This window comes from Cyprinus carpio, chromosome B13 (genome assembly GCF_018340385.1).
Source record: "Cyprinus carpio isolate SPL01 chromosome B13, ASM1834038v1, whole genome shotgun sequence".
NCBI lineage: Eukaryota > Metazoa > Chordata > Actinopteri > Cypriniformes > Cyprinidae > Cyprinus > Cyprinus carpio.
Window position 1 is genome coordinate 27334991 of NC_056609.1, and position 72089 is coordinate 27407079.

Here is a 72089-nt window from a genome sequence, read left to right on the forward strand (position 1 = left end):
CTTTGCAGGCCTTACATGGTTCTCGGTGTGATCCTGAGCTGTTGAGAGTTTTCACTCCATTACAACAAGGACGTTTCCTGAATAGCTCAACTATCGAGGTTCTTTCATTCGGAATCCTCTCCTTCTCTGTCATTAAAAACCTTTCAATACTCTAAGTATTTTCCTTCCCTTTAGTCAATAATGGACCTGCAGTAGTTTTAAATGCATAGGCAAGTTTCCTATAATGCAATGCATTCTGCTTTATTTGCAAGTGTGACAAATGTTTTCTGAACAGTATTTATACAAAACTGATATAAAAATTCAGTTTTAACTATATATATATATATATATATATATATATATATATATATATATATATATATATATATATATATATATATATATATATGAGAATATATATGCATTTCAAAGCAGTCTTGTAGAAAAAGCTTTACAGAAAATGCTAAATAATAATGTAATTATAGAGAGAGAGAGATTTGTAAAAGGTGTAACTAAGTAAATTTAAATAATCATGTTTAAATAACTTTTTTTATGCTTTAAAGAAGTACACTTGTTTTGATGTAAAATACAGTATTTGATCATTTAACTATTTTTATGTGTGTTATTTGATATTACATTTAAATTTAATATATTTTAAATGTACTAAATGCAACTTAATTACTGCAAATGTGCAATTACAAATATATTTTAATTCATAAAATGAAAATAGATTTTTAGTTTTGAATGCTTATCATTCAACAGTTCACTACAGGAATAATTATGAAATTACATTTAAATATGAACTTAAATCCTATAGAGGGTCAAAAAAGCATTCTTAAATTCAACTAATTGCATTTAATATAAATTTAAACTATAATACTTTTTTAAATATATATATATATATATATATTCAAAAAAGCATTCTTAAATTCAACTAATTGTATATATATATATATATATATATATATTATATTCAGTTCACACCTAAAGGGATAGTTCACCAAAAAAATATCATCATATCCTCAGAATTTTCCTTTTTGGGTAAACCATTCCTTTTTTAAAGTATTATTTCTGTAACAAGTACTCATTTTAAAAGTATGCTAATTCTGTTCCACAAGGGTATGCACTGTATACTGTGCACTATTCAGTAAGTATGAAGTTAGTTTTCCATTCTGAACACAGTCACGGTTGTCTTCTCTCTATCTGTCCCTCTTTGATGCTCTTTGCATGTTTGTCTTCAGACTTCATGATTGCATCCACTCACCCAGCGCTCCTCAAATCCCTCAACACTTTAACAGAAATGCACTGCTGCAGTAAATCACTCAATACACAGGCCAGCTCGCCCTGTGCCAGATCTGTGTGTGTGTGTGTGTGGGTGGGTGGGTGGATGGAGAATTCTTGATGAGGAGATCCCAGTCCCTCACCGCATGGAAACTAGTTTCACCACTGACGCCATTATTTGGCCATTATTTCAACATGCAGCTTGAGAATAAAACAATGTTTTTTTCTCATCTTCATGAACGTTTAGATTTAGAAGGTCTTATTTTTTTCCTTGTGTAATAAAAAGCACATGAGAACTGCATGCAAAAAGCAGATGAGAACACCTTACACCTGTTGTTAAAGAAATAGTCCACCTAAGATGAAATTTCTTACATTTATTCACCCTCATGTCATTATAAACTTGTATGCCCTCTTATTATTCTGTGTAAGTTAAAAGAAGATATTCTGAAGAATGTTGGTAACCAAATGGTTTTGGGTCTCTTTGACTTCTATTGTATGTTCCATTTGTTTTTTATAAACATGCAGCTTTTCACTTCACAAGATGTTAACTGATGGACTGTAGTGGTGTGGATTACTTGTGGATTATTGTGATGTTTTTATCAGCTGTTTGGACTCTCATTTTGTCGGCACCCATTCACTGCAGAGGATCCATTGTTGAACATGTGATGTAATTCTACATTTCTCCAAGTCTGTTTGGATGAAGAAACAAGCTCTTCTAAATTGTGGATGGCCTGAGAGTGAGTACATTTTCAACAAATTCTCATTTTTGAGTGAATTATTCCTTTAATACAGATGACATGTGTCATGCAGTCAATCAAACCATATTTTACACTTTTTTTTTTTTTTTTTTACCAGGTGTAAACAGAGACTTAGTATGTAGCTGCCTGAGCAGACAGACAGTGTACCTGATGTCATTACCTGTTTCTGGATTGAGTTGGTACCAGAGTAAGATTAGGTACTGGACCGGCCCCAGAAGGTCCCATCTGCCTCCTCCAGGTGAAGCACACATTGACAGATGTTCACTGCTGACTTCTCTGATGTGCAGAGAGCCAAAACATGCATGCAGCTGTAAACTGCAGCATATAGTCTGAACATCTACACTGATTAAAGATAGTGTGTTTTTAGTTTATTATATATTATTTATATACACTGTACTGTTATTCTTATAATGATTCAACAATTGTTATAAAGAATATTTACTCACATAAAATGAATGTACAGTATATATAAAATATTTGTACGCAATATTTTAAATATACCTTAATTGTATGACTATATAAAACATTTTTATATACTAATATATAATTCATAAAAAATATTTAGATAAAATGTATTTATAAATAAATTATACATATAGTTTCTAATACTTGCCATGGCTGCATTATTATTATTATTATTATTATTATTATTATTATTATTATTATTATTATTATTATTATTATTTTATTTTTAGCAAAAATGCAGTAAATACAGTAATATTTAAATTCCTTACATGAAATATTAAAACCACTTTCTATTATAAATCTATTTTAAAATATTATTTATTCCTGTGATGCAAAGCTACATTTTCAGCATCATTACTCCAGAAATCATTCTAATATGCTGGTTTGCTGCTTAAAAAACAGTTCTTATTATTATTAATGTTGAAAACAGTTGTGCTGCTTAATTTTATTTTATTGTATTTTATTTTATTTTATTTTATTTTATTTTATTTTATTTTATCAACTTTATTTCCTCTTTTTTTCAGGATTCTTTGATGAATAGTTTAAAAGAATAACATTAATTTGAAATAGAAATATTTTGTTAGATTACAAATGTCTTTACTGTCACTTTTGATTAGTTTAATGCATCCTTGATGAATAAAATAATTAATTTCATTCTTTTTATTTCTTCTTTAATATATAACTAAACAATCTTGCCGTTCATGGTAGATCTGCCTGGAAAAGTTTATACATCACAGTTAAATAATACATTGTCACTAAATCCATTTCTCTTTACAGCGACACCGTGACCTCTGGCAATAAAACTGATGTAAGCGTAAACGAGAAGAAAGCAGGAAAAAGAAAGAGTCTGTCAGCACCCACACAGTGTTTATTCCTCATCATCCAACACCACAGCAGCTCTGGGTGAGTATCAGTATTATAATGGAGCCATTCTTCTTCCTACAGATCAATAAAAGATTATTCATGATGTGATTGATGATAAATAGCAGTTCTTCTGCATCCTTTTTTAGTCATATATAAGGGGTTTGTTTATACAAATATACAAATTTTAAAAAAAAAAACGAGACCCTAGAGTTCTCTCTTTTCTTCTTCAGTGTCAAATGAATGGACCCCATGTGGGCAGTATTGGTTCTGTATCCCACAATGCATCAGTTTTAACCGCCTACGGTTAGACAGTAAGTAGCCATCCAAACCTTCCTGTGGGATACTACAGGCATCCATGTGGTCAATACACCTCTATATAGCCCACATCCTCCACTCCTGATGGCCGAGTCAATCAAGCAGATCAAGAGAGATGACAGTTTGAGACAGTCTGACAAATGTAGAGGCAAGCTCTCCGGAGGGACATAGCTTCATAAAGGATCTATTGTTTTATTTCCGCTTCATTCATGAACAACATGCTCTGTTCTCTCAGTTTTGTTCGTGAAGACAGTTGTTCAGTTCATTCACAGATGAGATGTCTGTCTCATTCAGCGTCACTCGTTCAGACTAAAAGTACAGACTTGTTCACTGAAAGGACATATTCTTCAAGTAAGGCTGTCCAACCATGAACAGCTCCTTCACAGTGCACTGTGTAATGCTACTTTTATATGTTACAGTCAGTCTGTAAAGCAAGAAAAAGACCCCACGGTAATCATATTTGGCAGCATTTAGGAGTCCTTATGATACACTACAAACTTTGAAAGCCCATTCCTGTCACATAACAAAAACAAACATGCTTTGGCAAATCATGCCATTAAAAGTCTAAAGTATGAGAAAAAAACAAACAAACATGTAAATATGACAAAAACAGTCATTATTATGACATAAAATATCCAGTTTTTATCTGGACTTTTATCTAATAATTTTTACTTTTTATGTCACCAGTGTAGTTTAATTTTGTCATAATTATGACTATCACATATTTGACTTCTGATATATTTTGACATTATTTATTTCATGTTTTGACATCTCAAATATGACTTATGTAAGAATTTACTATTTATCTCATAATTTAAATTTGATCTCATAATTTTGACATTATCTCATATTTGACTTCATCTCAAATACGACTTATGTCATAATTATGCCTTTTATCTTATAATGTTGACTTTTTATTGCCATAAGTGTAGCTTAATTATATCATAATTATGACTTTATCTCTTAATTTTGACTTTCATGTCATAAATCTGACTTAAAGGGTTAGTTCACCCAAAAATGAAAATTCTCTTCTTTCAGACAAATCCAGCTCTATCATAGCAGTCAGTGGGTGTTGCATTGCTTCAGTCCAAAAGATGTGAAATAAAAAGCGCCCTTCCATAAAAAAAATGTCTCACATGGCTCTGGGGGGTGAACAAAGGCCTCCTGTAGTGAATCGATGTGTTTTTGTAAGAAAAATATCTATATTCATAACGTAATTATCACTTTAATCTAGCTTTTTATGGAAGGGCACTTTTTATTTAACTTCTTTTGGACTGAAGCACTGCAACACCCACTGAGTGCAATGATAGAGCTTGAAAGATCAAAGGCAATTTTAATATAACTCCGACTGGATTTGTCTGAAAGAAGAAAGTCATATACACCTAGGATGCCTCGGGGGTGAGTAAAACACAGCCTAATTTTTATTTCTAGGTGAACTAACCCTTTAAACTCATAAATAATGACTTAATAATTTTTATAATATTTATATTATACTTTTTATTTTATAAACATTACTTTCTCAGAATTGCAATCTTTTATCCCATAAATATATAGTATATGATCATTTTACTTTTCATTTTTTAAATATGACAATCCTATGTCATAATAATATGATTTTCTAAATTAATGAATACGAGTATGAATGAGAAAGTATTAAAATACATAAAAAAAAAAAAAAGTTTTTGGTCTTTTCTTAACATTGAGTGGTAACTACACACTGTCACGGTATTAAAATAGGAAATATGTCACCTAAAATGATTCCTTTTGTGTTCCACGGGGGGGGGGATATGAATAACGATATGCAGGTTTGGAATGAGGAATGATGGAATGAAGATTTCTTTAGAATGATAATTTCTTTTAGATACTGCCCACACACTGACTTTTCTGTTTGCATAACAGATGGACATGCTGCATATGTAGCGTTCTCCAGATAAGGTTCCACATACGTGCCTAATGCTGCTTTCAAAAGCATCAGGCAGTAGGCAGCTCACAGGCAGTTTTGGAGCAGAGCCTGTTATTTTACACCTCTCTCTCAAACGCTCTGCCCCTCTTTCCTGTTTTTTTTCTATTCTTCTTTTCAGCATCTGTTACGCCCAGAGTATGTGTCTGCGAGGCGGCATGCTGCCAGATCTCACAGCTGCCAGAGAGAGAGAGAGAGACAGAGAGAGAGAGAGACAAGGGGGAAATAAACTGCCGCACAACTGGAATGCAGTCAACAGTCGGTTCCTCAGGCGTCTGTAACGTCACAATCAGGCATCTGCATCGCCGCTGCGAGAAACCTTCACCCTGACCAGCCGTTCACTCTTTTCAGTGTAAACACACTGCACGTCTCGAGTCACTATATCAATATCCAAAACCCAAGAGTCCTCAAGAGTTCAAAACTCTCAAAAAAGGTAGAATATCTCCTTACTGAGCATTTATGGTAGCAACTCCAGCTGGTAGTAAGTTTAGTCCACGTTGCATCTTATTCTGGTCTTTAACCTATATATGGCTTATTTATAATTAGATCTTAGCTGGCATTGAAAAAAAATATTTTGTAGGCTGCAAATCAATTAAATAAACATATGCACTTTTACCGTTTCAGAGTGGAGCGCAGCACTTTATAGTATTTCAGTTTCTCAGAACGCTTGGTCCATTTACTGTGAGAGATGCTAAAACACTGTATCATTAGATACGCGTGTAAATGAACACAGTGCCATGCTTCGCTGTAAAACCTGGAAACTCGCAAAAATAAATACTTCATGGTTTAACATTTGAAAATGAAAAAATTGAGATGTAGATATTAGTACAGCAATGTTACAGTTGTACTATAAAATAAAATAATTTGTATTAAATACTTGCATTTTTTTTAACAATGCAATAGGATTATTACAGTACATTTATTTTGTTTAATATTTAATAATTATTAAAATGTTCTTTTTTCATTTTATACATATGACAAAATTTAGACTTTTTATCTTATAATTTCTTACTTTATTTCATGTTTTTGTCATGGTTTTGACTTTAATATTTAATAAATAAATACATTTTTTTATGTAAATTAATCTAATTTAATCATAACATTTACTAAAAAATATATATTTTTTACCTTAAATATTAGTACATAAACATTACTAAATATATATATATATATATATATATATATTAAATACTCCACTTTTTATTTTAAAAGTATTTGTTATAAATATTACCATTTTATAGTCATATTTAATTGACTAAAAACAGTGGGAATGTGGCCTATAAAAATCAGTGTAATGAAATTTTTTAAAACTCTGTTGACTTAAATAAATAAATAAATTATCAAAAAAATCGATTATAGGTTTAAGTTTTGTTAAATTTTTTTATAATTTTTTGTTTTTTTTTATTAAATAAAAATAAGAGGTTGAAATGTAGATGCACTCGCTCAAAAAAAAAAAAAAAAAATAAAAAATAAATTAATTATTTCCAAAGTTATTCAAGTCATCTGCTAAAAATATTTCATATTGCAATATATATTGCAGAAAAACCCAAACTTTGCAATGTCATATATGGTATGATCATATGTATATATATAATATATAATATATATATATATTATATATAATATTAGATATTAGATATATATATATAATATATATATATCGTGTAGCCCTGCGTCATCTTTAAAACTTTGCAAATCATGCCAGAGATATTTGCATCATTCCAGACGTATCTGAAACATTGTAGATATCTTTCTCATACAGCCACAAGACTTTGTAAACTTCTGTGGTGACGTACAGCGTGCGTAAAAATGAAAATAATTCAATGGAGGAATGTATGAAGGCCACTATCTATCTCTCCGCATCCATCTAGGGTCTGGAAGTGAAGTGTAGTGGAAAATCTTCCCTCCTTGAATCTCCAGTGCTGTGTGTGCGGTGTGATGTTATGACAGCTCTTACAGATGTACATGCTCCACTTTTCCATACAACAACACTTCATAGTGACCACGTCCTGTCAGGCTCATGAACTACTTTTATGGCTCTTTAATGGAGTTTTTGGTCCTTGTTTGACAGCCAGGGGTAACTGTGAACTGTCACTTAAATAAAAATAAGAAGAGTGTATATTCCTAAAAAAAAAAAAAAAAAAAAAAAAAAACTATCCTTTTGTGTTTTCTACAGAAAAAGAAAAAAAAGACAAGTGTGAGTTAATCATCTGAATTTTCATTTTGAATAAATTCTTCTTTTAACAGTCAAAACATTACCTATCCTGACTGCTTTTAGAAATAACAAAAACACATTGGTGATAAATTTACTATGATAGATTATTTCAGCCATGGAATAAAAAAAACTTTTTATCTCACAATCCAGAATTTGGTTCTCAAAATTGCAAGTTATAAAATTGTAATTCTGAGTTTACATCTCACAATTCTGACATATTTTCATCAGAATTCTGAGTTTATATCTAGTCAATTTTTAGATTACACCACACAATTCAGTTTTTGTGTTTCCACCATCAAGATGATCTTCACAAATGAACACAATGTTTATGAAGTTTGAAACCTAAATACAATTGGCAGAAGTAAAACCTAAGGTTAGGCTATAAACAAACTACATCTCAGTCGCACAACTTCAGCATCACCAGAATTATTCTTCAGATGGCTCTTTCACGCTTTACTTAAAATCTGCAATTAGTAAAGTTTGAGTTAGAATAGTTTCAAGTATGCAATTATTAACACAATGTGGCTTTAAAAGTTGATTTTTAAGTTGATGAGTGTACCTGTTCAGTGTGACTTTTACTAAGAAAATTTGTGTCCACCACAGACATTTGTGTCAGACATTTAACCACATAACCCATAAAAAAAAAAAAAAAACACTGACTTTGGGACGAAGGAACCGGAAGTTCATGTCTTTTGGGGGGGATTTATAGATTTATTCCTACAGCACTCTATAGGGATGTAGACTAAATTCCAATATTTTGTTGTTAGCATGTTGCTGAGCTATAGCAGAGACAAATATGTTTTTTTTGTTTTGTTTTTTTTCGGTTCATTTTCAGTTCATTTTCAGTTCATCTGCTGTCAGCGTAAGTGCTTGGCACAATGCCTTATGGTATCACCTTTGCTAAGGACACATGTGATGCTGGAACAGAGCTTGGGTTTTCTTAGGCTTGATGTGTTGAACAGAAAGTACAACAGTAAATAATTGAGTGTGTGTGTAAGACATTCTTTAACAAGTACAGCAATGAGTATTTTCACTAATCTGTCAAGGTCTTTATCACTGCATAAACAAGCCTAACCCTTTTTCATAAGAAATAAGTTCACAGCTCTTCAGATCCTTTATGAACACAAAGTGAAAATATCAGATGAATTGAGTTGTGTATGAGTTGTGTCATATAATGAAGTATTTCAGGCCAAGTGTTGGATAAAAGTTTGATCAAATCTACGGCCATTCTAAGATAAATGTTTCTGGTGAAACTCAACATAGCCCTGCAATATTTTTATTTTTATTTTTATTTTTATTTTTATTTTTATTTTTTATTTTTATTTTTATTTGTTTTTTTTTTTTATTTTTATTTTTATTTTTTATTTTTGGGGGGGGGGGGGGGGGGGGGGGGGGGGGGTATTGTTGTTATGTTGAGTGTCTGTTGAAGTCATGTAACATGATGATAAAATAAATCTTTCATCTGTCTTGCAAGAGACTAACACGAGCAGAAACAAAGATAACAAAGGCCTTTCATTTTGATTGCTTTATCAGCCCTCTATGGCATGTATTTTTCTAATGTGAAAATACTTTTCGCCATTAGACTTTTTTTGACATGCATTAAATCTAATGTTAAAAAATACATTCTTCAATTGTTAAAAAAAAAAGATATATTTTTTTTTATTTTATTTATTTATTTTTTTTTACTTTGATTTACATTTCTTCTATGAATTGATAAACCTTATTTACTGCTCAATAAATCAGAATCAGAAGAGCTTTATTACCAAGTGTTTACACATACAAGCAATTTGACTTGACAACAGGAGCTTCCAGTGTAGAAGAAAGTACAAACATAGTGCAGACATACATAGGAATAACACAGTAGGGATGTAATATAACACTAATATAAAAAATAATAAAAAAAACATGATGTAATATATATAATATAGTTTTTTTTTTTGTTGATCGTTTTTTGTTCAGAGAAACAGTCATTTGTACACTTAGTAAGTTAGCATTTATTGTTCAACATTTGTTAAGAGAAAAAATATCTGGACTTGTTGCACACTGCATATTTATTTAACATTAATTAATTTAAGATAAATTTAACATTTATTTCACATGAAGATAAGTGTGAAATTTATTGATATATAAAGCTTTGTGTTGTCCATTTATATTTACCCATATTTATTTATTTATTTCTAGGATTGATCATGTTCTGTCATTGCTGTTGATAAATTATAAACAAATCGAAGGTCTGATCACTCAAACTTTTCTTAAAGTTTCCAATTAATGCATGTAGAGTATGTGTGTGTGTGCATTTCTGCATCTGATTTTACTCTCAAACTAATGATGTTAGTGCAGGACCTGAAACATGAGGAATATGATCATACTAATAGTGTGTTTGGAGTGAGGCCAGCGTCCAGCTCTATGCTGCAGTTTATTAAGGTCATGTATTATAATAATGAAAGTGGCCTGTGGCCATTGCTGAGGAATTTTTCATGATCATATTTCTATGTAACAAAATCAACAGCTGTACTGATCTGCACTATAATGTCTATAGAAATTGTTATTATTTTATTTTAATTTGGAAAGGGAAATGGTTTTGTTTTAATATTATTATTTTAGTTTGGATTGTTATGTTTTGTTTTGTTTAATATTTTTCTTTCTGTTAAAGGATGTGTGTAATTTGTATTAATGAAGCTGATAAAGAGATGACATATTTATGACTTTATGTCATAATTTCAGCTTTTCATCTCATAAATAGGACTTAGTTTTGCCATAATTATGACTTGGTATAAGATATTTTTTAGTTTTAATTGTATAAATATGACTTAGTATGCTATAATTTTGACTTGTATCTCATAATTTTGGCTTTTCTCATAATTTAATTATCTCATGATTATAACTTCTCATTATTTCTCATAAATGGCTTCATGCCATAATTTGACTTTTTTTTCCTCAGAATTGTAACTGTTTTACATACTTTTGACTTCTTATCTGCTAAATTACTTCGTCATAATTTAATTTTTTAGGACACTTACTGTATATGAGGATAACTCAACCAATCAGAATGAGATTTGAGATGAATGTTCAAACTACACTTTAAATGTTTACTAAAGCATTCACTCATCAGCTGAAACTGTGAAATAAGAAAGAAAGAAAGAAAGAAAGAAAGAAAGAAAGAAAGAAAGAAAGAAAGAAAGACAAAAATTGTTTCTGTTGTCCTCTACCCCCTGAGAATGTCAAGTCAAGTCAAGTCACCTTTATTTATATAGTGCTTTAAACAAAAAAGATTGCTTCAAAGCAACTGAACAACATTAATTAGGAAAACTGTGTCAATAATGCAAAATGACAGTTAAAGGCAGTTCATCATTGAATTCAGTGATGTCATCATTCAGCTCAGTTCAGTTTAAATAGTATCTGTGCAATAATTTGAAATCAAGTCAACGATATCGCTGTAAATGAAGTGTCCCCAACTAAGCAAGCCAGAGGCGACAGCGGCAAGGAACCAAAACTCCATCGGTGACAGAAAGGAGAAACCAGGCTCAGTCAGGGGGCCAGTTCTCCTCTGGCCAGACGAAACCAGCAGTTCAATTCCAGGCTGCAACAAAGTCAGATTGTGCAGAAGAATCATCTGTTTCCTGTGGTCTTGTCCCGGTGGTCGTCTGAGACAAGGTCTTTACAGGGGATCTGTCCTCTGGGGCTCTAGTTGTCCTGGTCTCCGATGTCTTTCCAGGGCTGTAGATGTCCTTTTCTAGGTGCTGATCCACCATCTGGGCTGGATACATACTGGATCTGGGTGACTGCAGTGACCCTCTGACTTGGATACAGACTGGATCTGGTGGCTACGGTGACCTCGGAATAAAAGAGAAACGTCTCGGTTACGTATGGTAACCCTCGTTCCCTGAAGGAGGGAACGGAGACGCCACGTCGGTGACCGACGAAAATGGGATATCGCTTCGATAGACCAATCTACTTCGAGTGTGAAACTAAACGAGCCAATGCACATTGGCATGCAATTATTGCACCCAGCTGCCGCTGATCACAGTGTGAGTATAATAAGGCAGCAGATGCAATGCATACCAGGTTTTTTTCGCTGAGGAGCCGAGCCAGAGACCCTGCGGCTCAGCGGTGTTACAGCAACCATGGCTACGGGACGTGGCGTTCTCCGTTCCCTCCTTCAGGGAACGAGGGTTACCATAACGTAACCGAGACGTTCCCTTTCATTCGGTCACTCTCGACGCCACGTCGGTGACCGACGGAAAATGGGATCCCTACCAAAGCGCCATGGGTGCTGCCCCTTCCAGTGCCCTGTGCGAGCCGCCTGCGCCCCTATTAGGTGTAGGCCGGGGCTCAGAACAAGTAGCTCCACTCACCATTGTCAAAGCACTACCTCACTGGGTGAGACTGGATAACACTGGGAAAACGTACTCGTTCCACTTGGAACAGGGACGCTGCGGAGGCTCCATCCTTCCCGAAGGAGGGTCTCGGGAGCAAATACACATATAGCATCCGTTTAGGTGTATTATGGAAAAATTTGAGGTGATTCAAACCCTCCTGGAAAGGCAGAAGTCTGCCGGGGAACACGGGCTCTAAGGCTATACCGTGGACTATACGCATACGAGTACCGCTTAGGTCTCAATATGGAACCCAGCCTTCCATGGTTCTCACAGATTCATCATGAAGGCCTGTCGCCGGACGTTCCGCTGCGTCCAGCTGCCTAGGGTGATGGAGGATCTCAACAGGGGTCTACAGTACGGACACTCTGGAGCGGTTTTAGCAAGCCGACACTAACCGTGGGCCTCTCGGTGCCACTACCCGTTTGAAGTGAGAACACAGGAGGATACCTGCGCTCTACACGAAGGCTATAGAACCTAGCGAACGTGTTAGGGGTCGCCCAGCCCGCAGCTCTACAAATATCTGTCAGCGAGGCGCCACGAGCCAAGCGCCCAGGAGGATGCAACACTTCTTGTTGAGTGAGCTCGCAACCTGAACGGGCAGGGCACACCCTGTGCCTGATAAGCCAGGGCTATGGCATCCACAATCCAGCGGGCCTCCTCTGCTTAGAGACGGCATTCCCCTTTCTGCCTGCCGGCCTCCGTAACAGACAAAGAGCTGGTCTGAGGTCCTGAAGCTTTGTGTCCGGTCTACGTAGCATCTCAATGCTCGAAGGGACAGAGCAAAGCTAGGGCTGGGTCTGCCTCCTCCAGGGGCAAGCGCTTGCAGGTTTCACCACTTGGTCCTTTGAAGGGTGTAGTGGGAACCTTGGGCACATAGCACGTAGCCGGGCCCTTAGGATTACCTGGGAGTCAGCCGGCCCAAACTCTAGGCACGAATCGTCGACCGAAAATGCATGCAGGTCCCCTACCCTCTTGATGGAGGCCAGTGCAAGCAGGAGCAGAGTTTTCAATGAAAGAAACTTTGGCTCGACTGAATGCAAAGGCTTGAATGGGCCCTGCTGTAGTGATTTCAGCACCAGAGTCAGGTCCCAAGAGGGTATGGAGGGGGGCCGGGAAGGATTTAACCTCCTGGCCCCTCTAAGGAACCTGATGACGAGGTCATGCTTACCTAAAGACTTCCCATTCACGGGGTCATGGTACGCAGCAATAGCGGCAACCTGGACTTTGAGGGTGGAGGGAGACAGCCTTCGCTCCAGCCCTTGCTGCAGAAAGGAAAGCACAACCGCAATCGGGCATCTGCGGGGGTCTTCTCGGCGAGAAGAACACCACTCGACGAACAGGTTCCACTTCAAGGCGTAAGCGTGTCTCGTAGACGGTGATCTTGCCGAAGTGATGGTGTTCACTACCTCCTGGGCAGGTCACCTAGAACCTCCGCGTCCCGTCCAGGGACCAGACATGGGAGTTTCCAAAGGTCTGGACGCGGGTGCCAAATGGTGCCCCGTCTCTGAGTCTGTAGATCCTTCCTCAGAGGAATCGGCCAAGGATGGGCTGTCGCGAACTTTTGCACAATGTCTGTGCAAGAAGGCTCACTGGGGGAAACGCATACTTGCGTAGGCCCCGCGGCCAGCTGTGTGCCAGTGCATCCGTGCTGAAAGTTCCCTCGGTCAGGGAGTAGAACAACTGGCAGTGAACGGTCTCTGGAGAAGCAAACAGGTCTACCTGAGCGGCTCCGAACCGTCTCCAAATCAGCTGGACCGTCAGGGGACGGAGTCACCATTCTCCTGGGAGCATTGCTCGAGACAGCTCGTCGGCTGTACGGTTGAGCAGGCCTGGAATGTGAACGGCACGAAGAGACCTCAGAACCTTCTGACTCCAAAGGAGGAGGTGGCGGGCGAGTTGTGACATGCGACGGGGAGCGGAGACCACCTTGTCGGTTGATGTACGCAACGGTCGCTGTGTTGTCCGTTTGGACCAGCACATGCTTGCCTCGTAAGTGACCTTTGAGACGGTTCAAGGCAAGGTTCACTGCTAACAACTCTAGGCAATTGATATGCCACTGCAGCTGCGGGCCCGTCCAAACCGCTGAGACTGCATGCCCGTTGTACGTGGCCCCCCAGCCAGTGGTGGAGGCATCCATGTAAACCACAGCATGCCTGGAGATCTGCTCTAGGGGCACCCCTGCCCCTGAGAAACGCAAGATCTGACCACGGGGTGAGGGTTTGGCGACAGGCCGATGTAACTTGGACCCGGTGAGTGCCCGCGCTTCCACGCCCACCTCCGGGACTCGGCCATAAGCCAGTGCTGGAGCGGTCTCATATGTAACAGGCCGAGCGGTGTAAGTGCCGCTGCGGCCGCCATATGCCCCAGGGAGCCTCTGAAAGAGTTTCAGTGGGACCGCTGTCCTGCTCTTGAATGTATTCAAGCAGGCTAGCACCGACCCGCGCACGTTCCTCTGTGAGGCGTGCTGTCTGTTCGACCGAATCCAACTCCATACTGAGAAAAGAGATCCTCTGCGTTGGCAAGAGTTTGCTCTTTTCCCAGTTGACCCGAAGGCCCAACAGGCTGAGGTGCCGGAGCACCAGGTCCCTGTGTTCGCACAACTGATCCCGAGATTGTGCTAGTATCAGCCAATCGTTTAGGTAGTTGAGAATACGAACACCCTGCTCTCTGAGGGGAACAAGAGCCGCCTCTCCATGAAGACACGGGGAGACAGGGACAGCCCGAAGGGCAGGACCTTGTACTGATATGCCGTCCTTCGAACGCAAACTGCAGAAAAGGTTTGTGGCGCGGAAGGATCGACACATGAAAAGTACGCATCCTTCAGGTCGATCGCTGCAAACCAATCTCGGGGACGGACGCACCCGAAGATGCGTTTTTCTGCGTCAACATCTTGAACGGTAGCCGATGAAGGGCCCGGTTCAAAACTCGCAGATCCAAGATCGGTCGTAACCCACCGCCTTTCTTGGGTACAATGAAGTAGGGACTGTAAAACCCCGTCCTCATATCGGCTGGAGGGACCGGCTCTATCGCGTCTTTTCGCCAGTAAGACTGCGATCGCTCTCTTCCCGCAGAACAGGGGCAATCGGACGCTTTCACTGTAGTGAAGCGGATACCGCTGAACTTGGGGGGACGCCGGGCGAGCTGAATCGCATAGCCGAGGCTGATGGTCCGCAGGAGCCAGCGAGACGGGCTGTGGTAGCGCTGACCAGGCGCTTAGAAACCGTACAAGCGGGACCAGCGGAGCCACAGCCGTACCCGCAGTGGGGCAGCGAGGTGGAACACAGGGACCCATCTCGGGCGGCTTGCGAGTGTGGGGTGCAGGGCTCACCTGGTTCCACAGGTTGGCAGATGGTGCGTGAGTAGGGCCTTTGTTGACACTCTCGAACTGCCTGCTGCTGTCTGCTGGTGAAGGGGGAGGATGAGTGAGGTACGGTGTTTGAGTAGGGCCCAACTCTCCGTGCCCTCCTGGGACCCAGAGACAGAGAAAACCGCTCTCTCGTCGAGATTTCCAGATTCTCCCCTGGCCCTCCTCCAGGGAGGGAGAGGTGCTTTCACCATCCCCCAGAAAGCACTACCTCTCTCTGGGCCACCCGTCCCGGGCCTCTTGCTCTTCCGCTCACCGCCAGGTTTGACGGGGGCCAGGACGGGTGGGGCGGCCTGCCTAAGCCCAGCTCTACGGCGCCACTTGCTGGAGGCTGCTGCGGATGCGGCGCGGGAGCGTGTGGACGCAGGGGGGCCGCCCTCGCGACGAGCAGGCTGGGGCGTTGCAACCGGCGGACGGGTGGAGCAGCAGCTGCCCGCCGGGCCGAAGGTTGGACCGCCTCAGTCTGCTCCCGTGCAGCCAAGAACTGCTGGGCCAGGTTTCTCGACCCACGTCACCGAAGAGGGCCGGTCTGGGACACAGGCATTAAGGAACTGATCTTTGTCGTCGTCCCTCATTTCAACCAGACTCAGCCAGAGATGGCGCTCCTGGACCACAAGCGTGGACATCACACGACCCAGAGAATGCACGGTGACCTTCGTCGCTCGGGGGCGCGAGGCCAGTGGCGGTTCTGAGTTTTTCAGAACTTCTGGATTGTAACCACCCTCGTGCAGGTCCTTCAGTGCCTTGGCGCAGTAATGCCACAGCGTGTAAGGCAGAAGCAGCTTCCCCGCAAGCCATATAGGCACCACCGGTTAGACCAGACGAATGCCTATAGGCCCGGGAAGGAAGCACCGGGTCCCCCCCGCCAGCAGGAGGCAGACTTAGGACACACTTGCATCGCTACCCGCCCCGCCCGCATATCCACTGGGGAATCACCGAATACCCCTTCGCTGCACTGCCATCGAGGGTGGTGAGGGAGGAGGAGCCCACCAGCCAGTTTCTGGCAGTAAAAGGTGCCATCCACGACCTTGTGAGCTCGTCATGCACTTCCCGTAAGAAGAAAGGCACCAGGGTGGGGCGCTGAAAACCAGCGCGCGCCACCTTGAGAAACCATCATCCTGCCTCGAGGGCTCGGGACGCGGTGGAGATTTCCACTCGAGCCCTACCCTCTCGGCGGCCCGGGAAAGCATAGCTGTCATCTCCGGATCCAATTCAGGCTCCGCCACTGTCCCAGAGGGCAGCAGCACAGCTGAATCTTCATCTGACAGCTCTCCCTCCGCTGCTGAGATCGACATCTGGTCAGGGGGAGGCCCACTGGATACCACTGGTACGCTCTTTGAAGAGGGCCCAGCGCGTTCCGTGGGTTTACTTCCTCCGGATCAGAGATGCAAGAGGAGTGATGGTCCCCAGAGGGTTGGTTTCCCTGCGGGGTTTGCCCACACATATAATCCTCAAACCGCCCGTGCTACTGCTGGAAATGGTTTTCGTCTGTCGGCCGCCAGAACGAGCCCCAAATCGCGGCAGCGGCAACGGGACTCCGCCCCCTTTGAAGGAAGCAGAGCCTGGTTCGCAGCTCCGAGATGATCACCTTCCCGCAGAGAGAAGATGACTCATCCACGAAAGCTACCTCAGCGTGTTTGCCCAGACACGTGAGGCAGCAATCGTGACTATCACCCGTTGCCAGGTAACGACCCGCACCCAGAAACGCACGGGTGATACGGCATCCTTATAAGGACGATCCCGCACGGGTGAAACGGCATCCTTATAAGGACGATTTTTAGAGAAATTTGCTCTTTAGGAAATGCTCTTTTAGTGCTGAGCGTCCCAGCGAGGGAAATTGGCCGCTTGCAACACGACACGGGGTGTAGTGGCAGCCTGAAGTGTGCAATCCACTCGACCTGGAACGACCACCGCTGAAGCACCGTCTCGCCAACACACGAAGCTTCCGAGAGCGTGCTGAACTCGTAGTTTACAGCAGACACAGTTGAGCAGAACGATACTAACGCTCGGCTCCGAAGCGAAAAGCTGGGTATGCATTGCACCTGCTGCCTTTTTATGCTCACCCGGCTGTGGATCAGCCGTCAGCTGGATGCAATAATTGCATCCAATGTGCATTGGCTCGTTTAGTTTACACTTGAAGTAGATTGGTCTATCGAAGCGATATCCCATTTTCGTCGGTCACCGACGTGGCGTCGAGAGTGACCGACTGAAAGGGAACAGACTAATATTAGCGTAGATGCCATTCTTCTAACGATGTAGCAAGTACATCGGGTGTTATGGGAAGTGTTCCTGGTTCCGGTTTACCTAATTAATGCAGCCTAAAAATCCTTTAACGGATTTGGATTATTAGAAGTCTGTATTAGTATGTTATGTGTAAGCCAGGTTAAAGAGATGGGTCTTTAATCTAGATATAACTGCAAGAGTGTGTCTGCCTCCCGAACAATGTTAGGTAGGTTATTCCAGAGTTTGGGCGCTAAATAGGAAAAGGATCTGCCACCCGCAGTAGCGCTTTGACTTTGATATTCTAGGTATTATCAAATTGCCAGAGTTTTGAGAACGGAGCGGACGTGGAGGACTATAATGTAATAAGAGCTCGTTTCAAATACTGAGGGTGCTAAACCATTCAGGCTTTATAAGTAATAAGCAAGATTTTAAAATCTATACGATGTTTTGATAGGGAGCCAGTGCAGTGTTGACAGGACCGGGCTAATAGGATCATACTTCCTGGTTCTAGTAAGAACTCTAGCTGCTGCATTTTGGACTAACTGGAGTTTGTTTACTAAGCGTGCAGAACAACCACCCCAATAAAGCATTACAATAATCTAACCTTGAGGTCATAAACGCATGGATTAACATTTCTGCATTTGACATTGAGAGCATAGGCCGTAATTCAGATATATTTTTGACATGGAAAAATGCAGTTTTACAAATGCTAGAAATGTGGCTTTCTAAGGAAAGTTTTGCTATCAAATAGCACACCTAGGTTCCTAACTGATGACAAAGAATGACAGAGCAGCCATCAAGTCTTAGACAGCGTTCTAGGCTTTATTACATGCATAGCTTTTAGGTCCTATAATTAACACCTCTGTTTTTTTTTTTCAGAATTTAGCAGTAAGAAATTACTCGTCATCCAGTTTTTTAGAATGATTTATCTGCCTGTCATGACTCATGATACATATCTGGATGCAGTCCCTAACCTTTCATACACTATCATTAGTACCGATGACAGCAGGATATATAAACTCTCTGCTCTGCTCCAGAAACTAGTGAGATACTTTGTCTGCAGTCTACATAGGCAGCTACTGTACCTCCTTAAGCAGCAGCATCCTAATATATATTATATCAGTATATATATATAACATAACCACATATTTATTTGGAAATCATGAATTACTTTTAATGCATTTCATTTCAAAGAACATTAACCTCAAAAGTCTTCAGAATGAAGTCAAATATCAATATATAATCAATAGATTGTCATTTTGATTTAAATAACTGTTAATATCGTTTCAACTGTACTGAAATTAGAAGAATGTCTGTTCGTTTAAAGGAAAAAAGGTCATCTACATTGTGTTGGTAATTAAAATCCTTTCTTGTGTGACACTTGAATTTCTTTAAATCGCTATTAAGTAAATTCCTCTTCCTGTAATTCAAATTCATCTTGTGGGGATTTTGCCCAGTCCTTCTGAAAACACATAATGTCACAAATGCACATGGGTATTTGAGAATTTCAGTTTTACACATCACAAAATCTACTACAGATAAATCACTCAATTATGTGCCAATGATGAGTCATGAATGTCTCTGAAATATCAGAAGGGACTTATATGTGTAATACTGGTCTTTAAACACACACGCACACACACACCTTAACTGCTAGTAAATGTGATGAATAATTACAGAAGAAATGGGAGGGAACACATTTAATCAAATGTGAAATTCTTAAGTATAAAGACTGAAATAGCGAAGAAAAATTATAAAGAAAACCTTTTTTAATTTCAAATAATTTGCTCTGATGAATTATTCACAATAAAACAAAAATGTAAATGAAGAAAGTAAATGGTAATTTTTTTTATTTCATGTTGAATTCAGAACATCTAAAGCATAATTTGGTCTCATTCATTTTAAATGAATCAGTTGTCAATGTAAAACTGATTCATATATTCATTCACATCTTGCAATATTTACCTAATATTTCATTTTTGGGAATAAGTAAAGAAGGTATTGAGAAAAAAAGAAAGAAAAACCTGATGTCTCCATTACTTCCTGTTATAATCCAACGACACACAGCTGCATGGGAAGTGTGTTTGTGTTCGTCCTCGTCCTCACAGGTGCAGTGAGATCACTTCCTCTTTGCAGGGACAGTTTCCGCAGCAGCAGCCTTTTCCTGTCCCAGAGAGAAATAAGGAAACCCATCCTTATCCAGCAGAGGCCAGAGGTCTGGGGTCAGAAGAGGGACCAACACACAGATTCTGTCCTCTATGTAAGTCTATGGGATATTTGCCCATTTTATCATACACTAGTTATAAGTAATAGTAATAAGAAGTCTGATCACTTACATGCTAAAAATTGAACAGTGTTGGGATTATGAGCAATAGTGACAGTGGCCTTAGCAATCGTGTAATTATTCATTATGAGTGGTACGTGTCCTGTACACACTCCAAAACCATCCAAGCTGTTTGAAGTGATCTAAGCATGTAGAAATGACACACAGTCTCTGTGTTGAGCAACTGTGTAGAAGTGTGGCATGTTGAAACAGAACAGCAGCCCTGTCATTTCCCATCTGATTCTGTGGAAATGTGTCATCTGGCACATGACACGATACCCCCTGGCTCTTTTCTTTATCGCAGTGTGTACATTCCTTCACAGATCTTTCTCAAAGACACGCTTATCTGCAGCTATTCAGGTTATCAACTGTCTGCTGGCTCCTTAGCTTCCTTAGCAAACTAATTGCATCTGTGTGTTTCACCACATCCAGGTCCGTTGTGTTTGGATGAATGTGTAGGACTGAATCATGTGTTGAATGTTATAGAGCTATTTTGAACTAAATTTAAGCAACATTGTGAATACAGATGTTGCATGTATTTTTATTATTTATTTATTTTTTGTATGCTTTGATGTAATGTTCATTATGTTATAACATCTTAAAACGTTGATAGCAAAAACAGAGTTATAGATGGTCTTGATTCAGTGAATAATTGACAGATTATTTCATGTTATAATCAAAAATATTAATATAAAATGTATTAAAATATTTTATAAAAATAAATCTCAAATTTAAAAACAATGTATTGTTGTATTGGTTAATATAATAATTGACAGATATGTATATGTATTATATAATATGTATATCTATATAAATATATGATATAAATATATATATCTATGTCATGTATTTAAAAATTATAATATATATATATTATTGTATATCTAATCATAATATATATATATATCTTATATTTATTCAACTTATTAAACACAAAACAAAATTATTTTGATTAGATATTTTTAAGGAAACACACAGACACAATAAAAGTATTTTACATAATTAATACATAAGCTTGAGTTTCAGTGTATTTTACTTCTTGCATTTAATTATTATTATTATTTAACTTATCAAAAATGGTTGAATTAAGATTTCCTTTGATTTTCAAGCCAATTCAGAACAAGTTCAAGATATGCAATCAGCACCATTAAAGGGTTTAGAATATTATATATTAAATATTATATGGATATAATTGCCTTTAGTTATACTGCCCAGCCCTAATGTTGTACTTTGTTGTCTGTGCTTGACTAAAATGAATTAGTGAATCAGTGAACACAGGGTGCATTTCCTGTTTCACAGTTGTGTATGCTGTGTCACTTCCTGTCAGGAGAGGATTTCCTGTTAGCTGGCGGATGGTTTGGGCCTGGGCAGTGAACTGTGACAAGGACATTTACATCTACAGCAATGCTTACAGCTACTTTGTTCTGAGTACTTCTGCTAAGACTGGTATCGCTATTTAGGGTTAGTGAGTAAGGACAGGAAACTCAAATCTCACACGACATACATTAATGGAGGGATTCGAGTCATATCTAGAGAGCTGGATATCAGCAAGACCTGAAGGTGGACCAACAGACAACCACATACTTTGATGGGCAAACACCTCACACTTTCCTCCGAGGTTTGAAAGTGGTTGGTGGGGCTCCTGCAGGTCTGGGAATGATGACCCTGATCTTTCATCTTAAGGAAGATGGACACACACACACACACACACACACACACACACACACACACACACACACACACAGCTCTTATCCCTGCCTGTCATTTCCACTGGCATGTGTGGAATGAACAGTGGAGACAGAACGAGAATGAATGAGAGATCCAGAGACAGACAATGTGAAATAAGGCTGTTCAGGTTAGTGTCAGATCAGAATGTGTTTGTTCACACTTTAGAAGCTTCAAAAGGTGGTTTACACAGCGATGCCATAGAAGAATGTTTGGTTCCCAAAACAACCTTTCAGTGAACAGTTACTAAAACATATTTTTCTTAGTGTGAAGAACATTTAAAGGAAAATTTTCCCACTATGAATAATCTTTAGTGGAATGGAAAGGCATTAATGGAAAGGAATTTCTATTTTTAAGGATGTAACATCAACAAATGAGTTTATATTCACTGATAAGTCCTTTATGAAATTTTTATTTTATTTTATTTTATTTTATTTTATTTTATTTTATTTTATTTTATTTTATTTTATTTTATTTATTTTATTTTATTTTATTTTATTTTATTTTATTTTATTTTATTTATTTTATTTTGAGGGAAGGGAGGTTATTTATTATGTTTCCTAAAGATTATGACAAGCTGAATCTGGCTCGTAAGCCATATATAAATGTGTGTAAGAAATCTTAATTCTACCATATATATATATATATATATATATATATATAGATATATATGTATATATTATCTATATATATATCTATATACACACGTGTGTGTGTGGTGTGTGTGTATATATATTATATATACACACACATAAACATATAAACAAATAAAACATTTTATCCATAAAAATATTATAAAATATGATATCATATTTTTTTTGTGTGATAATTAACTGAATGTCAATATATCAACGACAATAAATAGCCTTTATTTTTTAAAGATAAGCATCAACAAAATTAGTGTATATTGATGGATCAAGCCTTTGTATTGGCTGTGTGAAATATCAAGCCCTCCCCTGACCTTTGACCTGTGGGTCCTGAGGTTTGTGTGGTGTTGTGCTCTGACTCGCACCTCTGATAACAGCCATCAGATAAACACACTGAATCCCAGAACCTCCACATCTCATACAAACACCACACACGGAAAATCAAGTGTGCCATTGTTTTAGGGTTTAAATACTTTAATCTGCACCAGCTTAATATGCAACAATGACTATAAATAAAACTTTAGTCGCTTGATTTCCATGGAAAGTGTAAACACTGTGTCTCTATGGCATTATCAAAACATTGATCTGTTTGAGCAAACAACACGAAACTGAACTCACATCCCATTTGACTTCCTCAATGTGACGTTTTTCAGAGTAAAACAATCAATGGAAAAAGTGAAGAAAAAAAAGTGAAAGTCATATTTAGGTTATTGCAATATCTGTAAAAGAAGCATTAACAAGTTAACTACATCTATAGCAGTGTTATTTTACTATTACTATAATAAAATATATTTATTAATATTTTGAATTAGCTTTTATTTTTATATTTTCAGTTTGCATTTTAATATAAGTAATTTTGTTTTGTGCTTTCGTAATATTTAATAGCATTAGTTATAATGTTTATATTTTATTTGTAATATTTATATTTAGCTGTAACTTATTTTTTATTTCAGTTTTAGTTTTAGCAATTTTAGTACAAAAATCTTATTTATAATAATAGAAGATATATAATAGCCCATAAAACAGTATGAAATTATTAATCATATAAAATCATAAGATTTTATATATATATATATATATATACACATATATATTATTTATAATAATAGATTTTATATATATATATATATATATACACATATATATTACAATATTATTCAAATATTTGTTGATGCAAATTTGAGTAGTGTTAAAATGCATTATTATTATTGTTGTACTGTAACATTAAAATAATGCCTAATTAGCTATTGAAAAGGTCTTTTTAGAGGTGCAGTAAGTTATTTATTATGATAAAACATTATAAAAACCAAGATTTTTTTCCTTTGAAATACCATGGAAAGATTAATTGTTGGCAATAAGACCAGGAATGTGTTTTAGGAAAGTGAATTAGGTGAATTTTGATGTCAGATTGACTTTCACACGTCTCTAGAGCAGCGTGTCTGATTTTCAGAACATTCTGACTTCAGTACCTAATTCCCTCAATGACTCTCAGTGTAATAAAAACCACCACATCTCTGTCATCACACCCCACCTCAAGACTGAAACACCCCAAACACCCACCGCCATCTGCGTCAGCTCAACCCACACACCAGCACATTTACCTTCTACACACTCATTTACAGTCTTTGTGTGTGTGTGTGTGTGTGTCCATTTCCTGGACAGCCTGGTTTGGTTCTGTTTAAACTGCATCCTCTGATCTCTCCAGGGGGTCAGTCAACACCAGCCACGGTTAAACACCATGATTTTACCATGGTTAAGGGCTGTCATACTATAGGTCATGACGTAAAATTGCATTTTAATGACAGTAAAATCATTGTAATGCATCTTTTGTGTGGCTCACTTATTGCATTAATACAAATTCTTTAACAGCAATAGGATGAAAGATATATTTACAAAAACAAACATAAAAATTATTAATTATAATAATCAGGGAAACATTTCCTAAATGGTTCTAAAAACAAAAATATTTTTATTTTATAAATAGAATATTTTTTAATATAATATATTTATTTTATAATTTTGTGGAAATTATATATATATATATATTATAAATAGAATATTTTTTAATATAATATATTTATTTTATGGTTTTTTGGTTATTAACAAATCAGAATAATCAGAAAAACATTTCCCTAAATGGTCCTTTATTATTATTATTATTATTATTATTATTATTATTATTCAAACCATAATCAAGCAATCACTACATTTCATAAAAATAATTAAGCAATCCGTAAATTAAATTAAATTAAATTGTATTGTATTATATTTATTATATAACATTTAATTTGAAATATTTAGTGTGTAAAATTTTAAATTTATGTAATTTAAAATAAATCTCTAATTTTAAACATATACATCTAATATTTTAATATTCTAATATTTTATTTTAAATGTGCTATTCAAATCTAATATTTTAATATTCTAATATTTTATTTTAAATGTGCTATTATAATATTAATGTAGGAAATTGTTTCATTTAATATGAATACTGATAGTACAAATATTTATTGATAAAAAAAAAAAAAGAAAAAAGGGGGGTCTGTAACTTTTATGGTAGGTTTAAAAATTTAAAATAAATTATTTATATAAATGTTAGTTTTTTTTTTTTTTTTTGGTTGGTTTATTTATTTTTTGATCAAGAAGAAAATGATTTATTAGTTGTTGGTGAAGAAATTGTTGTCAAGAACAGAGGTAAGACATTTTTTTTTTTTGTAGTTGGTTACCAGGTTTGCATACATCTCAGGAGGGATTTTGGTCCAATCCTCATTACAGATCCTCTCTAAATCATAAAAGGTTTCTTGGCTGTCATTTGGCAACTCAAAGTTTCAGCTCCCTCCACAGATGGCTTGGGCCCTCCATGACCTTAATGTGATTCTTCTTGAGCCACTCCTTTGTTGCCTTGGCGGTATGTTTAGGGTCATTGTCATGCTCCCATCCATGACCCATCTGACAGGACTAATCTGTGTTCCACATGGGCACATAACCAGTCTGTGGGAGCCAGAATTCTTGCTGGTTGATAGGGGATCAAATATTTATTTCACTCACTGAAATGCAAATAAATTTCTAACCTTTATATAATGTATTTTTCTGGATTTTGTTTGGTCGGTATTCTGTCTCTATTCATTAAAATAAACCTACCATAAAATTTACAGACCCTTCATTTCTTTGTAAGTGGGCAAACTTACAAAATCAGCAGGGGATCAAATAAATATTTTCCCCACTCTACATCATACTGCCATTGCTGCCTTTTTATAAAAGCAACCAGATAACATTATGACTAACAACAACCTTTAACCGCAGAAAAATCACTTCCTCTCATGACTTTCAGATTAATTCTAACCGGCTGAAATGTGCACTTTTAGACATCAATGCACTTTCAAAGTTGGTTTCTGAACTCAGATGAACTCTAGTGTATGGTTCACAATTGCTATAATAGCAGCCTGTACAACACACTACTGCTACTGTACTACAAATAACAGTAAAACATGCATCTCCTCTTCCTGAGCCGTTTCATATCTTCAGAGGTAAAGATCTGACGCTAGTCCAGCTCAGATTAAACACTCAAACATGTGCAAAAACATCCATGAAGAGCGTTTGTGAATGATGCATGTCAGTGTTAACGTCACAGACGCTGAGCTGCCATGATTCAGATCACAGATTCATGTGTGAACACGTCTCTTCCAGCAACTGATATGAATCTGATAAGACATTCCTGAGAGAAGCAGAAGTCACACACACACACACACACACACACACACACATACACGTCCAAATGTAAACAAAACGCTCTGCAATCTTATCGCCTAAGGAATTTAACAACTGGCTTCCTTGCAGTTCATAAGCTGGAATTTGAATGGGAATGAAATGAAGAACGCTGAGGATATGTCATCCTCCCTCATGCATGTGAGACAGGCACTTCCTGTTTCCTGTAGGATGAGATTCTAGTGTCTTGCTCATGTTTTGAGGGGCCCGGCAGGGGACCCACTTCCTGCGACCCGGAGGAAGGATGGGAGGATAGACGGATTGGAACGGAGCTGACAAATATTTCTTGGAGAAGATGTCTGCGAATCTCTGAGCAAATCAGTTTCTGTACAAGCGTAAAGCTGAATCAGCTGTGATTCACCGCATATTTGATTAATGTTTGGATTCAGGGCTGATGGGAAAATCCCAGTGTAGTTTACTGTGTGCCAGCTGACTCAGCAATTTATGACATTTCTCAACACAGATTTGCATAAAAATACGTAACTGACTTTAACCAAAGTAAAAAAAATAAAATAAAAAATGAGTATGTAATGCTTAGTAATGCTTAAAGTGATTTACAGTACCCTTCATAAAGAGACACCTGGAATAACACAGGATTTAATGAAGAACTCAGCCAAAAATTAGTCATCATTTACCCTCATCTCGTTCCAAAACACAAAAGGACATTTTTTGGCGAAACTTCACTCTGCTCTTTTCCATAAAACAAAAATTATGCAGTGACCAGGGGCTTTCAAACAGCACAAAACTACATAAACATTCACTGGAAAATAATGATTTTTGACGAAAAAACTATTTTCAAAGTTGTAAATAAAACACTTTAAGATTATTAAAGTACATTTCTGTACTCTTTCTGTAGTATTTCTGCTTAAACATTCCATGTTTAATTAAATAAAAGGTTACTTAATATTATATTTTCTGCAAGTACAGTATTTTAAAATATACTTTTAAGATTTAAAGTACACAAGTGCACATTCCATAAAATACAATTAAGCACACTTGTTTTTAACAAGGAAAACTACATGTTTTCTTCCATCTGTGACTGTTATCACAAACTGAAGGTTCATTGATGGAGTCTCAGGCTGAAATCAGCTGTATGTAACTCCTAAAAAACCCAGTCTGATTGAATAACCTGGGTCAAGTATATCTTTGCATTATGGTAAGAGTTCATGTATTGCTCCACTATCAAACACACCACGTCTCAGATAGCTGATCTCTAAACCTGACATTCTTCACATGATTTTACCAACTTACCACACACACACACACACACACACACACACACACACACACACACACACACACACACACACACACACACACAGAGAGGATATGTTGAAAGTTGGGATGTCTAGATTTTCGACTTGACCTCTGTTTCACAGTTCTGGGTTTCCCACCATTTACTACTTGCTGAATACTGCCAGATGCTAAAATTGCTGCTGCGGAGGTTTTGAAGTCTGTAGCTTCTTATTCTCAGAATGTTCTGGTTAATTTCCCTCAAAGTTATTATCAATGTTACAGTAACATTAAAAGTGTGTTTGTTCAGAGTTATCTGGTCTTAAATAATGTTCTCAAAACGTTTAGCCGGAATTTCAGAGTATTCTACTTGTTTCAGAACATTCAAAAGTAACATTCTCATAATGTTTGCAAACTGAAAGTTTCGTTAACGTTCCCATAACCAGGAAAAAAAGTGTTTTGAAAACAATTTTGGAATTTTTTTAATTTATTATATTCATTAGTAATTTTTTTATAAAATGTTTTCATAACTTAATGGGAACTTTAGCAAAATGTTCCTATAGCTGGGACTGTAGCATTTTGCTACATCCTGAATGTGTGTCAGTGTGTGTGTGTGTGTGTGTGTGTGTGTGTGTGTGTGTGTGTGTGTGTGTGTGTGTGTGTGTGTGTGTGTGTGTGTGTGTGTGTGTGTGTGTGTGTGTGTGTGTTTAAGAGGACATACTGCCTTGTTAAAACCCAGGATGTCTTTCTACTTCCTGCTTTGAAACTTTTTCAGCCATAAAGACAAATAGCACCAGATGTGTCTAGCTGGACTCTACATACTCTCTCTCTCTGTGTCTGTGTGTGTGTGTGTGTGGGCTGGCTCTACGTGTGTGTGTGTGTGTGTGTGTGTGTGTGTGTGTGTGTGTGTGTGTGTGTGTGTGTGATCCAGTCATGTAAATCCTGTGATTATGCTCCTGATTTATAAATCATGTCGGCTCTTATTTTGGTTCATATGCGTGAATGTCTTATGAAATGAAATCATAATCTGATTATTACACACACACACACGCACACACACACACACACACACACACACACACAGGATACATGATTACTTTATTTGTCTCTTAGGAAATTTGTCTTGGACATAAGGGCTGCCACATACAAGAATACATAGAATTATAATACAATAAAACACACACACACACACACACACACACACACACACACACACACACACACAACAGATAAGTGCCTTCATTTCCCCCACCTCAATATCCTGAGTTAAGGGGATTCACTGATAAAGGAATGAAAGAGGTTTTATACCTATTCAGGTATCTTTCCCAGTATTTAGTTGGAACCCTATAGTGACTACCTGAGGGAAGCAGTTTGGTTTGGAGTACAAGACGTCAGAGGGATCCTCACACACATACACACACACAGATCTGCTGTCAGATTGTGTTGACTGATTTAATACAGTACAGTACAAACTCTTTGGTTTCAAGTCAACATGAAAATTCACCCGAGTTCAATAAATAGAAAATCTGTCATTCACTCACCACAAAGTTAGTTATTCCAAACCAAACCCGCATGACTTTCTATCTTCTGGATTTTAATTCATTGTGCTGGATGTTCTTTACAATTGCATAGAACGGAGACTGATACTTTCAAGCTCCTACAAGGAAACAAAAACCTTGAGAAACAAAAAGACTTGAACATTTATTTTAAGAATTCTGAAATATCATATCAAATGTCATTGTTCATTTACTCAAAAAAAATTTACTCATGAACCAAACCATCCAGCTATGAGACAATGTTATACAAAGCAATAAATACTTTTCAAAAGAAATAAAGAATATCTTTTTAAACTTTTTTTTTTTTTTTTAGAAACTAATATCTTAATTAGTCATTTTGCTTCCTCATTGAATAATGTGGGAAATGCAATCCCATGAGGCATTGCAAACAAGATATAAACAATGATACAACAATTATGTTGTAATTGATTATAAGTATAAAAACAACCTTTTTTTTAAGTTTGTTAATTGCAAAATAATAAATATATTTACAAATATATTAGTATAAGTATGGTCTATCTTTTAAGATTATGGATATGGCATTCTGTAACTGATGAACCGTAAATTCAGCAACATATTTAAAACATTATACACATAAAATAAAAATAAAAAAATGAATAAAATAAAATAAAAAGTTGATATTGTGACATCACTTAACAATCAGATCTGAAAGGTTTATATACACTGAAAATATAAGCCATTTTCAGTTGCTAGTAAATGGCAAGTAACATTTTTACATTACTCTGTAGAGATAATGGGATTTTTTCTTAGTCAAATTAACCATTTAGCAAAGAGCCCACATTTAAATAATTTTTACTCAAACAACATCATCATTAACTAAATAAAGGCATGAATGAGTAGCAAATGTAGGATCTCAGATGTGGTGAAGAGCAGAGCGAGTGGAGCATTGAATGAGGAAAACAGGAGTGTGGAAGGGTTTCTGTCATTTGGAGGAGGGGAGAGAGGGGTTATTGAGGGCGAGGGATGATGGGGGGGGGGTGAAAAATGGGTCACGCCGTCGAACACGCTAACAGAAACGCATCGCTATGGCAACCTGACAGCAGCAGACACTCAGTGAAAACGTGAAACTGGAACAGAATGAGAATGAGCTGAAGGAGTCTGGGAAAGAGCGAGCGCTTCTGTCTCGTCAAGATGTTTTCTGACACAGATTAGACGTGTGTGTGTGTAAGCTTCTAAAAAAAATACTCTTTCTAAAACAACAGTTCAGAAACCCAATAACTGATTCATGCTTTCATCTTCTGATTGTTAAGAAACTCTATATATGATTCATTCTTTCATTTTATCTGTAAAACCTTTTTTTTTTTTATATCTATCCATCCATCCATCTGCCATGTGGGGGTCTATGAACAGTTTTTGACCAAATTAAGCTGCAAAGTGGTTGGTGAGAGTCTGTGGTCTGGCTGTGCAAGACTACATATGGTTTAACATGCAGAATAATCGCAGTGAAATGAGAAGAAGCACAAGGCCTGACACACACACACACACACAGAGATAGAGAGATGATTGTGTTGTTATGGCTGTGGGGGGTGTGACTGTAAAGCAGTTGTGCTTTCGACTGTAAGTCTGCAAGAACACATACAAACACACACTTTCAGTTTTGCTGTTGGCAGAAAGGTTAAAAAACATCAGACGTGATTTACATGAGCAGCGGCATACAAAAGACTGCAGTGAAAGACCTAACCTAACAGTCTACTAATACTTTAACAAGAGAATTGACATGTAGTTGCAAATTAATGAGTCAGTTGACAAGTAGTTGCAAAGTTATTGATAGTTAGTACAATGTCTAATGAGGATTATCAAAATAAAGTGTAAACGATTAATTAATTGTAAGTAAATACAATAAGTCATGCTCTTTGGACCCCAAATCATTCTGAAGAATGTGATCATCAGGTCATCTCTCAAAACAAGAGATACAATAAATACCTAAATATTCTGAAAATCAATGAATCATCAAAACTTTTATTTTATTATTTTATTTTTTTTCTGGTCAAGTTGTGCTGAATATTTTCTGGTAGAGGTCTCGTATTTTTGAAGCCCCTTGCATATTACTTATGGGAATAGTTCACCCAAAAAAAATGAACTGTAAATATACTCTCAGGCCATCCAAGATGTAGATGAGTTTGTTTCTTCATCAGACTTGGAGAAATGCATTACATCACTTGCTCAACAATGGATCCTTGGCAGTGAATGGGTGTCGTCAGAATGAGAGTCTAAACAGCTGATAAAAACATCACAATAATCCACAAGTAATCCACATGACATATCAAGTAATGTCTTGTGAAAGCAAAAGGCTGCATGTCTGTAAAAAACAAATCCATCATTAAGATGTTTTAACTTCAAACCTTCGCTTCTGGCCAAAATACATATTCTATAACTCATAATAAGTGAAAAGTTCCAACCATCTCCTCTCACATCAAAATCAACTGTGCATATTTCTCTCCTAATTCTGACGATTTTTTCACTGGGGAAAGCAATATTATGGACTATGGACTCATAAGCAATCATTTGAAGCTAAAAATGCCCTTTAAGATGGATTTGTTTATTATAAACATGCAGCTTTTTACTTCACAAGATGTTAACTGATGGACTGGAGTGGTGTGGATTACCTGTGGATTATTGTGATGTTTTTATCAGCTGTTTAGACTCTCGTTCTGACAGCACCCATTCACTGCAATGGATCCATTGCGGAGCAAATTTCTCCAAATCCGTTGAGATGAAGAAACAAACTCATCTAAATCTCGATGGCCTAAGGGGGAATAGATTTTCAGCAAATGTTCATTTTTGGGTGAACCATTCCTTCAAAGAATATGAGTGTGTGAGAAAGAGCAGAGGATTAGACTGCAGCTGGCACACTGACCCACTAACACTGCAGCTCACACACACACACACTTTTTGTGTGGATGTTTCTTTCTATGTTTACACACACATATTGACACACTCCATTTCTCTAAGGCTCTTCCCCTCCCCCTCCATTCATCTATTCTAATTCAAACTCTATTCTAAACTACATCCACACACACACAACCGCTTCTCTAGTCATGAATCTGTCTATATTTGCACTGTTTAAAACTAATTAAAGAATTTAAAAATACATTTAGTTACATAACTAGTTCAGTCCAAAATGAAAAATGTGTCACTGGAACACACACACCCTACAAAAAAAGTATATAAAAGGACTGCCTTTGACTATATTTTAAGTCTACTGAAGTCAGTATAGATGAATGTAAAGAACAGACCAAAAATTAAGTTCACTTTTACTTTACATCTCCCATTTGTTGTAAAGTCTTGTTCAACCGTTTGCTCCATAGTATTTAGTCAGTGGTTTCCCACATTCTTCCAAATGTCTTCTTTTGCGTCAACAGAAAAAAAAAGAAAAACAAAAAAAAAACTCCTATAGGTTTGGAATAACTTGAGGGTGAGCAGATGTGAGCAGATGAGGACAGAATTTTCATTTTTGAGTGAATTATCACTTTAACAAACAGTAACTACTTTTATAGGCTATACTCTTCACTTCCAAGAAAAAGTCCAGTTTAAGCTTTAACACCTTCAGCATTTAGAGTCACAAGGGTTAATAAATGTTGACACAGCATTAGTTTTAGGGTGAACTATTGCTCTAATTATTTTTAAATGATTATATTGATCATCTATTGGGCATATGCAAACTTTCCCATTTTTTACAAATAGTTTAGGAATATAGTACACTACCGTTTAAATGTTTGAGGTCAGTAGGGTTTTTATTTATGTATCATTTTATTAAATTTTTTATTTATTTATTTATTTTAGGAAATTGATAATTTAGCAAGGGCACATTCAACTGATCAAAAGTGCCAATAAAGACATTTATATTGCAAATAAATGGCATGCTTTTGAACGTTCTGTTAATCAAAGAATCCTGGAAAAAAATTATCACAATTTCCACAGAAATATTAAGTATTTCCAGAGAAATATTGAGCGTTTCTTAAGCAAACTGTTTTTAATATTATATAATAATAATAATTATGATTTATTTTTATTGATGTGGTTTTGAGATTATTGGTTTGATTTCTGAAGGATCATGTGACACTGAAGACTGGAGTAATGACCCTGAAAATTCAGCTGCGCATCACAGGAATAAATTATATTTTAAAATGTATTTATATAGAAAACAGTTATTTTAAACCGTAATAATATTTAACAATTTTGTCATTTTTACTGTATTTTTGATCAAATAAATGCAACCTCAGTAAGCAAAAGTGACAAAACATTGAAAATGCTGACCCCAAACTTTTGCACATACAGTAGCGTATCTGTCCCACTTATACTGGATGGGTCAAATTTCTCAACACCAAGTAGATGTAGGTAAGCTGCATAAATAAAAGAAGTCGTATTTTGGGTTCATAATATGTTCTGGTTTTATTTTCTATAAAACTTCCCTGTAATTTAGTCAGGATTCATTTCCTTCTCTCTCTTCTGAGGAACATGCAAAATACTTTCCAGTGGATTTTGTTCCACCTACATCCCCTCAGTTTCCCCGTCCACCCACCAGGCCGTGGGGGTGGATTACCCAGAAGCCCCGGGGATCATTTCCCTGTGTGAATATCATGGTGTGCTGAATGACAGCAGGGATCTTTGGGTGGCAAACACATTCCTGACATACCGGAGGCGGGGGGTCGGGGCACTGCATGTCATAGAGCTCTGGGTGGGGCATTAAAACCATGTGGCATTCCAGCACTTCTGCTGCTGTGGGAATGTTCCGGCTTCAGGATGAGTTAAGCTCCATCAACAGTGTCTGTGATACAATATCGATTAGCGCAGAAAGAATGTTGTCTCCCTCAGGCAAAACAATGCATGTACACTTACAGTAGACACTTACAGTAGACACTTACATTTTTAACCCTGTAAAGCCTGACATATAAAATAATAGTGAGGGGTTTTTCCCCCCCCCTAATAAAAACAATTTATTGAACCTTTGAACAACGTGTTTTTAAAAAATGGAGCTCATACTCAAAGAGGAAAAACCACATCAATTATATTCAGAGGCACAAACCGAGCAAAAACATACAATTTGGTGCAGATGCTGAAATTCAAATGGCCAAAAAAGTAAGATGATCTTTATAACAGAATAATCCCCTTTGTTTTATGATTAAAGCGCTGTAGTTTCATAAACATATACTGCAATGCCATACAATAATGACTGCGAGACAAAGGTTACTCAAAAGCCTGATGAATCATATTTGATTCTCACATTTTACTCACGTGATTGTTCTAAAAAAAAAATATATATATATATAAAAAAATAATAAAAAAAAGATTAATGGATAATCAAGTAAACCTTCAGTCCAGTAAATGTTCATCTTAAAATATTACTAACAATATAAAAGTTATTCTTACATTCACATTATAAAAGTATAAGTATATAAGCAAATATTTCACAAGAAAAAGAAAACATGAAGGTGGATGCTTTAAAAAAAAAAAAAATACCTTTTACTTGTACTAGTGTTGTGTGAAAACTAAAAATGACTCCTTCCTGTTACACTGTATTGCAATTTAAAGAAGTATTTTTTATAAAAGAGTAGCTCAAGCAATTTAATTACAACTTGACTATTTACAAAACAGCAAGAAAAGGAACAGATTGGAAACAGAGCTAATGTTAGCCATTGCTCAGTGAGGGACTGAGAGTTTAACTTTTGAAATTTTGATATTATCAAACCAATTTTACTTAAATTTTACAGGATGAATTGTTTTTGCAAACCAGCTAACAAAACATCACAGAATCTATTAACTCCATTGCTAATACTCACTAATGCTGGTGCTGTTGCTTTCCCTCCAAAATGATGTCACTTCCCATGCGATGATGTCATCACAGAACTGGCTTTAGTTAAAGGGATCAGTTCACAAAAGACTAAAAGAAAGGGGAATTTTATTGGAATGCATTAACAATTACAACAAAATTATCATGAAATATGTTTAGTTTGAAAAATTTCAACTAGAGAAATTCAATGAGAACTTTAGAACAATATACAGACTATTTACATAACACATATAAATACCAGTTTTCTCTTTAGTTCCCAGTAATATAATATGTCATGTAAATTCTTAGTTATAATGCTTATCTTTCAGAACATGTAATGCAATACAATACAATTGTATAGACAGATTAACTAATAAATGTTCCTTGAAAGTCTGATGTATCAGTTTTGATACATTTTAACATGATTTTTTCAAAAATGATCTATGGATAATCAAGTAAACCTGAGTTTCAATATGTTTAGTCTGAAACATTTAAGTAAAAAGAAGACGCACCTGGAATATTTCTTAATTAATCGCCAGTTTTTCATATAAAACATTGCAAACATGACAAAAATGTATTCCTTAACCAAAGCAATGAGATAATTTAAAATTCAATCTTATGTTCGCTTCATTTATTACCATCACAGTTTTTATATTTCATCAGATATAAAGACATATGATGAGGATATGGAAGTTTACTGTTCAAAGCATCAATAAAATCCCTAATAATCCCTTAATACCAGTAGTCCATGCATCCAGAGGTGTAAAGCTGCGGATCCAGTAATCTGCTGGAGTGTGTGTAGTGGTGTGGTTGAATGGGGCAGATGAAGCTCCAGCCCTCTGACACAGATTGGGCGGCGCAGCTGCTGGGTGGAGTCACGCAGACAAATACTCACACTTGTAGCTGTGAAACTCTTAGTTTGCTCTCCCCGCAGAGCCGTGTGGATTTACTACCAGAAAGCAGCCTTTATTTGTGTCTGCTGAACACAGCAGATTAAAAAACACGCCAGGAATCTAAACGCTCGCTCACCCTCTCTACTCTGTGGGTTTGAATTTAAGGACCCTCTGGGTTTTTTTCTGCCTTTATTTTCATTTTTAACTCTTTGAAGAAGACACAAAGGAGGATGGGTGCTCAGTTGACGAAAGGTGAAGCTACAGTGGACGGAAAAGCTGTGGCTGATAAAGCCAATGGTCAGGTGAGGATCTACAAGCACTTTTATGATTAAACTATCAGCTTTCTGCTACATCTAAATGGGATCTCAATACATTTTTTTTTTTTTTTTTTTTTTTGCCTTTCAGTAATACCATTTATCCAACAATTTACAATTTAATCTTTGAAATTGTGTTACATTTTTGGATTATCAAATTGGTCATGTCTACAATATCATTTCATTTCTGAAGGAGGCATTTTTTATTTTTTATTTTGAGGGTTTGAATTGATTTTTTTTTTTAAACTCTCTCTCTCTCTCTCTCTCTCTCTCTCTCTCTTTCTCTCTCTTTCTTTCTATCTCTTATCTGTACTTTTTTTTTTCTTATGTCTTTTAAACCCATTTTAGTTAGTTTAGTTAGTTATCAAGCAGACTCTGTGGTTGTGTGTTGGCGCTGAAGCTAGCAGTAACCCGAATTGAGAACAAAAGGTTGCAGAGCTGCATGGAAATGATGCAGAGCGCTTCTGCTGATCTGCAAACAATGCAATACATGCGTTGAGTGTCTGCGTGTGTGAATGCATGGACCATTCCTCTGGTACTTCATTAATAATCATTCTGCCCATTCCCCTTAATACATATGCGCCCTTCCCCCTCCATACGTAATAAGAGAGCTCTTTTCTTTATCAATCAACTCAGTACATTATTTTGCATATCTTTATGCATATGATTTAAACACCCCAATACTTCCACAGACTAAGTTACTGTATTTCAAGGCTATAGTGCTCGGCTGATATATCATCTGAATGGCTAGTTGTCAGATATCCTGTAATGCAAGAAAAAATAGGTGTTTTAGAGTGGGATGTTGTTTTAAACACTGTTTTAGGGTTGCTGTCTCTCGTTTCTTTGTTCTCTCTGGTAGTGGCTGGTTTTCTAAGCTGTGGATTATATTTAGTGGATCAATGTCGCCTCTAGTGGAGGCAGTGTGTAATTACACTAAGTACTTCTGCTTTTGGGTTTCTGGGTGTTGCTTTTGTCTTTAATGTAATTATGTATAACGATCCTTACGAGTCTTTTCTGATTGAAAAATATACTGTTTTCTAGATGTCCTGAATTAAGCAGTAATTTATATCTATTTTAGCTATTTTAAGGTTTAAGCAGTACAGTGTTGAGCAGAGTGACCTTAAAATCTTAATTCTTCTAATATTGCTGTATTGTGAGGTTTGCTTGTACATAAAACTGAGATTTTTTTTTTTTTTTTTACTAGTGATTTTAATATTTATTTATAAATAAAAATAGAGGTACATATCCACCGAAGGACTTAAAAGTGCTTGGTATTTGATCAAAAAGTGTGGTAGCTATATGCTGTGAAAATATTGCCAACACATCGTGCTATAAACTATACTATAAAAGCAAGCATTTACAAGCATAACCCCTTTGCTTTTCTCCAGTGTGTGTGTGTGTGCCATCATGCATTTGGCTTATCTTCCCTCATTCTGCTTTTCTCTTCAGGAAAATGGCCATGTGAAAACCAATGGTGACGTATCTACCAAGCCAGATGGAGAAGCCGTGGCGGCAGACGGAAATGGAACCACGGAGGTTGCCAAGGAGGAGGCTGCCAAGACGGAGGAGGGAGATGGCATCGAAGCCGCCCCTGCTACCGAAGGCGACGCCGCCAAATCTGATGGCGAAGCTGCAAAGGAAACCAAGAAGAAGAAGAAATTCTCACTGAAGAACTCCTTCAAATTCAAGGGCATTTCCCTGAAGAAGAACAAGAAGGGAAGCGAGGAGGCAGCGGAGCCTGCAGCCACGGCCACCGGCGAAGACAAACCCGAGGAGAATGGCCAGGCTGCTACAGAGACCAAAGAGGAGGAGCCTGCTGCGGCAGAAACCAATGAGACACCAGCACCTGAGGCAGAGGCAGAGGCAGAGGCAGAGGCGGAGCCCAAAGCTGAGGCAGAGGCGGAGCCCAAAGCAGAGGCGGAGGAGCCTAAAGCAGAAGAGCCCGCCCAGGAAACAGAAGCCACGCCCACAGAAGAGACCACAAAATCTGACGAGACCCCAGCCCCTGCTGAAGAGACCACGCCCACCACAGTCTCAGACCCGGAGCCGGAGCCGGCTGCAGAGTGACCTCACTTCACTGTGGCAACTTAGACTGTTTATCTCTATCCTTTTTTTCTTTTTGAGATTGAAATATATAAATATATATATATAAATATATATAAATATGAGACTTGAGCCACAATCTTACAGCAATACTAAAGAGAAACCGAGTTCTTTCACCATCTTTGCTGATAACGGTCTCTAGTTCACGGTTTGTCCTGTCTGGTGTCTGTGAGCTCCGTGCTGCCACACGTCAAGAGCATTTTTTGGGGGGAATCAGGCCGGGATTTGTTCCGTGTATGGATTGGAACGACTGATGGAATTTCCGCCTCAGAGAAAGAGCTGTGGATGGAAGAGCGTGGCTCCCTGTTCAGTCATTTTTCTCTATTAAACTTCAACTGATCCTTGATTTTTCAGGACTGATGAGTGAAATGACAAATTGTCCTCTTAGGAGATGATTACGGGACGATGTAAAACTAAAAAAAAAAAAAAAAAAAAAAAAAAAAAACTTTTTTTTTTTTAAAGTGTTTAAATAGCTCTACATTCCAATTTTTAGCCCTGAAAACTGTAGGGTGTCAGAAGATCTGGCGAGTGAATAGATTTTAGTCTTAGTCTGTTTTTAATAATGTTTTACAGTTTTAATCAGATCCAGCTACACATTTCAAAGTTTACGACAAAGGGGAATTAAACCACTGCTTTTATCAAATATATATATTTTTGTTCTGTTAAGTCTCTGTACATACATTTTCTGACTCTTTATTTTGCTAACATTTCCAGGTGTTAATAAGATGTTGTATGATTAGGCCAAATAAATGTTTGACCCCCCCTTGTGTTTGTTTTATTATTATTATTATTAAATATTTTTCACAAAAAAAAAGTTATTTAAACAATATCAAACACCTACATCTTCAAAGAAGATGTTATATTCATTGAGCATTGTAAGAATTTTGATGCACATTTAGCTGACAAGCTCTTTCAAATTTAGATAAAAATAATGAACTGTATAGTCTGATTACGAATCCTAATTCCCAAAAATACGTTAAATGATAGAGAGAAGTATATTTTTGCACGACAGTTCATTCTGTCACTGTTTACTCATCCTCATGTCACATGTATTTATATCTTCGGTGCAACATACAAAAAAGTCTGTGTTTTTGTCCACACAAAATAAAAGTCAATGATGTCAAAGTCTTATGTTTCAAGTTTGGAACAACATGAGGGTGGGTAAATGTTAGAATTTACATTTTTGAGTGAATGACCCGTTATTTGCTAAAACTGGGCAAATATTTTACAAGGTTTCAACAAATGTCTTTTTTTTCAGTCTGTTTCTCTCCACGGCTTGTTCCAACAGGATTTCTTTTCTTTAGCTACTCAGCAATTAGGTACTCAACGAAGTCAAAATAACACGTCAGAAATAATCAACTGAGACTGAAAAAACAGCAGGTACAGATGCTGAAAGTTCTTCAGTTTTCTAAATTTTTCTCTCTATTTGAGTGTTAAAATGAATGAACATTATTATAAAATTGAGATTTGGCTGCTAAAGCGCCTCCATTAATGGCTGGCATGATGAATGACCGTGTGCTGACCTGGTCCTCCTGCTGGGTCAGGATAGTTACTGCATCCTTAAGCATTTGGTTTCTTTTGAATGCTGCGACTGAATGTGATTTAGTAAAGACGTTTACTAGTACAGCCTTGAGTGACTTACTGCTTTAACAAAACAGCAATAGCAATATGATAAAGTACACTAATCTTAAATATATTTTTTATAAAAAAAAAAAAAAAATTAAAAAAAAAAGAATAACAATAAACAGTTCTTCCATCAAGTAATAGTTCATCAGCCAGTGAAGTACTGTGCTGACCAGCTGTCTCCAGTGTTTACAGATATCTTTAAGACCTCTTTGGAGATATGCCATGTGCCAGCCTGCTTCAAGGCCTCCACCATCATCCCTGTCCCCAAAAAAACAGCTGTGGTCTGTGCGGTGTGTTTGAGACCTGTAGCCTTGACAGCTGTAATAATGTAGTCATTCGAGCGCCTTGTGTTGTCCCACCTCAAATCCATCACAGACCCTCTCCTGGACCCCCTGCAGTTACAGAGCCAACAGGTCTGTAGATGACGCCGTTAACATGGCCCTCCACTTTATCCTTTAGAGCCTGGACTCCTCAGGAACCTACGCCAGGATCCTGTTTGTGGACTTCAGCTCTGCTACAGGACAAGCTCTGCCAGCTGAATGTGCCTGATTCCACCTGTAGGTGGATCATAGACTTCCTGTCTGACAGGAAGCACCATGTGAGAATGGGAAAACATGTTTCTGACCCCCGAACCATCAGTACTGGCTCCCCTCAAGGTTGTGTTCTTTCTCCTCTCCTCTTCTCCCTGTTCACCAACAGCTGCACCTCCAGTCACAAGTCTGTCAAACAACTGAAGTTTGTGGATGACTCCACCCTCATTGGGCTCATCTCTGATGGGGATGAGTCTGCCTATAGGTGGGAGACTGACCATCTGGTGACCTGGTGCATTCAGCACAACCTGGAGCTCAATGCTGTAAAAACAGTGGAGATGGTGATTGACTTCAGGAAGAACCCAACCCAGCCTGCCCCCATTATCCTGTGTAACACCTCAGTAAAAACTGTGGACTCTGTCCGCTTCCTGGGCACCATCATCACCCAGGACCTCAACCAGGAGTTCAACATCAGCTCTCTTATTAAAAGAGCACAACAGAGGATGTACTTCCTGAGGCAGCTGAAGAAGTTTAACCTGCCAAAGACAATGATGGTTCACTTCTATACTTCCATCATTAAGTCCATTCTCACCACCATGTATGCTGCTGCCACTGCCAAGGTCAAAGGCCGACTGCAACATGTCATCTGCTCTGCTGAGAAGGTAATTGGATGCAACCTTCCATCTCTTCAGGACCTGTAGACTTCCAGGACCCTGAAGCGGGTGGTTAAGATTGTGGCTGACACTTCTCACCCTGGACACAAACTTTTTGAAGCACTCCCATCTGGCAGAAGACTGCGGTCCATCAGGACAAGGACCAAAAAAGTTTCTTTCCATCCGCAACTGTCCGCATCAACAATACCCATAACCCATCAGGGCTTCTTATTCACACCCATGGACATTACACGTCACATTAAAAAAATAAAATAAACACCATACACACACACGTGTTACATTAACACACACAACAACGGCTATATTATATTTTCACATCCCAGACTGTAAGCTTTTGCATTTGCACTTCGCTGCACATGTTGCACAATGTTCAGAAATGTACAATTTAAATTTCAACTGTGAACATTTGCACTCCACCACTTTACATATTCTGCACACATGTAGAGTTAATGTTCATGTTTATTTTGTATTTTATATTTTTATCTTCCTGTTTTTTTCTGCTCTTATTGTATAGCTTTAACTTGTCTTATTGTAAAATTGTTTATCTCATTTTTCTATTATTTATTCTTGTTTTTCTATTGTCTTTTTCAAGCACCAATTTACCAAGAAAATTCCTTGTACATGTATACATACAGTACGTGGCAATAAACGTGATTCTGGTTGTGAATTTTTTTGTTGTTGTTGTTATAGCTCCACCTAGTGTTGGAATTAGACAATATTTAGTGTGGCTCTCCTTATTCTTAGTAAAATATGGTCTAAATGAATGTCTGACTGACTGAATAAAGCAAACATACATGGACCATGATTTTAAAATCATCACAGAGTAATAGTTTTACAAGGCCATATGAATAATTTGTCACACTGAGACCTTTCCTGGTACTTTAGGACATTGTGAAGATACTGGGCGCCACTATGAATTTGGGTTGATACTTATCAGAATCTTCATAACTAAAAATCCCCAGTTTTCTTTGTATGCTCCAACTGTTCCTGCAAACAAATGCATGCTTTTAGAAGTAGCTTTTAAAATGGAAAGAATTAACAAATCGTTGCCAAATGTTCATGTGATTTAAAATCAATGACAAATGGCTCTATACCTAACCCATGGTCAAAGTCACATAACTTCACTGATATATCTACTGCTCCAGTGTGGCTATCAATGAGATAATATGAAATATGAAAATTTGTAGCATAGTTTATTGATTGATTGATTATCTATGTTTGAAATTTTGTAGCTTAGTTGATATAGACACCTTGAGATGTAACATAAACAGAAAATTACAACAGTGACAATGAGCTTCAGGTGTTCAACATGTTCAGGATGACATGAATTATCTGTTACAGATAAATATCTCAGCCACTACAATAATAATTCTGTAAATTGAAATGTAAAGTTTATTTCCAACATAGAAAATGTCTAGATAATGGATATTTGCAAACTCAAGATTGATATCTTATGCAAGTACAAAACGTGCATATATTATAAATGTGGTTTTGAAAACAAATACTCTTACGGTCTTCACAGGATGGGCCTTTTTCATGTCAACTTAATTTTAAAGTAAAACAAGCCGATCTGTGGGTACAAAGCACAAACACATGACAGTTAAATATATATGATGCAATTTCAAGTTTTCCTTTCTCTTTGGAGTGTAACAAGCAGTGTTGGGGAAAGTTACTTTTAAAAGTAATGCATTACAATATTGCGTTACTCCCTAAAAAAGTAACTAATTACGTTACTGCATTACTTTTTATGGAAAATAATGTGTCATGTTTCTTTTCCATTACTTTTTCAATCTGGGCAGGGCATGCCGGTTTGTTTTTAATATAAAAAAAGTTCTATTTTTTGGTAAACGTAAAAGCCATTTCACACCAAAAGCTAAATGAATAAGTCTCAGGCTGAAGAAAAAGTAAATTCACGTCTGTACAATAGAACACAATAGAAGAAAGTTCAACACACTTCAGCAATAAAAAAAAGAAGCACAAATGTTTATCTAGAGTAATTTTTGCTTATTAGTATGATTGAATTGGATCACTGAAAGTCAGCACCAAATACATTGGTTAATAAAATGGGATTAAATACATAAAGGATATTTGTGTTATTTAACATTTAATAATTGGAGGTTTACATCACATTCATTTTTATTAATTTTGAGGAATACTTTGTTTGTTTTTTTGTGAGTGAGATTAATGCATTAATCTCATTAATTAATGCATGTTCACATTTGTTCTAGAACTTTATTCTAGAATTTATTCTTATTCCTGATTTTTCTCAACATGGGGACAGAAGACCTGTTAATCATAAATGGGGAAAAAGCAACTGCTGATACTTATTTGAAAAAGTAACTAAGATATTTTCTTGTAAATTAAAAAGTAATGCATTACTTTACTTGTTACTTGAAAAAAGTAATCTGATTACGTATGCTGATTATTATTTGAAAAAGTAACTAAGTTATTTTCCAGTGACAGCTTTTGTACCTTTATTTCTAAGAGTGATATATACTGTATTATATACACTACCGTTTATAAGTTTGGGATCAGTAAGACTTGTAATGTTTTTTAAAGAAGTCTGTTCTGCTCATCAAGGCATTTATTTAATTGAAAAAAAAAAAAAAAAAACTGTAATCTTGCAAAATGTTATTAGAATATAAAATAATGGTTTCTATTTAAATATCCTTTAAAATATAATTTATATCTGTGATGCAAAGCTGAAAGAAAGAAAGAAAGAGACCTATATAATTCAATTGGTACAGAAAGCACAAGACAATTACGTACTAAAATTAAGTATGAGTTCCTTGTTAACAGTAAATAGATGTTTTATTAAACCTGATAAAATATTGAATTGTACTGTTGGATTGGCCTTTAAAAGGTTTTCCTGAAATGAAAATTCTGGTAACATTTACTTTTCATTCCAAAACTATATGTCTTCTGTGGAACTTTATTCTACTTTCATTACAGACAAAAACAGAGACATTTTTCAAAATATCTTTCATGCACAGAACAGCATTAGAGGAAGTGATAACAAAAACACTGTCCTTACGTCCACTATCCCTTCAATATTTATTTAATACATACAGTCATCATCTGATGAGTCGCATGAAGTTGAATCCACTGGTGAATCGACTGAAACAATTAGAAATATTGGATGAGTAACAGAATTATGAAATAAAGAGAACAATAAATTGATTAAAATGTTGAATTATTATTATTATTTTATTTTCTATTTGAGTATCTGCATGGAAATGCATACATACATACATACATACATACATAAATACTCACTATCTTGGAGCCAAGTGGTTTTGAAAATTTGGACATCAGCAACTATTAAAAAGATGTTACACTGAATTATTGTATGCAATACTTTTTTTTTTTTTTAATTAGCCAGTAACCCCAAATATTGTGTTGAAATCAGCTGTTAATGAGCACCTCAAATTGTTACATTTTACACACGCTGACACAATATAGCCTACAGTACTTGTACTTTTTGGTTCAAAAATATGATATCATGGCACTCAGCATAGGCCTACTGTGCTAGACACTAGATATGGAATGATTACCGGTTTTGATGATAAACCACGATAAAAGTCCTGACAGTTATTATTAACATTTTATCTTTTAATTATTATTAATACAGTTTTTGATTATGGCAATTTGAAAAACTTGTGCTAAATACGGTTAATAATTGATCAGAGTTAGTAAGAGTTAGTAAGGGGTTGTAGGTTTTGTTTTTTTTGTTTTGTTTGAGGAAGTGAGGGTGGTGAGAGTGGTTTGAGAGGGTTTATGAAACATAAATTAATGCATAAGGGGGAACTGACTGTCTTCCCTCTGTGTAATGCCTATAAAGCATTTATAAGCACAGCACTGCTTTGTTTACAGCGGTTACCGGGGAAACACCTGAATTTCTGCTGTTTGATAAATGTCACCTGCTGTCAGACAGTGGAGTTACACTTTCATTCAGCCTGTCTGCCTGTTGTGTTTAGACCTATCTGAAATTTGCACCAATTTTTTGTTTTCAATCTTAAGTGGTAGATGGAATACAAACTAATGTGCATCCAAAAATATCAACTCCCTCCCAACTTGAATTGCATATGTAGTACACAACCAACAAATTTTTTCAGGCCATAATTTTTAATGTTATTTTAATGTTTCTGCAAACAAAAAAGTACATAGTACTGCTAATTTTATTTGTTCTTTGTTGGTTTTCGATATAAAACTTGGTGATATGATTTTAGTGTATGTACTTTTTGAACACTTCTAGCACATTTTAATAATACGGTGATGATACTGATAACCATGATCATTTTGGTCAATACAATCGAAAAGTCTGAATGGTTCTTGACAGTGTTATTTCACCTTTCTTTGATATTTTGCCCATGTGCTCTTCACAGACTTTGACCAGTCGGCTGTTCAGCTCTGAGACAGATTCTTCTACATTCTCAAATGTCAGGAGATCATTGACATCTCTGGGCGAAGTTGTGCACAGATACACTCCAGATTGAGAAGAGTAATTCTGAAATGAAAAAGAATAAAACAAGAACTCTTAAAAAGACTTAAGAATAGAATCAATAAATTGTAAGCATTTCATTTAAAAAAGCATTTATGTAGATTATACTATTTATACCTGGAAGAAATGAATGTTATCCTCTGTATGTAATATTTGCCCCAGTTTATCATTCTCATTTTGCAGATTACTGATCTCCTGCTCCAGCTTCTGTATGTGTTCATTAATCTGTCCTATCTCCTTCTTCTCCTGAGCTCTGATCAGTTCTCTCACCTCACCTCGTCTTTTCTGAATGGAGCGGATGAGCTCATTGAAGATCCTGTCACTGTGCTCCACTGCTGCCTGTGCAGAGCGCTGTCAGCATACAGAAACACAGAACATAACTGGCAGTTAACTAATGTTTACATACTGTACCATGTTTATTGTGTATATGATTTCACACAAACATTAATTCATGATTGTGATACATATGATCAGGGCCATAGCACCTATATTAAGTGCTGGAGTTCTCCAACAGGTCTCAGCTGTTGTGTCACACCACAACAGCTGTAAGCTGTCTACACTGGACGCAACAAAGTGACCATTGCAAATTCATTTGTCCTTCATTTCAGGAGTGGAGTACATCAGAAATCTAATGGGGCATCAGTTTACTATTGAGGAATTGTTGTGTCACATCGTGTCTCTCTGAATCTGATGTAGATAAAATACTATTGGGGATTTGTTGTGCTTTGGTTAAAAAAAAAGACATCAGCTGCATTATTCCAAGTTTTAAGAGATTGGATGCTTCCGAAGTTTGCATTGTATGGGTATTTCAGAGGGTTGCATTCTAAGGGAAGTGCAAAGACATCAGCTGCGTCCAATTTCAAAGACTGCATCCTCGAAGTGCACCCTTCGGCGCAATGACCGCTACAACCGATGGACCTTCACAGCCTGTCCAGCCCCACCCCCCCCCTGCCCAGTCATTGTCACTTGAGAGAGAAAGCTGACTTACAACATTTGTGACGTAACAATATACGCTAACGAGTTTGCGGTGGTCTACATGTCACAACTTGAACACTTATACTAAGCACAGGAATATAATTTTTGATAAGTAGACTTTTTCTAGTGGGTGCGGATAACTATAGTTCATTCATGCTGAATCAAAATAAAGTAAACTGTGACATCCTACCCAAAAATTCTGCACATGGGACTACTGAGAAAAAAAACTGATGCCCTTTGCGCTGACCAAAGAGTGCTACCGTGTTTTTTCTTTAATTCGAATGGACTCCTTTTACACCACAGACTGAACAAAATTAAGCATTGCTTGGACCTAAATTGGTATTATCTTGTTGTGTACTTAAATTTAACACATGACAGCTATTCAACTTTATTCGTACATACCTTTCTATCAAAGTTATCTGACATCATCAAGATGAATTTGTTCTGACAAAGTTGAACTCTGAGTTATTTTAATATTTTATTATAATTTTCTAAACTATAGTGAATCAACTGTGATAATTTGAGAAATGTTGAAGGTGTCTGAATAAATTTGGTCAAACCTGTATATATCGGATTATTGACCAGATATAATTTTTGATTTTTTTGTTTATTTTGTTTTAATAAATTTTGGTTTGACTGTATAATCGGATTGAGCAAATAGTAAGACATATTTGGTGTAATATAGTCCGAACCCAGAGATCTGTTGAAGGTGTCTGAATAAATTTTGTGGAGTGGATTATCCTTGAGTTTGTTTATTGGATGTTTATCTGTGCTTAGTTGTTTGATTATATGTTTTTTGTTTTGTTGATTGTTTGGTTTTTTGACGATTGTTATGTGATTAATTGTTTGATATTCTGAACAAAATTAAGCATTGCTTGGACCTAAATTGGTATTATCTTGTTGTGTAAATTAAATTTTACATATTTAAGATATTAAAGTTTTTTAGTTTTTTTCTTTCTTTCATTTTTATCAAAGTTAATCAAGATTCATTTGTTTTGACACAGACCACATCAAACAGGAGACTTTTCAAAGCCACACTCCACTTCACCTCAGCATCAGTGAACTGTAGTCAGATGAGATTTTAAAAGCTCTTCCTTTCCTGTCAGCTGTAATACTGTGCTTATAGCACATGCATTTCAGTTGCGTGAAGATGAATGCAGAATGCAGAATGCAATATCATTTCATATTAAAGCTACGAGCATGCAATGTCATAACTGTGTCGTCAGATAAGTCATGAAGTTACCAAAAACACAGTTAAAGCGGCCTTAAAACTGTGCATACATGTAAGCATTTTTTATTTATGAGTCACATTTAAGAATTTTTCTGAAATGAAGTGGATTTCAAAACTGTTCTGAAGCACTCCAGCACTATCTTCCTCATCTAGCACACCCGATTCAACTCGTCAGCTCATTATTAAAGGTTTTAAGACCTGAAGTGGGTCATAAAAGGTAGAGTTATGAGAAAATACGGCGTGTGTCAGATCTGCATCATGTTCGGCAGTGGCAGCTCTTTGTGTGTCAGATCTGCATCATGTTCGGCAGTGGCAGCTCTTTTTTTAAATTCATTTTGTATACATTTTGCTTAACGGATTGGCTATATTTAATTTAAATATTAGTGTTTGATAAATGATTTTTATTCAATCGAAGTAGTATTGGTATTTTAGTGACTTGCCTTTGAAAAAAACAAGGTGCCAGCTATATGACATTTACTTTATTACAGGTTTATGTAAGGATTGTTTTGAAATTCACTTAAATTAAAGTGTGTTACTTTTTTTAAAAGCGATTAATTTAAAGTCAGATCTGCATCATGTTCGGCAGTGGCAGGTCTTTTTTTTATTTTGTTTTGTTTATTGGTTGTTGTTTTTTGTTAGTCTAATAAATGTTAAAATTGATAGATTCAATTAAAATGTATACATTTATACTGTAATGTAGATGGTATAATATAGACATCAGTAGTATTGGTATTGGTAGTGATAGTGGCCTTCAGTCATAAAAAAAAGATGCCACATATGTTTTTTAATTATTTTTAATTTTTTTTGTTGTTGTTTTTATTGATATATGAAAGTGTATTAAAAAACTTTAATGTTAGGTGAGATTAATCGCGATTAATTTCAGAAAAAGATGTGTAATTAGTGAGTTAATTTTTCTGATCAATCCTGTTTCGTATGTTGTGTGTGATATGTATATTATATATATATTACCACATATATATGTATACTACATATATATATATATGTGATATATATATATATATATATATATATATATATACTGTATATATATGTATATATATGTATATATTATTATAGATATATATATATATATATATTGTATATATATATATATATATATATGTATATATATATATATATATATATATATATATATATATATATATATATTAAATGTAGTAAATGTATATGTCTTGTGTTTGATTTGTGCTATTTGGCCCCATTCAAAACCTTTAAAGTTGTCAGTCGCATTTACCTTGTGAGAATCCACAGCCATCTTAAATGCCTGGACCTTCTTGCCTATGTCAGTGATTTTCTGAGTGAAATCCCTCTTTTTTATTTTCAGTTCCTCCTGTGGGTGAATTTGTAATAAATAAGAATCATTTGCTTGAGTGACTTATGAAATAATAGCAATATATGGTAACACTTTATTTTGATATTCCAGTTAGACATTCTGCTAACTATAAGTAACTTTGCAACTACTGCTTAATATATATATGGGTATATATATATATATATATATATATATATATATATATATATATATATATATATAGTGTTTATATTTTGGCATTTACTCACTATATAACAAAGTATCTTGTATGTCATCGTTTAAATACATATCACATCATCTTACCTGTTTTTTAGCCATTTCAGCTGCTGCTGAGACTGTTTTATGTCCACTGTGCTGATCCCCCATACAAACCACACAAATACATTTCCGGTCATTATAACAGTAGATCTCCAGTGCTTTATGATGTTGAGGGCAGATCTGCTGCTGTAGATTTGGAGAAGCATTTGCCAGCTTGTGCTTTTTGAAAGCTTCAGACTCATAATGAGGCCGAATGTGAATTTGACAGTAAGAAGCCAAACACACCAGACAAGACTTGATAGCTTTGAGATTTCTTCCTTTACATACATCACATTTCACATCTCCAGGCCCAGCTGGAACTGCATGGTTTATTCTCTCTACAATTTCAGCCAGGACAGTGCTTCTGCTGAGAGCTGGTCTTTTGTTGAAGGTAGCCCTGCATGTAGGGCAGCTGTAAGCTCGTCTCAAAGAAGCATCCTGATCCCAGCACCGCTTTATACAGTCCATGCAGAAACTGTGCCCACAAGTTGTAGTCACTGGGTTCTTAAGCAGGTTCAGACAGATTGGGCAGTTTAAAGGATTTTGAGTGTCAAGTTCTGCCATTCTGATGCTTTCAAATCCAGTGGAAGATTCACTGTAGAATAAGTTTTGAGACTTGAAATTTGAATGGGAGTGGCTCCTATGCAAACATGAAAAAATGAAAATGAAAGAAAAAATAACAATCAGTATTTCCTGCCTCTGAGAGTTCAAGGGAATTTCATCTGCACCATATATATCCGCACCATTCTGAAAAGCAGTGTACATATAAATTTTAAATTCAGAAACACATAGTCCTACATTTGCCCTACTGTAAATACACTCTGCTGTACAATTCTCAAAACACTCACACACGCTAAACACTCACACAAACAAGTTGAGATCACACTTTTTTTTATGTATGCACATTGTCTGCTGTTTTTCAGGTTCTCCCAGTAGTGGTAGGCCTATAAAAGTCTTTTATGTAGACCTACTAGCACACAACCAGTTAAAACAATACAGCTGTAACAACTGGAACTGTACCTGCTGGAAAAATACCTTTAATTTTATTTTTCACCAATACACACAAACACAGACTTTTATTACATCTGCACAGTATACTGTATTGCATTTTTAAATTTAGTTTTATTCACCAAGTTAGCTACAGTACAGACTGACTCACAACTTGTCTGGCATTCCACAGGTGGTGGTTTTATTTGTGACTCACCGTCTGGTATCAGTCACTCCATTGTCAACCGCATTACTGAATATAATAAAACAACGCAAATGAGCAAAAGAACTGGAAAAGATTTTTGTGCCTGCATATACGCGATGTGTGCAAAGAAGGAAGTGCTCAACCTGAAAAAAAAAAAAGAATAGGCTGCTCTTAAAGGGACACTACCCAAGTCTACATGTTGCAACACAAACACCATATATTTAATATAAATGTGTCAAAGAGGTGTAAACTGTGATCAGTGAAAATGTTCTTCATATGTTGTCAATTTTGTCAGTGAGGTTTTAACTGTGATTTGTTGTGTTAAGTTAATATTTTTTTTTGTATCATTTTAAAAGTTGCATATAATTTCAAAAGTTTTTATGGCATATTGATTTGATTTATTGATTGATTGATTGATTGGTATCATTTTAAAAGTTGCATATAATTTCAAAATTTCTCTGGGCAATGAGCGATAGGGGGCCCAATTCGCAAATGATTCAGTTTCTTTTGAGTCAGTTCTCTTGTTCAAAAGCTTGATCAAACCATTGGGCAAAACCAGTGAATTGCTTTCGCGAATCAGTTTGAATGATTCATTCAGTTCCCTGCCGCGCGCACTGAGTCATTTAAAGATGGGTAATTGTAATGTTTTTTTTGTACATTTTTTTTGAGGTTACTTTGATTTTGATTTATTGATGGGTAATTGTTTTTTTTGTCACTTCCTAACATTGCACTTGAACCACCGATTTTCGTCCAAAATATCTAAAATTGTGTTCCGAAGACGAACAAAGCTTTTATGGGTTTGGAACAACATGGGGGTAAGTGATTAATGACTACATTTTCTTTTTGGTGTGGAGTATTCCTTTATTCAGACAGATTGGGCAATTTAAAGGATTTTGAGTATCAAAGACAATTCTGACATTTTGGTGCTTTCAAATCCAGTTGAAGATTTACTGTAGAGAAACAGGAGTTTTGAATATTTAGAAAAGCGAATGGATGTGGCTCTTATGTAAACATGACAACATTAAAATTAAAATAATAAAATAATTTTTTATGAGAAGTTTCTGAAGTTTCAAAAAAAGAAAAAAAATCACAATTCTCAAAACACACAAGAGCCTGACAAAATTTGAGATCACACTTTTTATGCATGTACAGTACATTGCACAGTATTGCCTGTGTTTTGTCGAAATCTGTGACCTAGTGAAAACTATGACCAGGGGTCGCTGTTCAGCAAATGTTCACGTGGGAGCGCACACATGTTAGATCAGACGCTGCTGAAGCCGAATGATCAGGAGATGAGCGGGGCTGTAAAAGATGTTTCATGTCTTAAGACTAGAAAACAAGCTAAATATTGTCACAAGCATCTAAATGCTTGTACAGAAAAGAAATGAATCATTAAAGGGTTAGTTCACCCAAAAATGAAAATGAGGCTGTGTTTTACTCACCCCCGAGGCATCCTAGGTGTATATGATTATTTTTCTTTCAGACGAATCCAGTCGGAGTTATATTAAAAATTGTCTTTGATCTTTCAAGCTCCATCATTGCAGTCAGCGGGTGTTGCATTCCTTCAGTCCAAAAGAAGTTAAATAAAAACTGCCCTTCCATAAAAAAAGTGTCTCACACAGCTCCAGGGGGTGAACAAAGGCCTTCTGTAGAGAATCGATGTGTTTTTGTGAAGAAAGTCATATACACCTAGGTTGCCTCGGGGGTGAGTAAGACGCAGCCTATGATACTACTAAGAATGGTTTCCTTATGAGATGTTTAAGCGCATATGTAAAACATATTCTGATTATCTGATAAATGTAGGTCTTATCTTTATTCTTATTATTGTTTACTGTAATTACCCAATAACGTTGGAGATCTACAGTTTGTTCCTTACAAATGCATATGATTGCAGTTGGCTAGGGTCACTGAATCTGACAAGAAAAAACTCATATAGCTATCAAAATGTTACCACTCTTATTCAAATTTTCTACTCTTATTTTTCTTTGTAAAAAACTGTCCCTTGCAATATTTTTGCATGTATCTTAGCTTTTTAGATGGTTTCAAACTTTCCCCTTTATTTAAAAATCATTTTTCTATAGACTCTTATTTTTATCTTCAAAATCCTGCTCTTTATCAAAAATCCTACGTAATCTTTGAAACTGCCCCAAAAGTATATTATTTATAAACTTTGGAGGATGAAAACTTTTAGCATGGAGGATGGTATTTCTGTCTGTGGGCTTTCTAAAGATTGATGTATGTAAAAATCCCTCTTTATCTTAAGTCCAAACAGTTAATATTTTCCTTATTATATTCTAAAGATAATTTCACATTGGGATTGGTATTAATAAGATATTGTTGAAATTAAATGAAATCTTCCTCTGAACCTGAAAAAAAAAAAAGAAAATAGAATGACATCATCAATGTAACGTCCCCACCAAATAATATTATGTAAGTAAGGATTTGATCCAGAGTTCAGTGCATTATCTTTTTCCCATTTTCCTAAAAATAAACCAGCATAGGAAGGGCTATAACATGGCCCCATAGCACATACTTTTACTTGTTTAAAAATTTAATCTTGAAAGACAAATGTATTGTTGTTAAGAGTCCATTGTGTTAGGTTAAAAAAAAAAACAATCAGAAGGTGCTAACTCTGTTTCAGGCCTGCTTTTCATAAGGTATTCCAAGGCCAACAATCCATTCTCACGGTCATTGTTTGTAAAAAGTCTCAACGTCCATGGTTAACATACAAGTGGAATCACCAATGTTATTTAACTCTTGAATCTTTTTCAATACATCAGTAGTGTCTTGAATATATGCTGGTAATGATGGCAAGAATGGTCTGATAAAATAGTCAATATATTTGGAAACAGGTTCAGTTAAACTACCATTCCCACTAATCACTGGTCTACCAGGAGGGTTACTAAATTCTTGTGGATTTTATGGGGCATATAATAAGAAGCCACATTTTGTCTGTTTAAAATATTATTGGTTGGCTATTTTAGGAAAGGCGTCAGTTCATTTGAACAAAGCATCTTCTAATACTTCCGTTGATCAAGTCTGTCATGCTTGTGGATGACTGATATGTACTGCCCTTATCTGTTCGATATGCTCTGCTGACTCCTTGTCAGGAGATCCATTTTGTTTGGTTGATCAAGTCTAATGGTTAGAGAGTTGGACTCACAATCCAAGGGTTGTGAGTTCGAGTCTCTGGCCGGCAGGAATTGTAGGTGGGGGGAGTGCATGTACAGTGCTCTCTCCCACCCACAATACCATGACTAAGGTGCCCTTGAGCAAGGCACCAAACCCCCAACTGCTCCCCGGGCGCCGCAGCATAAATGGCTGCCCACTGCTCCGTGTGTTCACGGTGTGTGTGTGTTCACTGCTGTGTGTGTGCACTTTGGATGGGTTAAATGCAGAGCACGAATTCTGAGTATGGGTCACCATACTTGGCTGTATGTCACGTCACTCATCTCTTCACTAGGGGTCAGGTTTAAATCAGTAGTTGCAGTCTGAAAGGAATTTTTCCAGGCTTGGTAATTCTGAGGTTTGTCATAAATCTTAAATCAGTAGTTGCAGTCTGAAAGGTATGTTACAGACTACTCACCCAGAGGCTGCTTTTATTGTTGCGGGTGATTTTAATCACTGCAAATTAAAGACAGTGCTCCCCAAATTCCATCAGCATGTTTCCTGCCACACCAGAGGAGACAAAACTTTGGATCATGTTTACACAAACATTGATGGAGCTTACACTGCGACCCCCCTCCCCCACCTCGGACAGTCTGATCACCTTTCTTTGTTTCTCACCCCCAAGTATTCACCCCTCATCAACCGTGTGAAGCCATCAGTGAGAACCATCAAAGTGTGGCCAGCTGGAGCAGACTCTTTACTTCAGGACAGGTTTCAACACACGGACTGGAGTATGTTTGCTTCTCAGGCTGCCTGTGGCTCTCACACACTATACCTCCTCTGTACTGACTTACATCAACACCACCATTGACAGTGTTACATCTGAAAAACAGATCACAACATACCCTAATCAGAAGCCATGGATGAACAAGGAGGTGCGAATTCTGCTGAAAGCCCGCAACACTGCCTTCAGGTCAGATGACGCGCAGGCCTACAGTAAATCCAGGGCTAACCCTGAAAAGGGGCATCAAAAAGGCCAAGTACTGCTACAAGCTGAAGGTAGAGGAACACTTTTCCAACTCTGCCCCCCCCGACGCATGTCGCAGGGCATCCAGGTCATCAGTGACTACAAGCCAAGCAACTCCACTCCAACGGTCACAGACGTCTCCTTCCTTAACGAGCTAAATGACTTTTATGCTCGCTTCAACAGTGACAGCAAGGAGACGGCCGCCAAAAAACCACACACTCAGCAGACCACCAACCTCTCAAACTCACCTCCACAGATGTCCACACTGCATTGAAGCCGGATCAACGCACACAAGGCTGCCGGCCCGGACGGCATTCCTGGACGTGTGCTTAGAGCATGTGCAGAGCAGCTTACAGGGGGTCTTCACAGACATTTTCAACCTGTCCCTCACCCAAGCAACTGTGCCAACATGTTTTTAAGTCCACATCCATTGTGCCAGTCCCGAAACACTCCTCCCCGATGTGCTTAAATGACTACCGCCCTGTAGCACTCACACCCATCATTATGAAGTGCTTTGAGCGATTGGTCCTAGCACACCTCAAAGACTGCCTCCCACCCACACTGGACCCACATCAATTTGCCTACCGCAGAAACAGGAGCACAGAGGATGCAGTATGCACAGTGCTGCACTCTGCACTCACACACCTGGACAATAACAACACATATGTACGGATGTTGTTTGTTGACTTCAAGTTCAGCATTTAACACCGTCATTCCCTTCAAGCTGACCACAAAACTTGGAGACCTGGACATTAACACCTCCCTCTGCAACTGGATTATGGACTTTCTGACCAGCAGACCTCAGAATGTTAGGTCAGGCCACACCTGCTCCTCCACCATCACACTTAACACCGGCGTACCACAGGGCTGTGTGCTGAGCCCATTCCTCTACTCCCTCTACACCCATGACTGCAAGCCTGTGCATGGATCCAACTCCATCATTAAGTTTGCAGATGACACCACAGTGATTGGCCTCATCAGTGACAACGATGAGACTGCCTACAGGGAAGAGGTACAGCACCTGGCCACATGGTGCGCTGACAATAACCTGCTCCTTAACACCAGTAAGACAAAGGAGCTCATTGTGGACTTCAGGAAGAAGAAAGGAAGCACGCATGACCCCATCCACATTAACGGGATGGTTGTTGAACGTGTCTCCAGCTTCAAGTTCCTGGGAACCACCATCTCGGAGGGACCTGTCCTGGACCACAAACACCTCCAGCCTGGTCAAGAAGGCTCACCAACGCCTCTTCTTCCTCAGAACACTGAAGAAGAACCAGCTGTCTTTTACCGTGTGTGCGATCGAGAGCATCCTGACCAGCTGCATCACAGTCTGGTATGGGAACTGCTCGGTGGCTGACCGCAAAGCACTGCAAAGGGTGGTGAAAACTGCCCAACGCATCACAGGGACACCACTTCATGCTATTGAGGACATCCAGAGCAAACGCTGTCTACGTCGAGCTTGCAGCATTCTTAAGGACTCCTCTCACCCTGACCATGGACTGTTTAACCTCCTTCCCTCCGGGAGGCGCTTCAGGAGCCTCCGGACAAGGACCAGCAGATCCAGGAACAGCTTTTTCCCTACAGCTGTCTCCTTACTGAACTCTGCCCTCTGACACCCCCCACACCATACACACAGACTCCTCCCCCACTTCATCACTACATCTGACTGATTTATTTATTTATTTATTTACAACAAGCAAAAACAGTAAACTTGCTATTACTTGCACTACTGTCTGTTCATCCAGGAACACTGATTAACCCATTTGCACACTGAAATATTTTCTATGCACTTTACTTCCATTGCAATAGTGTAAATTGTTCATATGTTCATAGTTCTGCCTATAGTGTACATACACTTCACATATTTCATCTGTATAGAATGTTCATAGTACACCTATCTGTATATCATGCTGATAGTATTTAAAATCTGTAAATTTTGTCCATAATACTTATCTGTATAGTTATTGTACATATTGTAGACCTTGTATATTCTGTACTTACTGCTTATTGCACTTCTGGTTAGATGCTAACTGCATTTTGTTGCCTTGTACCTTACATGTGCAGTGACAATAAAGTTGAATCTAATCTAATCTAATCTAATCTACCAGGCTTGGTAATTCTGAGGTTTGTCATAAATCTGCAGTGAGGCTTAAACTCAAACGAGCACTGGTTTGGCATGAACGGAAAGGTTTGGCTTCTGATTTGAGATGTGAAGCTGAAATGCTGTAACTTGAGCTTGATTCTGTTTTTGGAGGGACATCACACGGCTGGAGTTCTGTCTCTCATCCTTTGGTTTGGTCAGTAATATTTTGTTCAGTGTGCTGTGTGGTTTCTAAGGGGAGCAGAATTTAAACTTGCAACTGTTTCTCTGTATTCTCATTAATAGCAGCTTCAAACGCCTCTGCTTCTACTGCAGCTGCCTCTTTCCTATGCTTGAACATTTCAATAGATGCCTCCACCTTGCCTTTTTGTAGCTTTAAATTAACTTCCTCTTCGGTGAAGGCAAGATGTGCTTTTCCTGCTTCTGCTTTCACCTTAGCAGCTGCTGAGCCAATTTATGGTGTTGATTGTGCTGAAGAACATGAAGCACGAGAGCATGACGTTGATGAAGATGTTTCTGTTGCCATGGCGCAGTCTGGTGGTGTATTTCTCCACACACTGATAATCTGATAGTTATCCACTGGCTGTGTGTGACAATGCTTTAATTGTTATCTGCAAGCTTGCATTGCGTTCTCTTGCCTAGGAGTTGTGGTTTCACTGTGCTGCCCTCGGTAGGCTATATGTTTTGTATATAACTTGACAGCCAGATAAACTTTTTCCTAACATCAAGTCTCTGAAGACAGTTAGCTACTTGTTCCATAGGTTTATTGGGAAAGTAAAAGCTGCAACATACAAAGACATAATCAACAAGCATGCCCTTTAACATGTACAGATACACTCACACTCAACCAAAATGAATTAAATGCCTTTTTTTTCCTTTTACTGTTACAAGTTTCATGAATTAAAGAGACATTTCTAAATGCAATGTATGTATATTTACCATGTATTCAATATCCCAATTATTATTCTTTCTGTACTGCACTTATATGAACATTTAATAGTCTAAGAACAGTACAACCATTAACACAACAATATGCTCATTAATAATAGTAAGGTAGCTATAAAATAATATACTTCTAACAATCAAGTTCATAACCAGAAGATCGTTTGTTATGTGTGTGAAAATATTGTTATGTAAACGTAAAAATGTTGTGAATATTGTGTAATAACCAATATTACAAAACAAGCGCAAGATGTATGCAAAAATCACAGTATTACTCAGATACATAAAACATGCTGCTCAGGCCAGTGGTTCTTAATTTCTGTCTTTGGATACCACTGCTCTGCACATTTTGTATGGCTTTCTTATTTAATGCACCAGATTCAGATAATCGGCTCATTAGTAGGAAAATCCATTAACTCAACCAAGTGCGTCAGAAAAGAGAGACAAACAAAATGTCCAGAGCAGTGCTACCCCTGGGGCCTGTTTCATAATTCAAGTTTATCAAATAAGCCAGTTTTACTTCAGTTAGTCTGACGTATTTTCAGTTGATATGGTTCAAAATAAGTCAGACTAACTGAAATATGCCTGGCTTATTTGGTAAACTTGTTTTATGAAACAGGCCCCAGGACTGGAGTTGAGAACCACTGCTCTAAGCCATGCTTGCTTACTTCCTGATTAATGGTCACATAGCATGACAACTTAATGAACCTAAAGAATCTTAAAGAGACCACAACCAAATAAAAGAAAAACTGAGATTAACTTCAAAAATAGAAAACAAAGACTTCTTACATATCAAGTGGTAACAAAAGATGTTATGTTATACCAAAGACTATAGAATACCCAAGACATGTCACTCGTATAGTTTTGAATGGAGAAAAATGCAAGGCTCAATATGGCGGCTCAATCGCAGGAAGCTCCGCCTTCTGAATGAAGGAGCCAATCGCTAATCGGTAAAGTCAGCGCGTCACTGCAGCTGCCTTAAGAAGCTTCCCGGTTGCTATAGAAACAGTCTGCATTCTGAGACGTGCGCTCAGGGCTGTGTATGCGCACTGCACGATCTAGCCTAAATAATAAGCTTTTTATAACACTATTTGAGCAAAATAAACAACATGACACTGTTGTTATCAGATTTCTTTGGTGATTTCAAATATGGAATTTAATCGCAAGCCTAGTGAACAGTTTTGTAGAATTTGATGTTTCCCCATTCAAAGAGATAGGAGTTGCACTTGGATGTCCCGAGAGGTGTTTCAAAGATGGCCGTCGAGTGACATGACTTGTCTTAAAGGAACTTTGGTTATACAACGCTATTTGAGCAAAATAAACAACATTTATGACACATTCATTGTCTGAATTAGAAGACTACACACTTTAAAAAAAAAATGCTGGGTTATTTTTCAACCCAAATGCTGGGTTGAGACTGCTTATAGAAATCCATCTACATCTCTCTTGGTAAAAGCTACATTTGATTATAAATGTCTTTAACCGGAAATATGTCGATGGATTTCCGAGGCTGATATTTATGAATAAGCTTTATGTAAAGCCTTAATCTCTGGTGGTTATGTGTGTATGGCAGATAGTTTTCTATGGGAGGAAATTGCTTCACGTGAAACTTTGCGCATTTCATTCATATTCTGACACTTAACTTTCATATTTTGCTTGTCTGTAATAGTAGCCATGTAAATAGTAACATTACCCCCATGCTAATGGTACAGGCCACAGTAATTGTAAGATAAAAAAAATGGGAAAATAGAAAATCGTTTGGATTTTATTTATTCAAATGATCATTTCTGAAGTAACAATTTACATAGCAAAAGTAAAATTGAAAAAAGGAGAGAAAATGGCAATTATTCATTTACGAAGTAACTGAAAAAAAATTATTGTGTGATTTATTTTTTTATTTTTGCATTTGGACCAAATGGTCTGATAATGTAATTGTGAAGCATTACACGGACCAAGTACATACGTCACATCAACAACAGATGACACCAGTTTAAGAATCCGCCATTTTCTCAGCGTCTTCAGATGGAAGAAAAAGTGCAAAAAGAGCTTACATTGAAAAATACGTGGACATGGTTTTCGCCTCAGAAATATAGTCTTAACGGCCTCTTTTACTGAACGGAAGAGATACTTTTACCATAGTGAGTTTGTTATGTTGTAGCCTATTTATGGAAGATTTTACAATATTTACATTTTTGAGATGCTAATAGTGGGTTATCAACATATGTACATCTTATTTCTTTTTCGTGATTAACCTGGCTGAATGTAGTTTCCCAAAGGAAACGGCATTATGTAATAAAGACTAATAATTTTTATGCTGTTGAAGTAATACTTGTTACAAGTAATGTTTTGCATGTAAAATTTCAGACTTGTTGAGCTTTGTGAATTTCATTTTTCTCTTTTCAGGCCACTGATGAAGAACAGGTGGCGGCTGGGATGAATGCTAGTCAAAGAGGAGAATGGCTTCACCGCCAAACTGATGCAACAGTGGTTTTAATGGAGGAAGCAGTCCTGCATGGATAATGTCACATGATGTCACATGCCTTTGCTGTGCTGATGGGGCTTCTGAATAAAAACATCAGTCATCCAAAGGAGATCATGAAAATGAGCAAGATTCATGTTCTGTATGTGTTCATGGACTATGAAACAAACTGTAAGTGTATAATCTGTAAAAACAAAATGTTCCAATGGAGGAGGAGTTCACACTTACTCAATCCTACACAAGCTCACATTCTTTCACACATATGCTAATGTTGAATGTTCAAATATCAGTGTCGTGTAATCGTGTACTGTCATTCCAAAATAGTTTATGAAAAACTCTGTAGCTTATAATTTGCCATACTTTTCTGCATTTCTTCTCACATTCATGTTACTTCTGACTGTTCTCTCTTGTTTTAGTTCTCAATAAATGTTTACATTTTCATAGTCATTCTGTTTGAGTAGAAGTGATTTTAAAATGAACAAGATTTGTAGGTTTAATGCCCAGCTTAATTTGGTTTCATTTTAGCCTAGCAGTGTAGTAAATTATGATGTTTTATTAAAGGCGTCATCAGATGCCCATTTTCCACAAGTTGATACGATTCTTTAGGGATTCTAATGAAAAGTCTATAACCTACTTTGGTTCTCAATGGTAGTGCAAAACAACACTGTATTTACCTTGTCAAAATCAGCTCTGCAGAAATCAACCTGTCTTTTGCATGTTGCTTTAGATGTTAATGAGCTCTGCTGACCCCGCCCCTCTCTTCTGTGGGGTGATGAACCATGCTCTGAGACACTGTTTACTTTAGCCGTGAAACTTGCTAAGTAGCACGTAATTAGGAACAGCAATCGCAAAGATTCATTAAAAAAAAAACTTATACTCACTTCTGCTGTAAGTGAAGCTGGATCACGAATGATTTGCGCAAACATAAACACATTTAAGTAGATAGAGGGCACATTCCCTTCACAAACACATTTCTTCAGCTGCTCAGACATCGGGAATAAATGACGACTGCTATGTTCATTATTACACCCAACAACAGAACACCTCAATCACTATGGAGCCATTCTTGTCTACATCTGCTCGGGTGGTGAAACAGTGAAACTGTTACAGCTCATTCAGGGCGGGTCTAAGGTAAGACAGTACTGTCAATCAACTGTCATGGGAGTGGCCTTCGTCCGTGTGACGTCACACAGACATAAAGCTGAGAATGGCCTGGTTTGAAAAAGGGTATATTATTTTTAGGGATTAAAGAAAAACCACTGGGTGGATTTTTATCATTATAGGGTAGATATGTACACACACTGCCAACACACATTTATGTTTAAACTACATGTAAAAGTGAAATTAGCATCCTATGACCCCTTTAACGAAGTTCGGGAGGAGCACATTCAGATAATTAACCTAATTAACACAAGAGGACCACAATCAGTAATCAACACAATTAACAAAATAAGCGGTGTATACACAGCAGACCTACCTCTGTTTCTTGCCAGTTTTCCAACATTCCTCCACCACCCTATCTCTGCATTTACAACTATTCCTATCCTAACCTGTAAGGGGGGTACTCTGGGTTCAGGCCAAAATTCAGAGCTCGGAACCCCTTGCCTCGGACAACATGCCAAATACACATAACTTTAACTCTGTTTATAATATGTAAGTGTGAACGTGTGAATAAATGATAAAAAAGCAACCCAACATGCTGGGTCAAACATTTAACCCAGCCCTGGGTTGCAAAAATGACCCAAATTGGGTTGTTTTTAACCCAGCATTTTTTTTTTTTTAACAGTGCAGAGGATAGATTGGACTGCTGAAAGAAATTGGTGCTGCCCTGCCCACCCTTCAAGAACTGTATATATCTGACAGCAGAGTGACGAAAAGGGCTCAGAAAATCACTCTGGATTCTTTATCAGCCTTCTCCTTTTTAACGATCCTCGCAATGAAACTATTACTGATTCTGAATCCGATTCTGAAGTTGAAGATGACAAATCATCTGGAACCACAGAAATATTAGATGAGTAATAGAAGTAAAAAAACAGAGTGAAGAATAAATGGACTAAAATGTGGTATCTGCATGGTATAATAATAATAATAATAATAATAATAATAATAATAATAATAATAATAATAATAATAATAATACTCACTGTCTTGAAACCAAGGGGGTTTGAAAAGTTGGACATCAGCAACTATTAAAAAAGAAATTACACTGAATTATTTTATGGCCTAAATACATAAATAATAATAATAATAAAAAAAGTCCACTTAAGTCCTTTGAAACACGCAGTGTTATATGTGTTGACACAATTTCGAGTGAAACTGAATTTATCAGTTCGTCTCCTCTGTGTATGAATATGAATATGAGCTAAACGCAGGCAGCGTACACTCTTTTGTGTCAGCCGCGCCACAAGGATACTTTTTTACGTGTATTTACGCTTTGATTTGAAAGAAAACAGCGCATCCGTGTAGCATGGCTGACATAGAAGAGCATATGCTATCTGCGTTCAGCTAATATTCTGCAAAATGGCGCTATGGTGATGTGGAAATACACAGAGGAGACGAATTGTTGAATAATGTCATTACTTTGTTTTCTTTCCATACAAAAAGTATTCTCGTCACTTCATAACGTTACGGTTGAACCACTGATGGCAGATGGACTATTCTAACGATGTCTTTCATACTTTTCTGGACCTTGACAGTGTATCTTTGCAGTCTATGGGACAGTCACAAGCCACCTGGTTTTCATCCAAAATATCTTAAATTGTGTTCCGAAGACGAATGAAGCTTTTACGGGTTTGGAATGACATGGGGGTAAGTGATTCATGACAAAATTTTCATTTTGGGGTAGAGTATCCCGTTAAAAATGAAAAGAAGCAGGTTTTTGCGAGCAGATTTTTTTTTTTAAACCAGTAAACTCCTGCAAATTTTCAGTCCAAGGATCCAGTAAATGAATCCGTTCGAACAGTAAGTTCAAAACAGCTTTAATACAGAGAAAACCTGACCGATTAAATCAGAGATTTTGGAGAGTCACGTCCAGAATTATTCTTTGTAGCATGTATTTGGCTTGGTATGTAATGTGTTTTTTTTTTTTTTTTTTTTTTTTCATGTTCTTTGTTTTCATGTGGTTTATTTTATTTTAGTAATGGTTCCTGTCTAGTCATGTGGTTTCCTTTGGCCTCATGTGATCCTGCTATTAGGTGCGTTTGACTTCATGCAGCACTGCGCAGACCGATCGGTGGCTGACTTGAAGCAGTGCATGCTGGTTAGAAACTGTCTGGCTTGAACCGGCGCCGACACCACGTCACTGCAAATTAGAGCGACTGCAGGAGCGCTGATGATGACAGCTGTTTCATGATTAGCCAAATTCAAAACATGACAACAATGATGTGTGTTTCTAACATCTTCAATTCCAATACTGCTCACAAATCTGTTTTTATATCAGTAAAAGCTTTTTTACCGTAGCAAAGTTATATTGAGTCACAATCAATAATTTTTTATTTTTTATTTTTATAAATATACCTCCACTTTATTTGTATTTAAATAGTATATGTTTATGTTGAATTTTATTCTTGTACAGATGGCGCTATATTAAGCAGTATATAAAAAGTGTTTCTGTTGCTCATGAAAACGTTTCTGAAAAGGTCTGCACAGCACTGCATGAAGTCGAATTGGTTTTGTTTGATCATTGTGTCATGTTCTGATTGGTTGTCCTAGTCATGTGTCTTGTTCTTATCATTATTGTCCTGTTATGTAGTTCTCAGTTATGTTTGCTCATTGGTTGGTTTATGTCATGTGACCCTTATTGTTTAGTATTTATTGCCCTCGTGTTGCCATTGTCTCTTGTCGAGTATTATCCCTGTACCTCTGTTGGTGAATTCTTGTTTTTGTTTATGACAAGTCTGTTTATGGCATGCAAAGTCTATTTCAAGTCAAGTCTTTGATTATTGTTTGGTCACTTTTTGGATTAAATAATAGCTGCACTTGGGTTCTCACTACGCTCACCTCCAGTGGATGTGGACGTGTGTGTGTGTGTGTGTGTGTGTGTCACTTTTTGGATTAAATAATAGCATCCACTGTAAGTCACCCAACCTATATGTTTATGCAAACAAAGGCTATAATGCTATTTGTTCTTTGTTGGTTTTTTATTATATAGAACTTAGTGATAATTGTGACATGAAATATCATACTGTTGCATCTCTACTACAATCTTTTAAAAGTCTGAATGGTTCTTGACAGTGTTACTTCACCTTTCTTTGATATTTTGTCCATGTGCTCTTCACAGACTTTATCCAGTTGGTTTTTCAGCTCTGAGACAGATTTGTCTACGTTCTCAAATGTCAGGAGATCATTAACATCTCTGGGCGAAGTTGTGCACAAATACAATCCAGATAGAAAAGAGTAATTCTGAAATTTAAAGAAAACCAATAAGAATAGAATCAACAACACTGTCAGTATTTCGTTAAAAAAAGACCTTTCTCTAGATTATACATTTTATACCTGGAAGAAATGAATGTGATCCTCTGTATGTAAAATCAGCTTCAGTGTATCATTCTCCTTTTCCAGATTACTGATCTCCTGCTCCAGCTTCTGTATGTGTTCATTAATCTTTCCTGTCTCCCTCTTTTCCTGAGCTCTGATCAGTTGTCTCACCTCGGTTCGTCTCTTCTGAATAGAGCTGATAAGCTCAGTGAAGATCCTGTCACTGTGCTCCACTGCTGCCTGTGCAGAGTGCTGTTAGGACACAGAAACACACACACACACACACACACACACACACACACATATATATATATATTAGACGTTTCAACAGACACACATAAATATATGTTAATAAATACAATAAACAGCAAAAAAAATGTATATCACTATTTGATCTGTTAGTATTTTCTGCTATTTGGCTTTTCCTTTTGCCCCACTCAAAACCTCTTTAAAAGTTGTCAGTCACATTTACCTTATGAGAATCTACAGCCTTCGTAAATGCCTGGACATTCTTGCCTATGTCAGTGATTTGCTGAGTGAAATCCCTGTTTTGTATTTTCAGTTCCTCCTGTGGATGAATTTACATTAAATTAGAATAATTTTCTTTTAGTGACTTATGAAACAATAATAAAAATAAAAAAAAAAAAAAAACCTACTGAATGAAATCAGTTTTCTCTAAGAGGATTTATTTGTACAGGAAGCCCTTTTTCCTAACAGATGATCTAATTATCCCGCTTGCAATCTGTTGTTAACAGTGGTCTTAAATATTTTATATATATATGTGTATATATACTGTATATATGTGTGTGTATGTGTGTGTGTGTGTGTGTGTGTGTGATATATATATATATATATATATGTATATACACACAGTATAAAAATGTGTGTGTGTGTGTGTGTGGTTTAAAACTTTATTTTGATGGTCAGATAATTTACTTTGCATGTCAACATCAAACCATGACCTAACAGTGTACTAATACTCTAATGAGAGTTAGCTGACATACAGCTGCAAATTAACGAGAGTTCTGTCATGACAACTGCTGCCGCACAAATAGCATATATAACCAAAGCAGATTTATACAGGTGGAGCTGCAGAAGGTGGAGGGTTTCAGAGGAACTCAGAAAGTGCGCTGAGAACTGTTCTAGTGATTGCTAATGAGTCATTTAAATGAGAAGCAGCAAGCTCTTTGGCTGCACATGCAACATGAACCAATCAGCTTGTGCCAAGTAATTTAACTTAATTTAAGTTAAATATATTTTACTTACACATTTCTTTCTGATAAACTTTTTGAGCTACTCGTTCTCATAGAGAAGAAAAATGTGGTCTGGTATTGTATTATTTCATGGAAATATCACAGCACTATATAATGAATTTAATGAATAAGTTTTTTGTTGTTGTTGTTGTTTTTTAGTCAAATGTTGTGTTAATATTTTGGCCTATATTTGTTATATAATATAATCTCTTGGATATCATATAACATCATCTTACCTGTTTTATAGCCATTTCAGCTGCTGCTGAGACTGTTGTATGTCCACTGTGCTGATCCCCCATACAAGCCACACAAATACACTTCCAGTCATTATAACAGAAAATCTCCAGTGCTTTATGATGTTGAGGGCAGATCTGCTGCTGTAGATTTGGAGAAGCATTTACCAGCTTGTGCTTTTTGAAAGCTTCAGACTCATAATGAGGCCGAATGTGAATTTGACAGTAAGAAGCCAAACACACCAGACAAGACTTGATAGCTTTGAGTTTTCTTCCTTTACATACATCACATTTCACATCTCCAGGCCCAGCTGGAACTGCCTGGTTTATTCTCTCTACAATTTCAGCCAGGACAGTGCTTCTGCTGAGAGCTGGTCTTTTGTTGAAGGTAGCCCTGCATGTAGGGCAGCTGTAAGCTCGTCTCAAAGAAGCATCCTGATCCCAGCACCGCTTTATACAGTCCATGCAGAAACTGTGCCCACAAGTTGTAGTCACTGGGTTCTTAAGCAGATTCTGACAGCGTGGGCAATTTAAAGTATTTTGAGTATCAAAGACAAGTTCTGCCATTGTGATGCTTTCAAATCCAGTGGAAGATTCGCTGTATAATAACAGAGGCTTTGAAACTTTTGAAATCGGAATGGGAGTGGCTCCTATGCAAACATGACAACATAAAAGCGAAAGTAAAAATAGTGAACAGTATTCCCTGCTTCTGAAAGTTTTAGAAAATGTATAGAACTATATATCTGCTGCACCATCCTGAAAAGCAGTGGACATAACAATTTAAAATTCAGAAATACATTTGCCCTACTGTAAATACACCTTGCTGCACAATTCTCAAAACTCTCATACAAGAGCTTGACAAACCAGTTGAGATCACAGCATTGTCTGCTGTGTTTGTCAGATTCTCCCAGTAGTGGTAGGCCCATAGAAGTCTTTTGTGTAGACCTACTACACAACCAATGACAACTATACAGCCGTAACAACTGGTACCTGCTGATGTAGAGTCTGGAAAAATACCTTTAATTTTATTTGTCAAGAATACACACACACACTTTTCTTTCTTTTTTTTTTTTTTTTTTTTTTTTTCTTTTTGACCTCTGGGCCCAGTACTGTGTTTTGCATTTTTTTAATTTAGTAGTTTTATTCACCAAGTTAGCTATAGTATAGTTAGACAGACTCACAACTTGGCTGGCATTCCACAGGTTGTGGTTTTGACCGTCAATTCACCATCAGGTATCAGTCACTCCACTGTCAACTGTGTTATTGAATATAATAAAATAATGAGCAACAGAAATGGAACAGATTTTTGTGCCTGCATGCAATGTGTGCAAAGGAAAACCTCAAACTGAACAGGAAAAAACAAGAGTGGGCTGCTCTTAAAGCGACAGTACTAAAAAAGGGCCAATGTGTTTCAGTTTGAAAACATTTGTAAAATTGAAATTGTAATTTGTCAAATCTAATGATATGAAAGTTGCAATAGTCTTTTATCGTAAGATTTTCTCAGTGATGGCCTGAACAAGAAGCAAGAAAAATGTAGTGTGGCACTCCTGGCGATCGACTGTCCTGCAAAGTTCAGCTCCAACTCTAATCAAACACACCTGCCTTTAATTTTGAAGACCTTAGTTAGTTGATTCAGGTGTGTTTGATTAGGGTTGGAGCTAAACTTTGCAGGACAGTCGATCGCCAGGAGCAGGATTGTGCACCCCTGCCCTAAAGAAACTGCACATAGCACTTCATTCACAAAAGAATAATGATGTTTGACTGACAGTTTGAACAGCCAATGGAGTTACAGTGTTTAGTGGCAGTGAGCCTTAGCAGTTATGTTTTTGATTTGAGCTTGAGCTTCAGAATGCTTTGAAAATTGTAGCTTTTGTTGAAGCTACCGCGCTACTTGATCAAAAACAGAGCTTCTATCAATAAATATATCAATATCTGATCAATATGCTTTAATTATGTAAAATAGAAAAAAGAGGAGCTCACACACCACATGAGTCAGTTTATTAAACATTTTTAGTCAGTTATTATGAAATAAAGAGTGGTAATATTTTGATAGCTATTAATTTTTTTTCTTGTCAGATTCAGTGACCCTAGCCAACTGCAATCATATGCATTTGCATAAGGAACAAACTGTAGATCTCCAACATTATTAGGTAATTACAGTAAACAGTAATAAAAATAAAGATAAGACCTTCATTTATCAGATATCAGAATATGTTTCACATAACAAGCGCTAACACATCTCATAAGGAAACCATTCTTAGTAGTAACACATTAATGTTAATTAATGCAGCATTAATGTTTCCTTTCTATATTAGCATTTAGATGCTCGTGACAAAATCTAGCTTGTTTTCTAGTCTTAAGACATGAAATATTCATTCGGCTTCAGCAGCGTCTGATCTAACGTGTTCGCGTTCCCGCGCAAACATTTGCTGAACAGTAACCCCATGTCAAGGTTTTCGCAGTCACCCCCCATTTTCGGCATGGAGACAGAAATGATATACCCAAAATAAAAAGGTTTCTGCTTATGATTCTTTCTGACTAGATACATAATCCACATATGTTCACAAAGCTGACACTTCAAAGTTTACTGTTCAAGAATCAGAATTACTCAGACTGTTATTATAATAAAGATATATAAGCTCAAAAATAAAAATATTAAAAACATATTTTTTTAAATGTATTTTAAAAATTGTTGATGTAGGATATGACTTTAGAAACACAATACAGCTAAAGCCACAAGTCTACCAATGCTTCATTTGAAATTTCTAAATCTAATCTGTAAAACTGTGAATTTTATGAAATATTTTCTAATGCCATGTCATGTGTGTTTTTAAAGAAGGCTACTAAAATTGATTCTTGTCATCTCCTGTAAACTCTCATGTAAACACTCCTGTGTGCTTTCTCTATATTTTTGGCTCTGAATACTCCCCCATTCATGATTCTATTGTTCTCACGAAACAAGCCTTTCACACATCGGCCAGGTATGAGACATTATCCGCATTATTCTTTTATCCTTATTCTTTTGTTTTTATTCCTCTATTATAAGCCATTGTCCTGGTATTTCAAGGTTTACCAAGCCACCTTGCCTCATTCCTGGTATACTTTTATCCCTCTATTATTAAAAGCCTTACTATGAAAATACAACAAAACATTTTCTTATGACCTTACGTGAATTATTATGTCAAAATGCATTATGAAGAAGAACTGCACCTGACATGTAGCTGCATTAGAGCTAACGTTAGCATCAAGCTACATCATACAATTTAAGAAATTATTAGTACACTTTTACTCAAAACTCACTTTAAACCCTGATCGAGTGTTTGTAATAACTTCCTTTTGCAATCACAGGTGGAATTTGGTAGTTTACTGTTGTAAAAATATAAACTATTTATAGCCTTTTACATCGCTGCACAAGTTAGCATTTCAGATGTACATTTTTCAATATTGTTAAACACATGCCCCAAATCTCAAGAAAATCACATACCAGCCATTTACTATCGTAATTGTGTGTTTATTTATTGAAATTTTGGATCCTTGGTCAGGCAGCTCCCCGGATCTCATCCCAGAGAACCTGTGGTCAGTCCTCTAAAGGTGAGTGGACAAAACAGAAGCCCACTACTTGTGATCAAAGCTGAGACCACAAATTGTGATCAATTTTCTCCATCAGTCAGGATTTGGCCCGGAAGCTAATATCCAGCATGCCAGAGCGAATTGCAGAGGTTATGAAGAACAAGGGTCAACACTGTAAATATATAAATTTATTTGCCCAATAAAGCCTTTAAAACTTATGATATGCTTATCATTGCTTTTCAGTATACCATAGAAACATGTGGGAAAATAATCTACAAATACTGAAGCAGCAAACTTTGCAAAACACACAATTTATGTCACTGCCAAAACTTTTGGCCATGACTGCAGTAGTACAACAGAAGCAACGATTTCATACATCATATTTGAATTCAGTGTGATTCTTGGGTAACAAACTTTTTAAATCAGTGTTAGAATGGACATTTGAGCACAGAAAGGTTAATAAATTATGTTGATGAGCTGTTGGTTCCATTCACTGATGGCTGGTTTAAGGTAATTTAATCCTTCGCTGTTGTTCCAGTTAGAGGGTAAATGTCACAAAGCTGCTAAGGAAATTCTTTCTGGGATCCATTTTCAATGTTTTTGATGACAACATTATTTATTTTTTTATTTTGTTTAAATTTCAACTCATTGGTCTTTTCTCGTTATCTGTAAAGAACATGCATGGTATTTGGCACTGGGCACTGGACCCAAAGGCAAAGTGTGACTTACTGTATGTCTGTACAAGCAATTTTCCTGAGGAGAGATTCTTTGTGCCATAAAGATTGATTGTTGTGAGCTTCCTGATATCCGTACCTGAATGAGATAATATTAGTTTCATTTTTGTGGGGAAAATACCTTCTAAGTTGATTTGTTTTCACCTACAGACGCAAATATCCACCTTTGTACCTTTAGATCCACTACCTGTACACAGTGAATAAGGGGGAAATAGAGTAAAATATGCTCTTTTCTTCACATATTCTTCACAGATAATGATGCAAAGTCATTGAGTCTCACAATGAACATTTATTATATAACTTTTCTTTAAAGTAAACATTGGAAAGGGGTCCCACAGATCTAAACACAACACAGACATATGACTCAGAAGCTTCTGTTAATACCTTAACAATGTGGAAACAATGAGTAATGTGATCAATAAACCTGGATCTACCTGCAGAAACTAAGCTTATTGTGTAGTAAATGTTTTGTTATATTGTTAATACCGCATGCATTCCCTTTACAGAGCATTAGACTGAAGAACCCAGTCCTCTGAGTGAATAGGCAAAGTGGCATCACATATCGTCCACTAGATGGCAGCACAGGCCAGGTTTAGCAGTTCGACTCTTTCATTTCCTGTGCACCTCTTTAACATTACACAGGCCTTATGCACCACACATGAGCTCTTGTATGAATACAAATCACCAGTAAATGACACATTTAGTGCCTGACTCAAGTCCCCACACCTCTGGGTTGCCAGATTTTGATCTCATAAAGAGTGGAGTTCACATGAGAGATCAGAACATTCAGTACACAGTAGCATCCATGCAGCTTTAAACTGTGAATCAACTACTTTCTCAGCTATTGATTAAATAAGTGCAGATTTCTGTGAGTTAAACCTGACAACAAGGCACATATATGATTCTCCAGGAGCAGCAGGACGAATGAGCTGCTTGACTGATTCTACGGCATCCAGATCTGCTTCATCCATATCAAAACAGAGCCATGCAGGAAAGACGTGGCGCCGCGTTCACACTATCAGCATGCAGATCTATCACGACACCTCCTGTTTGTGTGCTTTATCTGTGAATCAGTGTGAGGCTGAACGGCTAACCCCTGACAGCATGAACGCACATTTACGCACACTGATTCACAACACCGAGCAACATCACAAAATAAACCCAACTCTGATGCCCCTTTCCCTCATAGATATGCTCAAAACATAAGGAAGCATTCAGTGTATGTAATTACATGCTGTATGAGCACAAATGTCTCAAAGATAAAGTGCAAGATCTCTAATGCACCTTTTAGCCAAGTTTTGTGTGTGAAACTTCATCATCGGTCTCTTATGCTGACCACCTTTTATTTGATAAAAAAAAAATACAGTTAAACAAGTAAAATTGTGAAATATTATTACAATTTTAAATTTTATATTTTATTATATTTATATGTATAATATTATATCAAAATATAATTTGGTAAACATTATACCAATAATTATACTGAATTATACCAAAAATTATACCATACTGGTTAAAAAAAAAAATTATACTGAATTATACCAGAATGCACTGTAAGTCGCTTTGGATAAAAGTATCTGCTAAATGCATAATTGTAAAATGTAAATAATTTATTCTTGTAATGCAAAGCTGAATTTTCAGCATCATTACT

General features: G+C 36.9%; 3 protein-coding genes and 1 long non-coding RNA gene across 5 annotated transcripts in view; 1 reads left to right on the forward strand and 3 right to left on the reverse strand.

Moving 5' to 3' along the window:
• Positions 1-33439: 33439 nt before the first annotated feature.
• LOC109101714 lies at positions 33440-35703 on the reverse strand. The gene is made up of 3 exons (XR_002019782.2): positions 35583-35703; positions 34854-34954; positions 33440-33841 (listed from the first exon to the last, which is right to left on the reverse strand). It is a non-coding gene; the product is annotated as an uncharacterized LOC109101714 (long non-coding RNA).
• A 57-nt stretch (positions 35704-35760) lies between these two features.
• Positions 35761-38915, forward strand: LOC122139476 (MARCKS-related protein 1-A-like). The gene is made up of 2 exons (XM_042737515.1): positions 35761-36038; positions 37500-38915. Exons 1-2 carry the CDS (start codon positions 35967-35969, stop codon positions 38115-38117), a joined length of 690 nt encoding a protein of 229 aa, XP_042593449.1. The 5' UTR covers positions 35761-35966; the 3' UTR covers positions 38118-38915.
• A 3354-nt stretch (positions 38916-42269) lies between these two features.
• On the reverse strand, positions 42270-50645 carry LOC122139477 (tripartite motif-containing protein 29-like). Its single transcript, XM_042737516.1, has 8 exons — positions 50525-50645; positions 49327-49960; positions 48946-49041; positions 45602-45835; positions 45334-45490; positions 44260-44301; positions 44053-44100; positions 42270-42553 (listed from the first exon to the last, which is right to left on the reverse strand). Exons 2-8 carry the CDS (start codon positions 49882-49884, stop codon positions 42534-42536), a joined length of 1155 nt encoding a protein of 384 aa, XP_042593450.1. The 5' UTR covers positions 49885-49960; positions 50525-50645; the 3' UTR covers positions 42270-42533.
• An 8388-nt stretch (positions 50646-59033) lies between these two features.
• The window catches only part of LOC122139478 (tripartite motif-containing protein 29-like), an 81837-nt gene continuing 68781 nt past the window's right edge, over positions 59034-72089 (reverse strand). Inside the window, exons 1-7 of one of the 2 annotated variants that reach the window (XM_042737519.1) lie at positions 67316-67469; positions 66138-66784; positions 65121-65216; positions 64667-64900; positions 64417-64573; positions 62317-62358; positions 59034-62162 (exon numbers count right to left, since the gene is read on the reverse strand). In XM_042737519.1, the coding sequence (XP_042593453.1) occupies positions 62062-62162; positions 62317-62358; positions 64417-64573; positions 64667-64900; positions 65121-65216; positions 66138-66701 (1194 nt within the window). In that variant the 5' untranslated portion in view covers positions 66702-66784; positions 67316-67469 and the 3' untranslated portion in view covers positions 59034-62061. Of the gene's footprint in view, positions 62163-62316; positions 62359-64416; positions 64574-64666; positions 64901-65120; positions 65217-66137; positions 66785-67315; positions 67470-72089 lie in introns of those variants that run through there. The other variant, XM_042737517.1, reaches the window with a different exon arrangement.

What these genes read in the sequence shown, in the direction of transcription:
- LOC122139477 (XM_042737516.1), bottom strand. Translation starts at nt 49,884, where the DNA reads ATGGCAGAACTTGACACTCAAAATCCTTTAAACTGCCCAATCTGTCTG. An exon ending in CTGAAATGGCTAAAAAACAG is followed by an intron (nt 49,042 to 49,326) that starts GTAAGATGATGT and finishes ATTCACCCACAG; the next exon opens with GAGGAACTGAAAATAAAAAA. An exon ending in CGACTCATCAGATGATGACT is followed by an intron (nt 42,554 to 44,052) that starts GTATGTATTAAA and finishes TTGTACCCACAG; the next exon opens with ATCGGCTTGTTTTACTTTAA.
- LOC122139476 (XM_042737515.1), top strand. Translation starts at nt 35,967, where the DNA reads ATGGGTGCTCAGTTGACGAAAGGTGAAGCTACAGTGGACGGAAAAGCT. An exon ending in CTGATAAAGCCAATGGTCAG is followed by an intron (nt 36,039 to 37,499) that starts GTGAGGATCTAC and finishes TTTTCTCTTCAG; the next exon opens with GAAAATGGCCATGTGAAAAC.